Source organism: Prionailurus bengalensis, chromosome C1 (genome assembly GCF_016509475.1).
Source record: "Prionailurus bengalensis isolate Pbe53 chromosome C1, Fcat_Pben_1.1_paternal_pri, whole genome shotgun sequence".
In the NCBI taxonomy this organism is placed as follows: Eukaryota; Metazoa; Chordata; class Mammalia; order Carnivora; family Felidae; genus Prionailurus; species Prionailurus bengalensis.
Window position 1 is genome coordinate 94067960 of NC_057345.1, and position 70581 is coordinate 94138540.

Consider the following 70581-nt stretch of genomic DNA (forward strand, 5'->3'; position numbering starts at 1 on the left):
AGAGGGGACAGGAAAGATCCCGGGGATGGCAGAAAGGAAGGGTTGAGATCCAGTAAATCAGGGGCAGGATTACATAGAAGGACATGCACCTTCCATTATACCAGGAGGCAAATGGAGGGTACGGGCAGGTTGATAGAAGGGATGGCAAGATGTTGAAAGATTTCCTGCTTTGAGGTTCCTGTTTTGTCTTTGAAGGGAGAGGTGATATCATCCACTGAGAAATAAGATGGAGGTAAATATGTGCAAGGTTTGAGAACAGGGGATAAGGTTTAAAAAGGCGGGTGTACAAGGAGTTGAATAGATGTTGCCCATGGAAAACGTAGTGGGCAGTGCTGAGGACCCGGTCAAGCTTGGTGACCACCAGTGATGTGGATCCAGTCAGCTTGCTGGTGTGGACTTCCGCAGCAGAAATCACCCCCAACATAGGTACAGTTAAGAGGAAAAGGAGAGCTGGCTGATTCACAGTTGGGTTTTTGCGGGGTGGTGCAACAAAGGGGAATTTACATTACAGGGAAGAATGAATGAAATTCTGAGCCGCACAGTCCAAGCCATGAGAGAGGAAGGTGAAGAAAGAGGAAGGATATGGAGGAAGAGGGGGCCATGGACAAGTGCTTCTGATGGGGTCAGAGGACAGATATTAGAAAGCAGAGAGGATAGAAGGATGTCAGAGTTACTAATTGCAGAGGTAGGGGAGTTCTGGGTGCTGACTAAGACTGGGCAGTGGTTATAGGAGTGGGTGGCCATGATACAGTGGGACTGCAGGTTGTCAGAGATAGAGACACCAAGCAACTAAGAAGCTAGGGTGTGGGCTGGGGTGCATCATGGGCTCTGACATCATCCACAGTGATGGCAGGGCCTCCTAGGTCCTTCACACGTCTTGCTTCTTGGCAACACATCCCTGTTTGTTGGGCCACGTGGGTTGTCATGGTGGTGGGTGGGAAGAGGGGAGGCGGTGGTGGCTAAAACTAGGAGGGGACTGTGAAACGTTGCCATAGTAGAAAGAGATTTTTGTGTGAGCTTTGAACAAAATGGATTCCTCTGTGTCCTTCTAGGCTGAAGGAGTGCATAGGCTGCTGTCAATATGCAGCAGAACTGAGAAAATCTTCTATGAGTCCTTCTCAATGTTACTTAAGGAGCCCAAGGAGTCAGTAACGAGCCAGAATGCCTCATCTTCCTCCCCCAATCCCCAGAGCCTGCGCTTTCTCTTGTGTTCTTTCCATTACTCTGACTAGAAAATTCAGTCTCACTTCCCATACCCAATTGGTCACTAATTCTGCCTCTTCTACTGCCAGTGCCCCTGTTCTGATTCATATCGTTGTCATCTGTCTCCCAACATTACAATGGCTTCCTAAATGATTCCTCTGCACATACCCCCCACCCCGACTTTCCCTAGCTTCTCCCCCTTCTCAAGGGGCCAAGGCCAAAGAGAAGACACTCCTAGCAGTGCTTTCTCCACATAGACCCTTTACAGTCATCCATAAAATCTTCCTAAAACACTGCTTGGTCTCCATGACTCCTGTCCTTAATATTTCCCAGAGGATCTCTGTGTCTACAGAACAAAGATCAAACTCCTTAGCATGGTATTCAGGATTCCTCTTGACCTTGGCCTGTGTTCCTTGCCACCCACATCTTTCGCTCCTCCTTCCAAGCACCATGTGCCAGTCCCGCTAGGCTATCTTACATTTGCTGTCATAAGTCATATTCCTTCCTGACTCTGGGACTTTGCATCTGCTGTCCCCTCAGCCTGGGATGTCCTTCCCATTCTCCTCCTCCATCCATGTAGGGCTTTGCTACGGTCACACCTTGTCCCTGATGCCTTCTCTGCTCCCCACTGTTTAGAATTAATCCCTTCCTCTACAACAAAGGCAGGAAATTGCCCAAATCTCTATTTAGCTTGTATATTCAGTCTTGTAATACAGTGAGCTGTTTAGAAGCCGTTTGTGTAGCTTATCTTGCAAATATGTTTAGTTGTGTGAGACACTGAAGATACAAAGAGGCAAGTCTAGGGGGGCCTGGGTGGCTCAGTCAGTTAAGCGTCCGACTTGGCTCAGGTCATGATCTCAGGTTGTGCGTTCAAGCCCTGAGTTGGACTCTGTGCTGACAGCTCGGAGCCTGGAACCTGCTTTGGATTCTGTGTCTCCCTCTCTCTCTGTCCCTCTCCTGCTCATGCTCTGTCTCTCTCTCAAAAATAAATAAACATTAAAAAAAAAAAAAGAGGCAAGTCTAGCCCCTGCCTTCAAGGTGTTCGTGTCGTGGTGGGGGCGCTGGCTAGCTGACAGGCAATGACAAAACCTTGAGGTGCAGGCTGAGTTGGGCAAAGGACCACCAATGTAGTGGAGTGACCAGTGTATATACCTGTCACCCCAGGTAGGACCTAATTTCCTTGAGCTCAGAAAGATGTTTTCTTTTCTTTTCTTTTCTTTTCTTTTCTTTTCTTTTCTTTTCTTTTCTTTTCTTTTTAATGTTTATTTATTTTTGAGAGAGTCAGAGACAGAGACAGAGCACTAGTAGGGGAGGGAAAGAGTGAGTGAGACACAGAATCTGAAGCAGGCTCCAGGCTTCGAGCTGTCAGCACAGAATCTGACATGGGGCTTGAACCCACAAATCACACGATCATGATCTGAGCCGAAGTCGGATGCTTAAACGACTGAGCCACCCAGGCGCCCCAGAAAGATGTTTTCTTTATCTGAGTCCCCACGCCCCCGCCCAACCCTGGCATGTCATAAAAACACCCTATGTGATTTGTTAGCATGAACCTCAGGCTCCCTGAAGGTAGGATCTGTGTCTTCCTCAATCTTTTGTTCTTCTTTCCCCTGGTGCCTTGTACGAGGCCTGGCAGGGTCAACATTCACTGAAATGATCTAAGAGAAAGAGTTGTGCAGAAGTAGCAGGTGCTCTGGGGACCTGTGAGTAAACAGTTGGCTTGGGAAATGTCTCAGACCAGACGAGTGCTCACGATTCATGTGACTGCTGTCTAGACCCAGACAGCAGTGGGTCACAGTTTGTCCTGGAGGGCCTTCTGAGGCTGGCTCACTGACGAAACTCCCAGCCCACCCGGTAGCCACTCTTTCCTGCATATGGCCACGCACAGGGAAGGGATGCTTCCAGCAGGCAGAGGCAGGGTCAGGAACTACAGGGACCCGGCTAGAGTGACTCATTGGGAAAGTGGAGCTCTGAGGTGCACCAGCAGAAGCCTCCTCCTTCAGCTGGGATTGGGCCCCATCTTGGTTTTGGAGGCCGCGTGTTTGCAACTGTGCCCTGAGCCACTGGGTCGCCTGAAGGAGAGGACAAGGTGGGACCGTTCCCTAAGTCTGGGGAGGTGTGAGGAGAAAGGGTCTGTTCCTGGAGCAGGTGCAGAGGTCTCCATGTGACTCTGTCCTCTCCCTTCAACCCCCACCCCTCTCCAAATGTATCTGCGGGGAAGTGGGGGGAGAAGTTGTTATGCAGAGGGTGAAGAAGTTGTGATAAAAGCTGGACAGTGTCCCAAATTCCCAGGCTGAGGAAAATCCCCCCAAGGTTCTACAGTTCCTACCAGGAAGTGGGGAATTCCCAGCAGCTTTGCCGGGAGGGATGGAGGGAAGAAGGCTCCACTAGGTCAGCCCTTCATCAGCAGATGCATACCTTCCTGAGGCAAGTCCCTCTTTATCCCCTGGCAGTAGAAGTAGGCTGTGGGAACCCAAGGTGTCCCTTCAGCGCTGCGGGGTGCACGGTTCCCACAGTCCCACGGTTCCCATGGGAGGGGGGCTGCCTCACCCTCAACCCCTCCCTGGCATCCCCTGCCCTTCCTGGCTCCTCCTGGGTTCCTCCTTCTCCTGTTCCCCCAGCACTTCTCCCTGGCCCTTCTTATTCCCCTCACAGCCTTCCTCTCATCTCCCCACCTGAACCAGGAGAAAGTGGGGAAGGCTGGGCGTGTTGGGTCCACAGGGCAGCGCAAGAAGAGCCTCATGTGGGCTGTGCTCACCTTTTGCTCTCACCTGCCGGGGCTCCGGCTCAGTCTGGGCAAGTCACCCAATTGCTCGTAGCCTAGGCTTTTTTCTTTGCACGAGGAGAATGTCCCTTTTGCAAAGCTGCTGTGAAGAGACCCGGCACATAGGACTCATTGCAGATTTGCTTTAGACATTCAGTTATTCATTTATTCAAACATCCATTCCACACAGCATTTTTCTTTGCCTACTACGTGCCAGGCACTCTTCTGTGTGCTAAGGAGGTAGCAGTGAACAAAACAGACAAAAATCCCTGTCCTCCTGGAGCTTACGCTTTAGCAGGGAAGGTGAACAAGAAACTGACAAACACATATTTAAGATACAGGAGATATAACGCTCTGCCATGCAGAAAGATACAGCAGCGTAAGACAACAGAAGACGGGAAAGCTCCATCTAAGATGCTCAAGAGAAGCCTCTCGGAGGAAGTGACATTTGGACAGAGACCTGACTATAGGGAAAAAGAGGGTCAGGAGACCCTCTGGGAGAGAGAGTTCCAGACAGAGGGAATAGCAGTGCCAACGCCCTGAGGCAGGGAGGTGCTTGGCCCAAGGACCGGCATGGAGCCCATGTGGCTGGAGTGGAGTGAGCAGGGCTTGTGTGGGGGGATGAGGTCAGAGGACAAGGCAGGGCCAGGGCCCGAAGGGCCTTGTTTATCACATTAGGGAGTTTGGGTTTTATTCTCAGTAATGTTTTTGAGCGGGGGCCGGTGGCGGGGAGGGGGGGGGACACATGATCTGATTTATGCTTTTGAGATTATTCTGCGTGGGGAGTTCACTCCCAAAGCGGGGCCAGGAAAACAGTTAGGGGGCCGTGATCATCATTCATCACAGCTGGGGCCCCTCACCTCCATCCCCACCCCCAGTTTCCATCCCAGAGGCTGGCACAGCTTCCAGAACCTCTCCCGGCTCTCCTCCTCTGCCCTCCCTGGCTCCCGGCTCACTCCTCCTGTGTCTGGGGCCCGGCCCCACTCTCCACAGCAGCTGCTACCAGTGGCCTTCTCCCAGGGGCTTTTCCAGGCTGGAGCTCCCTGAGGCCTTCTGTGTTCTGGGTCCCCTCTTTCTGCGGGGACTCTCTACTCCCAGGCCATCTTGGCACCGCAGGTACTACCCGGGTACCCGTGGCTCCTCCCCACCCCCACCCCCACCCCCACCCCCACCCCCACTGCCTGAGGTCTCAGGTTCCACCCCAGCCCCTTCTCCCACCCTGATGGTGATCAATTGATACCTTTCTGCCACTGCTCCCCGATGAGCCATTCAGTCACCTGTGTTCACCAGTTGCTTGCACTGAACACCCCTCAGGTAAGGGTGAGCCAGACAGACTGCACCCCTGCCCTGAGAGAAGTCAAGTTCCAGGGGTAGAGACAGAAAAACATGTGAACAATTCATGACAGAATGTTGGGTAGGGAGTGATCCATGCCATGGTGAAAATGGAAACAAGGAGCAGACAGCAAGTGATGGGGAAAGGGGCTATTCCAGAGGGACCTGAATGATCTGCATGTAATATCTGCCACATACCTGCTATGTGAATGTCTGAGGAGACAGTGTTTCGGGGCTAAGGAAAGAGCAAGTGCAAAGGCCCTGAGGTAGGTGAGAAATGAGCTTGTAAAGAAGGCCAGTGTGGCTGGAACAGGGAGAGGGATGGATGAGGCTGCTTCATGTAGAACTCCACATTCCCCTCTTGGCCTCAGACTCCAGTGCCCTGTGACGTCTGGACTTCTACAGCTGGAGACTCCTTCTGCAGGCATCATCACAAACTCAGTGGGTCCTCTACTGAACCCGGTTTCCTCCTCCTGAAACCTGTCCTTCTTTCTGTCGTCTAAACTCTCCCCTGTGCCAGTAAGCTGAGGGTAGCTGGGACTCCTCTTTCTCCCTCACCCCATGCACCCAGCTAGTCATGAGGCCCACTAAAACCCCTTTAAAAATATTTCCTGTATCTGTCCCCTCTTTCTGGGTTCAGACTCTCACCCCTGTTATGAGGACCTGGCAAGGGTCTCCTAACTGGCTGACCTCTGATCATTCTCTGATCAGGAAGATGGTACATACTTGGAGAATAGCTAAATACCACAAAGCAGCATGTACGACGTCAGGGGAGGGCTAGGGCTGGGGGCCGTAAGCTGGAGGGAGAGGGCGGGCTTCACAGAAGAGTGGACATGATGATGAGTCATCCCCCAGTTCAATGACCATATACAGCCAGGGCCTCCGAGTCTATCCGTCCACACAGACCTCTCTCCAGATATCTAGCTTTGCCCACCCCTAGGGCACCTGCTTGCCCTCAACTGCCCCTAGAGGAGCCCATACTGTTCAAGTTTGCGCTCATCGTCTCCCTGGACCCGCAGACTGCCCCTCCCAGTCACAGTCTCCCCCCCCACCTCCGGCTTTATTAGAAACCTGGGAGCCATGCTGGTTCCTCTCCTCCAACCCCCCTCCCCGCCCCCCCCCCCCCCCCCCCCCCCCCCCCCCCCCAGCTAAGCCATCACCAAGTCCTGTCGGCTGGAAGGAGCTCTGAACACTCAGAGCTGAACACTCACACCCCATGCCTCAGATCCCCAGCTATCAGTTGGTTCCAGCCACCATGCCTCCAGCCCAGACCACATACATCGCCTCCTGACCGGTGTCCGAGGCCTGCTGCTTGCCCTCATCCCATCTGTGGCCTTCGCTGTAGTGACTCCGGGCCATCTAAAGTACAAGTCTGCTCATTGTGAGCCTCTGCTATAAACCCTACATCGGCTTCTCATGGCTCTCAGGATAATGTCCAAACCGTGCAGAGCCACTGGGTAGCTCTGAACCTCTTCTGCCACTATGCCCCCTGGCACCCTCTAGTCCAGACTTTATGACCAACTTTCAGTTCCTAGAATGCACCGTCCCTTGCCTTGGGCCTTCCTACTTTTCTCTTCTGCCGGTCCCAACATCCTTGCTGCCCCCCCCTTCTCTCCCTGGTCCCCTTGCTTACCTAACTCCTCCTCACTCTCCAAGAAATCAGCAATGTCGGGGCACCTGGCTGGCACAGTCGGAAGAGCATGTGACTCTTGATCTTGGGGTTGTGAGTTCGAGCTCCACATTGGGTGTAGAGACTACCAAAAAAAAAAAAAAAAACTTTAAAGAAATCAGCAGTGTCACCTCCTCCAGCAAGCCCTCTGTGATCTTCTCAAGGCGAGGCCAGGTGCTCCTCCCAGGTGTTTCCTTAACACCCTGAGCTCACCTCACTACATTACAGGTGCCTGTTTATGTCTCCGTACCCTCCACAAGTCTGGCGTGTCTGTGAATGCTTACCTTGTCCAGCTTGTTGGTGATAGAGTCCTCAGCTCTTGGCACATAAAGTTGTTCGACAAATATTTTTTGAATGGATGGATGGATGATGTGAGAGTAGAAGTGGGGTTTAAAGTATGGACACATCTGGGGGTGCCCGGGTGGCTCAGTCGGTTAAGCGTCCAACTTTGGCTCAGGTCATGATCTCCGGGTCTGTGAGTTCGAGCCCCGCATCAGGCTCTGTGCTGATGGCTCAGAGCCTGGATCCTGCTTTGGATTCTGTGTCTCCCTCTCTCTCTGTCCCTCCCATGCTCACACACTGTCTCTGTCTCTCTCAAAAATAAGTAAACACTAAAAAAATATTTTTGAAATAATAAAATAAAGTATGGACACATCTGGAAAGGAAAAGACATTTGGCACAGCAGGGGTGTGCCAAAGACAAAGGTGTGGAGGTGGCCTTGGGCACCGTCACATTCAGGAGTGAATGAGGCCACTTCGATTGGAGCCGAGGGCATGAGGGGAGTGAAGGGCGATAAGGTCAAAAAGGGAGGTTGGGGCCAACCTAAGGCCTTTGGACTTTATTCTAGAGGAAGTGAAGAGCCTCCAAAGATTATAAGCAAGCTTGACCTGGTCAAAGCCATGTTTAAGAACACCAGATTGACTAGAGACCACCCCCATTTTAGGGGGCTCCAGGGAGCCACCGTGAGCCCCTCTTTCCGTTGGAAGGCCCCCATCTAGCCATAGGCCCCTGGCAGCCTTGGGCTGTGGAAGGAAAGTTCTCACACTGATGCTTCCTCCTCCATTAGCAGAGACTGATTGCCCTTCCCGGTGACTCACCCCAGAGGGGTCAGCTCCGAGCAGAAAGTCATTGTTGACAGGAAGAGGGGTCAGACTTTCCCTTCCCCAGCCAGCTTCCTGGGCACCAAAACAGCAACACAGGACAACACAGAGTGGGGAGGGAGGCTGGGAGCACACCATCCCCCAACCCCTGCCGCCCGCCCACCCGCTTAGGACCCACCATGCCACATGACAGCCAGCCTGACAGCTCCAGCCGTTGGTGAGTCAGGCAGCCCCAGAAACCCTCTTCCAGCCAGCTTGGGGGGGGGGGGGAATGAAGGCCAGGAAGGGGAGAGGAGGTGCCCTTCTGGCCCTCCCAGGCTGGTGGGGGGGGGGGTGCACCGGCCAGGGCTGGTGCTGAGGCACACCTTCTGAGGGGGACGCCAGAGCCAGTGAGGGCATCAGAATCGGGGACAATGTCGGGCAAGGCTTCTTAAGGAAGTGAGCACTGAAGGAAGGGACAGAGGGCTCCGGGCCCGCAGAAGGGTGTAACCTGGAACAGGGGCAGGGACGGGGATGGATGGAAACCCATCCCTCTGACATAGAACCTGGCAAGAGTTAACCTACTATAGCTGTCACCATGGCAGGCTGGCTCAAACTCCCAGAGTTGTTGGAGTTTAGAATGTGTTCTTCTCTACAGAAGAGTGATGTCACGTCGCCCAGTTCCCGGGCTCGGCCATGCCACAGAGTTCTATGTGAGCCATAACATTTAATAAGAGAAGGCTGCAGTGTCTCTAGTTAACAGTGTTCTGTGGTGCACTTAAAATTTTGTTAAGAGGGCAAATCTCCTGGTACGTGTTCTTACCACAGAAATAAAACAAAGCAAAACAAAACACAAAGGGACACAAAGAAACTTCCGGAAGCGGTGGGTGTGTGCACTACCTTAATTGCGGTGGTAGTTTCACAGGTATCTGCGTATGTCCAAACTCATCAAATTGTATACATTAACTGTGTACAGTTTTTTCTGTATAAATTATACCTCAATAAAGATGTTTAAAAAGTGAGAGAGAGAGGGGCACCCGGGTGGCTCAGTCAGTTGAGCATCTGACTCTTGATTTTGGCTCCGGTCAAACCTGAGCCCACAGTTCGTGGGTTCATGACTTTGAGCCTTGCATCGGTCTCTGCACTGACAGCATGGAGCCTGCTGGGATTCTCTCTCTCTCTCTCTCTCTCTCTCTCTCTCTCTGTCTTTCTCTCAAAATAAAGAATTCAACTTAAAACATTTTTACAAAGTGTGTGTGAGAGAGAGGAGCTGCAAACTTAGGTGTAAAGGAAAGGAAGAAAGTGGACTTGGAGCAGAGTCCAGAATCCATATGCACATAAGCATTTTCTCAACCAACAAAAAGTTAGGGAACCAGGCAACAGAGGGCAGGACTCCCAAGTTTTCTTCCGCTTCCAGGGCCTGCCTCTGGAGTGGCTCCAGGAAGCTCCCCCCATTCCCTGTGTCCGGAGCTCTAGCGTCCCCCTGCGAGGGAGGAAGAAAAACCCCACCCTTCTGCTCACCTGCCAGATGACAGGAAGGGAGACCTCTGGCTGCTGCGAGCCTGGGACCCCGGGGGCTCTGAGTCAGACTGGGGCGGGAGACAAGGGGAGAGGGGAGCTGGGCACTTGGGGTGGGATGTTGAGAAAAGGGGTCTATCCTGGGAGAGGGGTTGAGGACCAGCAGGGTGAGGAGACCCGCACCTCCCACAGCCACCGCAGCGCCCCAAGTTGCAGATCAAAAGACACCCGGATTTTCCTTTCTATCCTGTCCTTTCTCCTCCCGCCCCTCCTCCTGGTCCTCTTCATACTGCGGACCATGCTGCTGGCTCGAAACTGGGCCAAGGGCAGAAGCGGGAGCCAGAGCTGCTGTGTCCCCAGCCTGGAATTCTCTTCTCCCAGTTGCCATGCAGCGGGCTCCTTGTCACAGGGGTCTCGGCCTAAATGTCATGCGCTCTGGGAGGCCATCCTCACTGCACCTCTAAGGCCACCCTAACATCACTACCACAGCCCCTACCTCGTTCTCATCAGGGCCCTGACCACCATCTAGTGTTCTCTGTTTCTTGTTTCCTCATTTCTCCCATCGCCGAAGAGAAGGAAGATCAGAATAGTCATGGACGTCGTGGAGGTCAGCCTAGAAGAAAGGGAAGGAGAGGAAAGTGGAAACGAAGGAAAGCCAGGGCAGCCAGGAGGCCAGCAGAGCCCTTAGGGCACTGGGCCATTTCTTTGGAGGTTTGGCCTGACTCTGAGACCCAGAGCCCCCAAATTCTGTTCCCTGGAGTAAGAGGCACCCCTAAACATGAGGACCCATCTGAAGGCTGAGTGTAGAATGTTCTCCACTGAGGACTTGAGGTTCTGGCAGTCTTCTCGAAACTTAAACCTGTGCCCCTGCTCCTTACTGCTTGTCTCCATGAGAACCAAAGATCCAGCAGTCTCTGGGTTAGCACAGTTAAGGATGATTTTAGGTGGGACATACCACTTTTTTTTAGTTCCACCAAATAGGCTCTGGTTTCCAGAAACTCCACCATGTGAGCATGTCTCTAGAAGCTCCATTCTTCTGATGTTGAAATTCGGGTGCAATTCCACCCAGGGGTTAAAGAAACCCAGAAGTAAATCCTCTAGAATCAGAGGACGCACTGCAGGCTCAGAAATCACAACCCTGCACATGAGGCCTCCTAGCAGTGCTGGAAGGTTTTCCTTGTTGATGAGAAATGCCAGAAAAAGATGGGTGCAAACCAGAGAGGAGCAGTGAGCCACGCTGAGCAAGTGGGCCTTGTCCAGGCAGGACGGCCTGGTCTGGGCGGAGCACCTCTCGAAAGATGCTCTTTGGCTGGGAAGAGCGGGAAAGCACCGCGCTCCCAAACTTCTGGCTTTTGGAGGCTGCTTGAAAGTTCACCTAGCACTTCCTTTTATCCAAAGGATACGCACATGCTGATTCGAAGGGGACGTGTACCCCGATGCTCACAGCAGTACTACTGACAGTAGCCAAATTATGGAAAGAGCCCACATGTCTGTCGACTGATGAACGGATTAAGACGATGTGTTGGGGCGCCTGGGTGGCGCAGTCGGTTAAGCGTCCGACTTCAGCCAGGTCACGATCTCGCGGTCTGTGAGTTCGAGCCCCGCGTCAGGCTCTGGGCTGATGGCTCGGAGCCTGGAGCCTGTTTCCGATTCTGTGTCTCCCTCTCTCTCTGCCCCTCCCCCGTTCATGCTCTGTCTCTCTCTGTCCCAAAAATAAATAAACGTTGAAAAAAAAAATTTAAAAAAAGACGATGTGGTAATATGTATACAATGGAATACTATTTGGCGATGCGAAAGAATGAAATCCTGCCATTCACAACAAGGTGGATGGAACTAGAGGGTATTATGCTACGCGAAACAAAGTCAGTCAAGGGAAGATATCATATGATTTCACTCATATGTGCAATTTGAGAAACACAACGGATGAACATAGGGGCAGGGAAGGAAAAAAAAAAGATAAAAATGGAGGAGGAGGCAAACCATAAGAGACTCTTAAATACAGAGAACAAACTGAGGGCTGCTGGAGGTGGGGGGGGATGGCCTAAATGGGTGACGGGCATCAAGGAGGGCACGTCTCAGGATGAGCACTGGGTGTCATGTCATATGTAAGAGATGAATCACTGGGTTCTTCTCCTGAAGCCAAGACTACACTGTATGTGAACTAATTGAGTTTAAGTTTTAAAAAATTCAACAAGAAATACAATAATAATAATAATAATAATTTGGTCTGAAAAAAAAAATAAAGTCAATTAGCACGTCCACATTTGTTGTGTACTTGCTCCTGACAACTTAAGTCCCTGAGGGAGGAGTTATTTTACCTCTATCAGAGAGGTTACAGGATTTGCTAAAAGTCACACAGCAAGTGGCACCAGATGACCTCCCTCCCTTTGGATGGGTTCCTTGCTTATCAAGCAACCTCCTGGTGACTCACTGGTGAGCCTGATAAAGGGACAGAGGAGATCTGGGTGGGGACTTTGGTATTTCAATTCAATTTGTCTGGGAAAGTCTCTGCTGCATTCCCAGTACCCTAGACTTGGCCCAGAGCAGGTCCTCTCTAAATATTTGTGGAGAGGGGCGCCTGGGTGGCTCAGTCAGTTAAGCATCCGACTTCAGCTCAGGTCACGATCTCGCGGTCCGTGAGTTCGAGCCGCGCTCAGGCTCTGGGCTGACGGCTCAGAGCCTGGAGCCTGCTTCGATTCTGTGTCTCCCTCTCTCTCTGCCCCTCCCCCATTCATGCTCTGTCTCTCTCTGTCCCAAAAATAAATAAACGTTAAAAAAAATTTTTTTTAAATAAATATTTGTGGAGAGTATTAAAGTGACATGTCCTTGCCCTGGAGGAGTTCCTAGTCTTGGGGAAGGGGTAGAGCAGGTGCACGTATGAGGCTGAAATAAACTAGAACGTGATAAAGGGCCCTCAGGAGGATACCCAATGCCATCCGGTTCTGAAAAGGATGAAACCTGGTGGGCTGTAGAAATAGGAATTGTTGGAGGAGGTGGCAGCTTAGAGGGCTTTAAGGAGGGACTTATTTCCACAAGTGGGCATGGGTGCATAGTGACAGTTCTATGGCCCAGCCCCTGCCCACCTTGCCATCAGACCCCCTGTTGCCTACACTCAGCCGCACCAAACCACCCTCCCTTCTACTCCCACGCACTTACCGCTCCCAACTGGCTGAAACACCCTTCCCCTCCTTTCTCATCTTCCCTTGGCATGCCCCCCCATTAGCCATTCTCGACCTCCTCTTCCAGTTGCCCCCATGGCAACCTGGGCTTCCGCCTTTGGCACTAACTATGGGATGGGGCCGGGCCCTGGAGCTGGCTTACTTACCTAACTCCCCGTGGATTGTGAACTCCTTGAGAGTGGACTGTATTTTATTTTGGAAATTCCAGCAACTAACCTTGAGGCGGGCCATAGTAAACGCTGAATAAAGATTCATCAAGTCAGGGGCACCTGGCTGGCTCAGTCAAAGGAGTGTGCAACTCCTGATCTCAGGGTTGGGAGTTCGAGTCGCATGTTGGGTGTAGAGATTACTTAAATAAACAAAACTTTAAAAAAGTAAAAGATTCATCGAGTGGATGGGTATCCAATTTTTGTGGGGCCTGAAGGTGAATAATGAAAGCCGAGGCTGAAGCAGAAGACTGGGACCAACCTGCCATCAGGCAAGGTGGAGGTGGTGGTGGTGGGGGGGTAAGTGGTACATGGAACCACTGTCCCACTAGGCAAGCAAGATAGCCCACTGACAAGGTCACCTGCAGGGACCCGAGGGTTTAAGCAGAGAAAAGAGAGACTATGAGAGAGGAAGGCTTGAGGGCTCCTCCAGCATCCTGGTCAGCAGGCCGCGGGAGCATTTGGTGAGCCTGTGCAGCCCCCAGGTCCTGCTTACACCTGGGCTTACTGACAGAGTGAGTTCAAACCCAGCATCTCTGCCCTCCTGCCAGAGCCCTGGCCTTACCCAAGTGCAGAGGGCCTGTGACAAGCATGTGACCCAGCAGCCAGCCCTGGGACAGGCAGCAGTGGGGTGGAAGGGAGGAACTCAGCTTAGCATGGAGGGAAGGGGGGGATTCTTTTCCAGCTGAGGAATGACCTGGGCTCTTGTGGTCCATTCACTCATTCCTTCACTAATTCGTCCATTCAACACACTTCTATCGAGCACCTGGTATACGTGGGTTCTGCAGGAGATAAAAAGCCGTCTCTATGCTTAAGAAGCTCGTAGTTTAATTGGAGGAAGGATGAGAAGTGTACACACAAAAGGGAGACACAAACATTGGAGAGACGGAGACCAAAGAGCCACGGGGCCCAGCGGAGGGAGAAAGCATTCCTGTTGAGAGCAATGGGAAGGTGTCCTCAGGAGGGGACGTTTCAGACGCCTCCAGGGACGGGGACCTGGGAGGGGTGAGGCAAGGCAGCAGGCTGGACAGAAAGAGATCAAGAGCTCCTGGAGGGGCAACCACAGCGGTTTGGTTCTGTCCCCTCTCTCCCAGCAGCGCTCGATAACCATTTGTCTTGTTGAATGAGGCAGTGAACTTCCTCTGACCCTCCTCCTTCCCTCCCCACCTGGACCCACCACTGGTCCCCCGAACTTCTCTCTCAACAACACTTAGTCTCCTGAGCCCCTTTCCTTCTGCTAGACCCACATCTTTGACCTCGAAAGTGAAACATCCCTTCTCCTGACCCCTCAAATCTTTCCTTACGTCCTTGATCTTACCCCTGCCCTCCCCGGGGACCTTGCTCCTTCAGTGCCCTCTGTCTCTCTAACTGGTTAGTTCTTGGGCTCCTTTCCTTTCACTGATAATAAATGTGATTAAGTCTCTGACACCTCCCCACCCCAGATCCTCTAGCTTCCCGATTAGATGCTGCATTTCCTGAGGATAAGAGTCCATGCAATACAATATGTACCTCTTCACGGGCCCCTCAAAACTAAGAACAACGTCCTAAGCTCCGAAAACATTCATTCTGAATGGATGGATCTGGCCCTGTCACCATCCAGTTTCCTCAGTGGCTCCTCAAGGTAAAGTCAAAAGTCATGTGTGATCTATAGGCACCTGACGAATGGAGCTGGTCTGCCTCTCTCCCACTGTCTTCTTCTTCCCTGGCTCCAGCCATTACAGAATAACCACACTGCCCAAAGCCTGATGCACTGTTGCCTACCTTTCCTGACCTTTGTGCGTGTCTTTCCTCTCTCTGCAATGTCCCTTCCGCATTTCTGTACCTGATGCTCTTTTGCTCTCAATGCAACTCAAAGGTCTCCTCCTAGAAGCCTTCCTGACTCTCTTCCTACCCACACACCTTCTCCTGACGCTGTCCGGCACTGTGCTCTGTGTAGGAACCCCGTGTTTACAAGCCCAAGAGCTCTCTAAGGGTAGGGACAAGTCTTGTTTCACGATTTTAGCCTTAGTGCCAAGGGCCCGGTGGTTGATAGGTGCTTCATAGGCCGTTGTTAAATGAATGAGTGAATTAACGTCTGGAGAAATGCCAGTGATTTCAGAGGGAGGTGGCAATTTTTCTGGTCCTGGCTCCCACTCGCAGAAAGGGATGAAACTCCCTCAAGATTCAGTGTCCAAGATGACATGAGCCCACAATCCAGGATCCCCCAGAACTCAACTCTAAAAAGATCCCTATTTGAAGTTGGCTTAAAAAATCAGGCGTATGGCCCATGATCTTTTATTTTTAACATCCAAGGAAGAACTGGAATACGATTTCTATTGTTGTGTTCTAAAAATATATCGTCCACGGCTTTTTGCTTTCTTCACAATAAAATAGCTTTGGCATGACAGCGTTCTTGCGTAAGCGAAAATATAATTTCATGAAATAGTGTTTCATGTGCTTTAAGGGAAGCAACTATCTGACCTGAGGTGGCTGTGCAGGAAGGGAAGGGGGGCTCCAGACAAGATGGTTCCATCTCCTATGGAGCAGGCCCAGGGCCTGGCGCCGGGAGGTTTGAATTTTCCAGATTTTCAAGGGATGTCAGCACCAGAGTCCAGGACCAGTCATCATCCTCAATCAATCAGCAAATATTTATTGAGTGATTACAGCATGGGGAGCTGCAGCTGAGTGCAATGCAAGACGTGTGTGAGCCTGGGTTACTTTTCGTGGCGAGTTCCTCTGGCCATATCATCACCACTACTCCTATGACTAATTGTAAGTAACACTGAGCGCAGCCCTTATCCCTGCAGCAAGCGTCTGCTTTTATCTTCTCCTGACTTTTCACTAGCTCCCTAAGGCAGGTAGCTTTATTTCTACTTAACAGATGAGGAAACTGAGGCTCAAAAGAAGAAGTTTCTGCGTTATCCCAGATGTCACAGCCGGAAAGTAGCAGATCGGGGATCTGAATGTGGATTCCCTGGTTTGAAACCCAAAGTCCTTGGTAATGACAGCCAACATCTGCATGAGTCTTCCTAGGGTGCAGAGTATTTTCCAGGACATGTCTAATTGGATCCTATCACCGTATCACGTGAGGTCACAATGATTATAATGCCCATTTTATAGACAAGGAAACAGAGGCTCGGTGGGCGGGGGGGGGGGGGGGGGTTCTAGCAAGTTTCGAAAAGTCCTGATTGGTAAATTACATATCTAGGACTTGAGCTGAAGCCAAATCCTGTGTTTCTTCTGCTATACCGGATGGAGGCCCGGATCATCTAGTTTGGGCCCTGCCCAGCTTCTAGCACAGCACTAGAATTCTAGGAAAAGTGTCTAATTCTGGGAAGAGAATTCTCACCTAACAGCCCCGAAGAGCCTTCGTGCCACACTGTGGCCCAGACTGGACTCTGCTCCCAATGCCTGTACCTGGGAGGAGAGAAAGCAAGGGCCTCCAGGCCTGGCGGCTGGGCTCCTCCGGCAGCCCAGGCGCCCAGCTGGGAGCAGGAATGTGAGCGAGGGGGAGGGAGCTGTGTCAGGCTGCCGGCAAGCAGGAGGCTTTCCAATGAATGGACCATTGGTGGTTGCGGTTATGTGGGCCAATTGTGGTTAGGAGAGGGGAGAGGCTCCCAAGCAACACTGCATTCCTGCTCCTCTCAGCAACTCCGAGTGCTCAGGACCCAGCGGCGGCAGCACAGGCCCGTCCATCCTTCTGGGCTCCAAGGTTAAGCCTGTGCCCTGCGCCCTCCTGGCCTCCAGAGCAGGGCTCTCGCTACCACCACAGGGTCCAGAGGGACGTTCACAGCAGGGAGGAGGCTTTCCTGAGGTGGAAGCAGCCTTGACCTCATGCCTCCCTACCCTACTCACCCCCACCCCCCCTTTCCCTTGTTTCCTGGCCAGGGCACTGCTAAGGAGGCATTAGCACAGCCACTCTGGAGTCCTCTTTTAATTGAGTAGCGCTGATGCCCTCTCAGCCTAAGGAATTCTACCCCCTGTAGAGCACCCACTATAGTCCAGGCAATGTTCTAAGCATTCTACACATAATAACAACTTTATAGAAGCCCTATAAGGAAGAGGCCATTATTATCCCCATGTTACAGATGAGGAAACTGAGGCACAGGAGGGTTAAGTAATTTATGCAGGGTCATAGAGCTTGAGGAAGAGGCAGAGCTGAGGTTTCAATCCAGGCGGCATGACTACAGAGCTAATCTTGTGCTCGCCATCCTCCCGCTTCTCCGCCCATGATGGCTACCCTGACTCTTCCTACTTCCTGGGGAGAAGTGCACGGCACCAGCCAACAGGAAGATTTGCCACCCAGCTGGAGGGTGTAGGGCTGGGCTGGGCCCCTGGCCTGGAGTCCAGGGCAGCCACAGAGATAAGCGCTGCAGGCTGGAGCGGGACTCACTCATGCCTCTCCTCTCCTCACGCAGGGCAACCCTGGAAAGGCTTTCCCTCCCCACTCACACCCCTACGCTGGCGTCCCCACTCACACCCCTGTGTTGGGCTCCCCACTCATGCCCCTACGCTGGGCTGCCCCATCCCGCCCAGCCTGGCCCTCATGTGAGGAGGGCTCCTCTTAGATGTCCCAGTTCGCATCACGCAGACCAACGCAAGGAATCGCCTTCAGTAACACAAAGTGGAAGACAGGGGTCTGTGGCCAGGGGTATCGGGGACCTGAACTCTTCCAACCCTCAGGCTCTTCTCTCTCCAGGTCTCTGGCTCCCTTCGGTGACCTCCAGCAGCCAAGCCACTCTGGCCCTTGGGACACCTTGGACCTTTCCCCATTGTCGCTCGTCCTGGCTCGTGCTGGACTGTCCCTGGCAGTCTGTGCGCAGAGGGCATGTTCAGCTCTCTGTATTCAGCTGGCCTGGATGAGTACAGGATCCAGCATGCAACAAGCACTCAACAATGAAAATGCTTATGGCGTTAATAGATGAATACGGATGGGGTAGGTTTTTACTTCCTGTTTCCAGGTAATTCTCTGCCTTATTTGCTCTGAAGTCACACAGGACCACAGATAAGAAGTGGGCCTGTTTGCTGCTTGGACACGAGCCGATACATCATCCTCTTTGTGATTCTCTTTTTCCAATGAAGGTTAGAACAAAATTTCATTCTAGAAGTTTCCTCAGTTAAAGTGCTGTGATGCTAGAGGGTAGGGAGGACACTTGGGAAACTAAAACTCACTATGGACAAGTCGCTTTCTTATTTCTAGGTTACACTGATCAGCTCTGAGGAGTTCATGATAGCAATCTGAGAGGGCTCCCCCTGCCCACATCCAGGAGATAGTGCCCAGCCTGGTAAATGCAGGAAGCAGAGGGCAGAGCGGGGGCCCGATACAGACAGCTTTCCGGAAGTGCCTGCTCTCCAGGGGCGAGACTCCTGGTGGCATGGCCATGAAACCAGCACAGGTGTCTCCTCAGCTTCAGGGACGAGGGAGACAGCTGGCTCTCCCCCAGCCAGGAGAAGACGCGGCCTTAATATCCACCTGGGTATTTTTCCACAGTATCTAAGTTGGCTCTTGTTAGTTTATCAAATACAAGGTCTTCACAGCAGCCCTGAGAAGCTGGCTGGCTGGGAGCTACCGTTCCCATTTAATTGATGAGAAATCCAGTCAAGGATCGATCCATTATGGCCGCTCTGCCACCTTTCACGCTCTCACCCCACTTTCTTAAAAAGAAGGTAGACATGTTTGAACGGTCAGCCTGCAGCGCAAAAGACCTATGTGGGGCAGGATGGGAGATGGGATATCTAGCATCCCTAACCTGGCTAGCCAGTGTGTCCTTACACACTCTGGCCCTAAGCAACACCTTGTCAGGAGGCATGGGGCAGGGAAACAGTGTTCCCTCTACAGCCCCAAGCTCCCCAGGCTGCTGCTCTCCACCTTCCAGTCCACTTCCTAAGAACCATGGGACCGCTTTGATGGAAGAAAGAGAGACAGAGAAGGAGGGAAGGAGGGAGGAAGGAAGGAAGGTAGAAAGAGAGAAAAGGAGAAAGAAAGAGGGAGGAAAAAGAAAGAAGGAAGGAAGGAGGAAGGGAAGGAGAGAGGGAGGGGGAGAAAGAGAGGGAAAGAAGAAAGACCGAGCAAGCCAGCCCTTTGTGATAAAAGTCAACTCCCTGGAAAAGATCTCAAGGGGATGTTGCCTGTCAAATAATTTCAAAGAAATGACATTTCGACAACAAGCAAATGAGGCTTTCCTCCCACTTCCTGCCGTCCATCTCCATTTCTCCCTTTTCAATCTCTCTCCTCCCACCCTTGGTTCATTCCTCTGGCAAACAGGGTCCCTCCTGTACTCCCTTCTGCCCTCCTCCAGGGTCAGCTGAGTGTTGCCTTCTTGATGATGCTGCATTAGGAAATCATTGAAACCCAAATCTTGGATTGTTCCAAATCCCTCCATGCCTCCCCTGTGACCCAGCTCCGGACGTGACTCCACCGGAAGCCAGTGCGGAGAACAGCAGTAAATCTGACCAGGGACAGCACACGGGCCCCAGAGCTCTTTCCCGTCAGGCCTCGTTCCTGAAGCCCCCACCCCAGCCTGCACCAATTCGTGCATTACTCTGGAGGAGGTGGCTTTGCCCATCTGGGCCTTCGTTTGCGCATCTGAGGCAATGTGGGCCGGAAACGCTCCTTGTTCTGTGGTTCCAAGCCCTGCTGCCGGTGGATGGCCACACACGGGCCTTCATTGGTGTGAACGGCTAGGACACTATGCTCACATGGACATCATGCTGTTGGATTGGCCCTGAGACGCAGCCAGGACATGCCCGCCAAGGTCTCCCAGCAAGACAGGCAGGGAGAGGGGGCAGGAGTATCCACGCAGTGCAGGAAAGAGCACTGGAGATAGTGAGCCCATCAGGCACACCACAGGGGCTTCCAGCCTCGATTTCCCTGTGTCTGGTGGTAAAGCACATCTGAAGTCAAGCAGATTCACAGCCTTTCCTTTTAAGGTAACAGACATGAGACAGCTGCAGGGTCCCGCTGTGGAGTCATGGTCATCCAGGGCCTTGTTCATCCCTCTGCAGCTCCGTGCAGACAGTTTCCCAGCATCCCACAGCCCCATTCCAAAGTGTTCTTTCATAGCTAAGCACTTGCTCTGTGCTGTCTGCTGCCCTAGAGACCTCCATATGTCGCCCATTTGACCTCACAACCATTCCTTGGGGAAAGGGCTTACTATGATCATTGCACAAACGAGGAAAGAAGGGCTCAGAAGAATTAAGGGCTTTGTCTCAAGCTACACAGCAAATGAGTGGCAGGGCTGGGACTCAAATCTGGCTCTGAGACTCCCAGGTCCTCTGTGCCACTGCTGTGTCATTGCTTAAGGCCCATGTGAGTAGATAAACAATAATAATAACAGTAACTACAGCAATGGCCCTTACTACCTTCGGGCCCCAGGCTAAACACTTAATGGGCACCATCCCATCCCATCCCCTCCATTCCCGTAAGAAAGGTAAACTAATGTCTAAGTGGTAGAGTCAGGGTTCAAGACTGGATGTGTAAACGATTTCAGCTGAGGGAGAAGGAGGACCCAAGCTTTGTGCCAACAGAGAGGAAGGCTGCCTTCCAGAGGCAGAGCTAGGTTCTGAAGGCAGCCTCAGTGAGCTTGAGGCAGGGTTGGGGTGATGCAGGACGGAGCAGGTGAAATTTTACTTCCTTTCAACGAGTCAAGAGGTTTATACTTCCTCTAACCTCTTATCAGTCCCAAGCACTATGGAGTGAATGTGTTATTGTGTTTTGTGTATTTTTGGTACAGGGACACTTGACAAAACAGGCCCGGGGGAAGTAAATCCTTAACCTCCTTCCTTTGGCAGGGCTCTGTCTCTTGTCTTCCTTCCTCAAGGCTCTGAGGACCCAGCACTGCTCCACATGACTGCCCCTAAGCCCGTGAAAGCAGGGGCATGTTGGTATGTCCATCTCCGTATCCCCGGGGGGCCAGCACCGTGCCTGGCACATAGGAGCCACAGGGTGCTACATTTGTCCAATGAATGAATTGTTCTCTAAAGGTCTTATTTGACTCAATCACCGTTAACGGGGTAGCTCTTATGGGTCAGACACTGTTGTTTTGAGGTAAGTGAACAAGGGACCAGCCTGCAGGAAGTCTCGGTGAGACTTGGGGCACAATAAAACTCTCAGTGTCCCCTTCAATACTTTTAGAATCATCAGAGAATGAATGAATAACAACTTATCAGGGCCACCATGAAGGCGCCAAGTCCGGTGGGAACACAGAAATGGGAACCACCGATGTGCCTGGGGAGTCAAAAAAGGCTTTGCTGATGGAGGATGTGGTACTACCTCAGGCTTGAAGGATGAGGAGTTTGCCTTAAAGACAAGCGGGAGAAGAGCACTCCACGCAGAGACACCAGTAGGAGCAAGGGGATGAGGGTATAAAATTACTGCTTGGGGCTGGGGCAAGCGACAAAAGATGCCCCTTTGAGACCAGGCCATATATCATGGATGGGTAGCCTTCCAGAAGATTCCAACAGTGAATCATAATGAATTGAAGAAAGAAAAAGAGCCTGAAGTTGGCATGATAATTAATAGGCGCATCCTATGAGGCTTCGTTTAGATTCGTTCTCATGCAGGGGCAGAACATGATTAAGCATCTCGGGAAATGCATTTCCAAAAGCATCATCAGAAATCTAGGGCCAAGGTGCCAATCATCCCAGGTTTTGGCAGTCAGATAGGAGCATGGGTCTCAGCCAGCATTTAAATCACCGGCAGGTCAAGTGCCCGGAGTGTCTCCTGGCCCAGAGCAGAACCTCCCAGCTCTGTGCCACAGGACACAGTCCCTCCCCTCCTGGCCAGGTAGCTAGCTAGCCTCCCTGCCTATCTGTACCCTGCCACCAGAATGAGAGACGCGAGGCTGGGGGGCTGCATAGGAAGAAGAGGGCTGCTGCAAACCCGCGGACTGCATCGCAACAAGGTGCTGCAGCGTGCACAGTCTGGGGAGGCCCCAGGCTCCAGTGCTTGCCCCTGCTCTCAGCCCATTTCCTGCTCAGATTTGGGAATTTTCAGGCCTGGAGGGAAAGTCCCTCGAGACGAATATTAGAAAGAGAGAGAGAGAGACAGAGAGCACCGGATCTGCCTGGAGAGCGCGGAAGGAAAGGCTCGGCTCGGTCCGCAGCGGGCGCGCGGAAGGGCGGGAGGCGGCGGAGTCCGAGTTACTTTGCTGAAGGCTCTCGAGTCGCGCACAAAACAGGGCGACTGGGAGGACCACGGGGAAGACCAGCCCGAGGGGCGGGGGAGGGGAGGCGGTTCAGTGGGGCTCTGGAGTGTGTGTCTGTGTCAGTGCGCGCGCGCGCGTGCGCGCGCGCGTGCGTGTGTGTGTGTGTGTGTGTGTGTCTGGCGCCTGTCCAAGGTGATTTCCCATAAACCACATGCCCCCACAAGTCCTCTTAAAAGGCTGTGCCGAGGAGCTGGCCAGTGGAGACCGGCTGGTGGAAAGTGAAAGTTGCCTGGGTGCTCTCGGCGCCGCCGCCCGCTTTCCGCACCCCCGGGACTGCAGCGCGGCCCTCGGCCGGGGCGCGGGCTCTGCGGCGGCCAGCAAGCGAGCGAGCGAGGGCGGCCGACGCGCCCGGCCGGGACCCAGCTGCCCGTATGACCGCGCGGGGCGCCGCCGGGCGCTGCCCTCCCACGGTAAGCGGCGGCCGCGGGGCGGCGGGGCTCCCGCAGGGCTGGGGCGGGAGCGGGCGGCGCGGTGCGGCGCCTCGGAACCTACTGCCCTGGCGCGCCGGGCGCCGACGCTCCCCGCCGCGACCACGGGCTCCGGGGTCCTTCCCATCTTTGCGTGCCGGCTGCCTGGCGTCCCGGGCGCACTCGGGCTGGGACCCGTGACGCCTTGCAGCGGTTCCTGGGGCTGCGGTACTTCTCCGGAAAGGGGAGGCTGCTCACCCCACTGCTCCGAGGCGCGCACTGAGCCACCCGCCGGCGGGAGAGAGGGGTTCACAGCCACCGGCAGAGGCTCTGTGCCGGCTCCGTGTCAGCCCCTGCTTTTCTCCCATCTCTGAGCCGACACCGCCAAGAGACCCGCGCAGTGGCTGCGCGCTGAGTGTGGCGCCCTCCCAGTGGGCACCCTCGCCATGGGCCACACACATGCTTCCAGGCTCTGCTGGGGAGTGGGCGCTTCTGCGTTGGAGAAGTTCAGAGGTCATCCAGCTCACAGAATTCCAGGGTCTGTGCCCAGGAACCTGCTGGCAAAAGGAAAGAGCCGGGCAAGCCGCTACTTGTCTCAGCATGCAAGCAGGAGGTGTTGGGGGACTTGAGTCAAAGTCTGTTTTGCGGGGACCGGACTCCAGAGCTTCCTGGGGCTAGCTCCGAATCTTTTTATTGCAAAATCTGGTTCATTCAGCCGGGGAGCTCCTGGGCTCGGCGGTGGCAGAGAAAGGGGAAGGTGGAAGGAGGGTTCCGTGGTGCAGAGCCCTGGGCAGGGTAGGGGCTGCTCCGCCTTGCACGGGGAATGTCCCGGCCCCAACTGCGGGCAGTAGGTGGGGCAGCTCCTAGAAAGTGCAGGGTGGCACTGTTAACGAACAGTAGGTGTTCTCCCAGTGGGTTTACTTGTGAGGAGCCCTAGAGGGGAATGGCAGGAGAAACTGGCCGGGAGAGAAGCAAATACTTGGAGGGGAATGGAAGGGGTTGCAGGTGGGGCTGAGAGGAAGGGGGAAGAGCAGACCCACAGGGGAGGAAGAGCCCAACTGAGAGACTGAAGACAGCGTCAGGAGGGGGGAAATTGTGGAGGGGGAGCTGGTAGGCAACCAGACAAAGATAAGGGCTGGAGGGAGACCATGAGGAAAGTAAAGGTGGAGGGAAACATAGACTGGTTTTAGACAGGAGCCGTCTAAGGATCTGGTCGTGCCAAGGTCCCTCCAGGGCCCCTGTTGATGGGAAGGATGGGACAGGTGAGGATGGACAGCGGGGCTGAGATGTCTGTGGGCCTGCAGGAGAGGTGCCTTCGTGGCTGTCCCAGAGGCCAAGGCGGGTGGGTGGGAGGAAGAATGGAGGGGAGAAGAGCCAGCCCAGCTAGATGCGAGCTAGAGTGTTAACCCTTGGGTGCCCATTCGGTTCCTCCTCTGAGGCAAACCTGGGGCCCCAGGGGCCTTCAAAGTCAGCTTCCCACGTGGTGGCTGCACTCTCCCTGCACCAATCACTGAAATAGCTCCAAACGCCAGGCAGCCCTTGGGTGTGAAGCTGTCCTCGGACGTCAATATCTTGAAGTGCCTGTGGCAAGGTTATCTTCCTGAATACCGCCTTTCTCATGGGCTCTTTCCTCCACACTGTTTAAAACTGGGGGTTCAGAGCGGCAGGGGCAGCGGCCTGGCACAGAGCCACACCTTCCGCATGGCCCAGTTTCCAATGGGTCCTGAATTAAAGGTTCTGGAGGGCCTGGGCAGCCATTCCCACCCAGGGCTACCTCTTCAACTGCCCAACAGAGCCTGAAGCCCTCCCCGCTGACTGTCCTCCCCCTTTTCCACTCTCCCTCCACCAGGTCAGGCCAGGACCCTCACCAGATCCCTTTACTGAGTGGCATTGGGCCATCCTGTGCCTCTTCCCTCCAGGCCTCCCCTTCCCTCTCTCTGCCATCAACTTCTCCCCATTTTTCATGGCCTCACAGAGGCCTCTTCTCCCTGCGCCCTCCCTGGTAGTCCCAGCCAGGGCCTCTGTTCCCTGGTAGGAGCTAACAAACATTTGGGCTTTTAATTATATGTAAATCAGCATGTTGTTGAGGGCTGTTTCATAGCCTCCTTGTTTTTCCAATGTGCTATTTATTTGCAGTCTTTGTCTCATCATCTGGATTACTGAGGCAGAGCCCAGAGCCCAGGAAGGTGCCAGCTCTCACCCCACCCTGACAGCGTTTCCCTGAATCTGGAGACATCAGCTGCCAGGGGCAACCTTGAGTTGGGGAAAGAAAGTTCAAGAGTCCCTCTGCCTCTGGCTAGAGAATGGGAGACCTGGGCCAGGGGGAGGGTTGAGGGGACTCTGGTTAGCAGGAGGGAGAAAGGAAGGAAGGGGAACGATGAGGTGTCAGGGACCAGTCCCGTCACTCGAGGGGTGAGCAGTTCCTGGGCCAGGTGGGAGCTGAAGGAGGGAAAGATCTCCGAAAACTTCCTGGCCATGATGAGAGCTGGCTGCATGGATGCAGACCGTGCTGGAGCTCTGATAAGCAGGTGCCAACCAGGGATGGCCTAGAACTGGCACTGCTACTTCTGATTAAGCAGTCGGGCTCCTTTTTGACACACACACCCAGGGCTCCAAAAGGTCTCCAGTGTGGGATAGGTTCCCAGTGAAACTGAGTTCGGGGCCCTGGTTTTTTTCCAGTAGCAGAGCCAGACCTGTGTGGAATCAGGTGGGAGGAAGGGCTGGGCCTAGGGAAAATGTCTGGCTGGAAGTCTGCAAGTGGGTGCTCAAACATGAGCTTGAGAGGAGTGGGCAGCCCATAAGACATCTGGCTCGGTGTTTAAAGTTGCAGGGACACAACAATGGGCTGATGCAAGCCCTGCATTCAAGGAGTTTCCAGTGTCACGGAAATTTAGACTGGTAGGAACACCTCCTGTGTCCTCCTTAAAGGGTCAGTGTGTAATCAGGCTCGGCTTGGGTTAATCTGGGAAGGCTTCTTGGAGGAGGTGACATTTGGGTAGTTATCAAGGAGAGCAAGATTGTGCGTGCCACGTAGGAAATGCTGAAAAAGTTCCGGGCAACGCTACATCCTGGGCAAGGGGCAGAGCCTGCAGCATTGTAGGTGTGAGCTCCTTGTTTCTCCACTCTCAGCAGGGCACTGGGGTTCCTAGGGAGCGTGAGGGCTGGGAGTAATGATGCACTCTCTACCACAGACATGGCTGAGCCGCCTGCTGCTGCTGGTCTGTCTCCTGGTGAGCAGGAGTATTACCGAGGAGGTGTCAGAGCGCTGTAGCCACATGATTGGGAACGGACACCTGCAGTTCCTGCAGCAGCTGGTGAGTGTGTGGCCGTGCCTATCTACCTTCTCCCCACTGGGGAAACTGAGGCAGGGAGCAGGGTCAAAGGCAAGGATTGCAGGCAGAGAAATACGGCTGCACAGGACATGATTCATGGCTCCCACCTAGCTCTCATTGACCTTCTCGGGGTCAGGGTCTCTGACCCACCCCCAAGCCTGCAGCCCTCTCTGACTCCCCAGCAGACAGTGGACAGGGTGGGCTTCCAGCCAGTTGCCTGGGTTAATGATTGCCTGGAATGTCAACCATAGACTCTGAAAAGGCTTGAGAAGCCTGCTCTCCCTCAGTGTGATGCTTCCTCTGGGGAGCCATCCCAGTCTGCCTGCTGTGTCGCCTCTAACTCCCAGCCTCTCAGATATGCCACCGACCTGGCACCAGAGCTACTGTCAGATTTGGAGAGGAGGCTCCTGCCTAGCTCCCAGCCCTCCACCCTCACTCTCCTGGCTCTTGCCTGAGCCTTGGGGCTGGGATGGACTGCTCACCCAGGCCATGAAGGAACCCGTGTCTTATTCTAATCCGGCTGGCAGAGTTGTCAACAATTCCAAACATGGTTCAGCCGGGCAGAATCAGGTTACCATCATGGCTGCTGTCCTGCTCAGAAGAGAATTTACCATCCCTCTGGCCAGCCAGACAGGGTGGGGCACCACTGGCTAAGACCAGCTCCAGGGCCCTGAGCTCCGGGCTTGTAGGCTGGGCCTCCTGACTCTCTTACCTCTATACTTTTCCTCCTGCATGTAGCTTCTGCAGCCATCCAGGTAGAACAAGAGCCATAGCATTCTCTGAGGCTTACACTCCCAGAGCCACTGCTCTGGGGGCCAGCGAGGGCTTTAAGGGCACCTAGCCCCAGCCCCTGTAGCTCCTGAATCCCCAGAGCTTGTCCAGCCGCGACTCGAATCCCTGCCAGGACAGGGAGCTCACTACTTGTCGTGGAAGATTATGCCCTGTCCCCTCTGTTAGATAGTTCTTCCTTCTAACTAACTGGTATTTGTCAGATTTCATGGAGTGGGGGTGGAACGAGGAGACTCCTTGTTCTTCTACAGCCCACCCTGGGCATGGGGGAGGCACAAGTCTTTCCCTTGCCTCTGTCTTTCCCAGTATGGTTGGTGGGGAGGTAGATGAGCACCAAACCCTGATCCACCCAAAAACTCTAGTTCTCATTCTTAGGTGAGCTCAGTTGAGCTGCAGACGCCCTGCCACCCCTGGCCTGCTCTCTCTTACAGATTGACAGTCAGATGGAGACTTCGTGCCAAATTGCCTTTGAGTTTGTAGACCAGGAGCAGTTGGTGAGTTATGGTTATTTATAAGGCCCCTGTGCCAGCCCTATATGTGCTTCCCAAGGTGGGTATATGTGGGAACATGAAGGGAGGAGAAATCCCATAACTGGGCATGGTGAGAGCGTGAGGATCCCTGGTGCTCGAGTTTGGGGTGCCAGGGTCCAGGGCCGAGCAGGATCCGGGCCTCAAGTCCCCTGCTGCTCCCTTCTCCTGGCCCTGGCACATATCAAGGCCTTCCTATGCACCAGACACTTTCTAATTTAATCCTGACAGTACGACTGTGTGACATACCAGTCTCGGTTATCGTCCTCAGGGAGGTTCAGGGAGCATAGATACTAAGTGGTGGGGGCCTGCTTTGAACCCAAGCAGGCTGGCTCTAGGGCCAAAGCAAACCAAGATGACTTCTGGGTCACATGCTCTGCTTAAGGATGTCGTTCCCATCCAACAGACTGAACAGCAGCCAGGGAGTCAGTCCAGCCCTTTCCCTCTTCCTCCTACCCCACACCCAACCAGCCATCAAGTGCTGCCGGTTCTGCCTCCCAGCCGCTCTGGGCTCTGCGGGAGCCTCACCCAATCAGTTGCTTGGACAGTTTCAAGAGCCTCCCTGCTTCCAACGCACCCCATCTTCCCGCCATTAGGGGGAGCTCTCGGAACTCCAACCTGTTACCTTCATTTCCCTCCTCCAAACCTGTCAGCACCCCCTCACCCCTGCCCCTCACTCCAGGAGAAAGCCTCCAGGTTGGTCAGCTTGGGATTTACACCACACAGTCCGGGCCCACCGCCCCCATTCCCTGCCCCTTCCTGCCTCCAAGCCGTGGCACAAGCCCTTCCTGTGCCTGTGATGTCTTTTCAACTGCCCCCCCCTACTGCCCCTTATTCCACGCCTGCTCATCTTTGCACCTGCAAAATCACCATGATACGCCCCAGAGTTGCTCCCATCTCTGAACTTCTGCACACCTGACCCATATACATGTCTATTAGAACTGGAGACCACCTCATGGTCCGAGGAATAACCTCAGTATTTCACTCACTCACGCCTTAACCAATGTGGCGAGTTTCCTTAGCTAGGAAATGATGAGACTGGTACCAGGAATCCGGCGCTGAAGCAGAGTGTCTGTTGAGGCAACCACCTTCTCTGAGGGACACAAAACACGGAAGTTATCCTTTGGGTCCTCAGGCGGTCTCTAGTTCCCCCTGTGGCCTGGAGGATTTGAAGGAGCCATATAGTAAAGGACTTATGGTGAAAGCAAGCCAAAGAGAGAGAGAGTAGTTCCCCAGGATCCACCTTAGCTACACACCCCCACTCTGATGAAAGCCTCACCTTCCAGAAATCTGAGGATGTCTCTAATCGGAACCCACATTTCCTTCCCTCTACCTCAAGCCCAGGCAGCTCCAGATCCCATGAAAGAGACTGAAAGACCAGCTGAGGTCAGCGCCTCCCCTTTTTACTGGGGTGGCGTGGCCCTCCCCTCGGGGGCAGGCGAAGGGCAGGCCGCAGCCCTCCGTCTGCCCGGGATGGGGGCACCTGTCACAGAGCCTGGGTCCCCCGATCACATCAGCCAGACCATGAACTCCAGCTTCTTGTTTTTCAGAAAGATCCCGTGTGCTACCTTAAGAAGGCCTTTCTCCTAGTGCAAGACATAATGGAGGACACCATGCGCTTCAAAGACAATACTCCCAATGCCAATGCCATCGTGACGCTCCAGGAACTCTCTCTGAGGCTAAGCAGCTGCTTCACCAAGGACTATGAAGAGCAGGACAAGGTAGGAGGGTCCTGGAGCCAGGAACAGTGAGCAAGAGTAGAGGGTGGCTTTGGTGGTACCCTTCCTGTCCTTGTGCACATAGTATATTCACTTGCTTCACCCTGTGTCATGGTTCCTCTCTCTCTCATTCATTTATTCACCCCACATACCTCTGCTGAGGACTTACTGGGCAGGAGACACGGTGCTAGGCCTTGGCGGTGTCTTCGTGAGGAAAAATTCCGTGGCCCCCACCCTTGTGGAGCTTACGGTTAAGTGAGGTTGGCAACCATTAAACAATGACACAAGTAAATAGCATTATGAAACATGAGCACTATTCATTCACTCGACCAATGGTGAATGGTGCCTCTTGTGTACCAGGTACTGTTCTAGACACTAGGAATCATCTGGGGTCAAACCAGACGAGTACCCGTATCCACGTTCATGGAGCTTACATTTGGCGGGGGGTGAGAGAGTTCACAAAATATACAAGTAAAATACGTGCTCCGTGGGATGGTAGTATGTGCATTGCTGAAGAGAAAGCCAGGCAAGGGGGAGACCTGAAGGAGGTGAGGGAGCGGCGCCATGAAGGAGGGCTGCGTGGGGCTCTGAGAAAGAAACAGCATTCTAATTAAAAAGGGGGGTGGGGAAGAAGAGAAGGAGAAGCCTTCCGAGTAAGAGTGTACTCGCTTGAGGTTCAAAGATGAGGAAGAGTTAGGAAGCTGTGAGGCTGGTCAGAACATTCCAGAACAGGGAATGCTAGGCCCGAAGCCCTGAGGTGAGCAGGACTGCACATTCAGGACCACAAAGAAAGGGTGGTCGCCAGGAAGTGTGGAAGAGGTGGGGAGAGAGGGGAGGAGGCGGGAGCCAGCAGGGGGCGCATCTGGGGTCTTAGGGATGTGGTATGTTGGCTGAAGTTTGAGGGAAGCTTTGGGGAACAGAGGAATGACCTAATCTAACTTCACTGCGAGGACCGCAGGGGGCAAGAATGGAGGCTGGGAGGCCAGCAGGGGGCGCGAGTCGGGGCCAGAGGTTCTAGTGGCTTGGACCACTGGCGGGCAGGGGGACACAGCGCGGGGCTTGGACCCCGGTGATGCTGTGCAGGTGGAGCGAGCGGCTGTGCTCCCAGGTCGAGTTTGGAGAAAGAACGCACAGGATTTGGGGATGCGGTGGCCATAAGGAGCTGAGGGAAGGGATGGCTCAAGGCCGGTTTTGTCTGGAGCAGTTAGGGGAAGATCAGGCAGAGAAGGTTTGGGGAAAGGGCAGGAGCTCAGTTTGGGACACATGAAACTCCAGACGCTTGTGAGACAGCCAAGGGGAAATGCGGAGCAGGTGGCTGGATACACGGGGTCTTGAGTCTGTCTGGCAAGATACTCGTGTAAGAGGAGGTGGTGTGGAGGTCATCTGTGAGGCCAAGAGACTGTAGAGCATGGCCCACTGTGGGAGGAGAAACAGACCCCTGAACCCCAGCACCCAGAAGCCAGGCAGAGGAGGGGACCCGGCCAGGAGACTGGGAAGGAGCAGCTTGAGCGGTGGAGGGAAAACCAGGAGACTGATTTCACTGGGCCCGTGGAAGACTGTCTCCAGATGGAAAAAGTAGTCGCCTTTATCCAACGGGATTGAGAAGTCAAGCAAGACGAGGGTAGAAAAGCGTCCGATGGCTCTGGCAGTGTGCGGCTGCTGCTGGAGGCAGGTGTCAGATGAGGGTGAACGGAGAGGAAGCAGAGGCAGCGCTGTGGGGGAGTGGGGCTCCATAAAGGCACAGGAATAGAGGTCACCAGAGGGAGTGTGGGATTGCGGGAGGAAACATCTTTCCCGAGAGGTATTAAGGCTGAGGTTTTCCAATGTTAAGGTTCGTTAAGTATCACTTGGGGAGCTTGTTTAAAAGCCAGATTCCCAGTACGTACCCCTAGAAAGTCTGATTCCCTGGGGCTGTGGGTGGGCTTGGGAATCTGCATTGTCACAAGCCACCCACCCTGCATGCACACTTCCTACACCCGGCGTGAACGCAGCAGGGTGGACTTGAGGAAGGAGGGAGCCTTTGAGGCTTACAGGAGCCAGTCTCCTGAGGAGAAGGCTGGTGCGGGTTCAGAGCTCCTGAAGAGAGAAGGCACAGCCTCTGTGTGATAGGTGGGCATCGGGACCTTCTGTTGGATGTTGCCGTGTTCCCTGTGCTGTTACGAGGTGAGGTACGAAGGGCACAGAGGTTTACGAAGAAAGGAAGAGAAAGGCAGTTTCCCTCTTTCTTATAGTAGCCCTGGTGGGAGGCTGGAAGGCACTGTAGAAGAGGAAATGAGCCCAAACTGGATAATCCACTTGGCCAGTGTCACGTGGGTGGTGGGTGACAGAGCTGAGCCCAGGTTTTCTCATGCATGCGTTCATTCATTCATTCATTTGCTCATCTGGTCCACATTCATCAAGGGCCTGTGCAGCTCAGTTTAAGGAAAAACTTGGTATTTGGAAGTCATTGGTGAGTAGACCACGGATGAAGCCACGGGCATGTGGGGCCTCATCTGGCATGAAAGGGAGAATGTAGGTCCAGGACAGCCCTGAGGAATGCCAGAATTTAGAAGTCTGGTGGAGGAAGGGAGCCTGGTAAGACGACTGAGAAGGAGCCGCTCAGGAGATGGGAAGCTTCTCAGAGCCCCAGTGGGTGTAGGAGCCATGGTCCTATGAGCAGAAGAGAAAAGGACAGCTCGATAGACAGGACTGGGGCAACTTCAGCCCCCCCTTCCAAGGCATACTCATGCCGGAGAAGGACCCATAGCCCCGTGGCCTGCTCCACACCACGGGATGACCCTTCTAAAACTTGGGTCTCACCGTGCCACCAGCCACCTCCCCAACAACCCCTCGGATGTTTTCTCTTTGCCGTATGGATCAGGTTAGCAGTTTGTGACATGGCCAACAAGGGCCCGAAGCACCTGGCCCTTGCTGACCTCTCTTGCATGAATCTCTTGCCAACTTCTTTTTTTTTTTTAGTCTTTTTTTTTAATTAATTAATTTATTTTGAGAGAGACAGAGAGAAAATGTACAAGTGGGGGAGGGGCAGAGAGAAGGAGAGACAGAATCCCAAGCAGGCTCCGTGCCGTCAGCACAGGGCCCAATATGGGGCTCGAACTCACCAACTGTGAGATCATGACCTGAGTGGAAATCGAGAGTCGGACACTTAAACGACTGCGCCACCCAGGTGCCCCATCTCTTGCCAACTTCTTCCTAGGTGGCACCACTATAGCCGCTCTAGCCGTCTTTTGGTCTTTCCACATTTCAGGCTCTTTCCTGCCTCAGGACCTTTGCCCACTCTGTTCCCACAACCTGGACCGCTCTCTCCAACCCCACCTCCTTTCCTGGTTGACCCTTGCTCATCTTTCAGTTGATTCCATGGGGAAATTCACCCTGGGCCCTCATTTGGCTCGCGTCGTTGTGCACTCTCAGATCATTCCACATTTCTTCATATGACTCCCTGCACTTGTAACGTGTTTGATGCCAATGCCTTGCTAGATTCAGTGTCCCAACTCAGACAGTGACCACCTCTCTCATGCTCATTGCATGATTCCCAGGTAATTGCCATATGCCTGGCACATAGATATGTGCTCAACAGATCTGTGAATAAATGACATATCTGGAGATCTCAGGGCTGGTTCCACTACCCAGCAGGGGTGAGGGGAGGGAGAAAATGAAAGAGAAAAAGAAGACAGATGTGAAAAAGGCCAAGGGCGTTTGGCAAACAAGCTAGAGACATGGCTCATCCTCACCAAGTGGGGGGGGGGGCCTTACTGTCTTTCCAGGCCTGTGTACGAACTTTCCATGAGACACCCCTCCAGTTGCTGGAAAAGATCAAGAATGTCTTTAATGAAACAAAGAATCTCCTTAAAAAGGACTGGAACGTTTTCAGCAAGAACTGCAACAAGAGCTTTGAGAAATGCTCCAGCCAAGGTAAGCACCAAAAGGGCCAGCAAGTGTGGGTCAAGGGGAGGGTGTAAGGAACAGAGCAGGGATTGGGAGGTGAGGGGCGGGCTGGAGGGACCCTGGGCAGGCAGCCTGGCTGCGACGCGAGCTCCTGTGTGTGTAGATGTGCTTTTCTCGTGTTCATATGTGGCTTCACGTACCTCTGGGTGGTCCGGGCACATGTCTTTTCTGACATGTGTGTGCATGTTGAGACATCGAGAAGGATCATGCTGGTGGCTGTGAGATCAGGGAATGGGCAAGGGGCCCCTCTCAGAGGGCCCTGTAGGCTTGGAGGCTTTCCCCACCGGCTCTGCAGGCTGGCTGAACGCACAGGGGGTTCCGTGGAGAGAGCAAGGCTCCATCTGGGAGCCAGGGCCCTTGCACCAGGAGCCCTGCAGTGAATCACCAGGATACCCTGGCTCCAGAAGTCCCCAGGATGCCTTGAATGTCCCCTCAAGGGAAAAGGCTGGATTTGAAGGCTGAGCATCACTCAAACTCTCCCAGTGCAGGCCCAGCTGCACACGCGTGTATCCTACGTGGCCTCGTCTCTGCGTCCTGTGCCACGTGTGCCCTCCTACATTCAACCTTGCTCCCCGAGGCAGGAGCTGAGGCCCCGCGACCTGCCAATGGCCAAGTCCAATCTCGTTGCTTCAATCCCAAGGCCTCAAGTCTTGGCCACATTCCAGCCCCAGTTTGTTCCCGCCTGTGGCTGTGGCTGTGTGGCCCCTGGCTGTGCATGAAACCACCTTGCTGCTTTCCAACCAGCACTGTCTATGGGACCTGAGGGTGTCTTGTGTTAGTCCTGGAGGCCGCTGCTCAACCACCTGGCCAGCTGCTGCTCAATCGTGGCTTGGCACCTTGCCAGCTGGAACTCCAGGAAAAGCTGTCCCCTGGTCTTCCCTGACCCTGGCCCCCAGTCTGTCCTCTAAACCCCACTCTTTGCTTTCTGCCTTTGAGACCCTGCAGCTTGTACCTTCCTTGCCTAAAGCCTGTGTCATGAGCACTGGCTCCAGTCCTGTCCTTTCCTCAGCCCCTAGCTGAGGGATTAGGGGATGAGGGACCCTGGACCCATATCCCCCTCTCAACACCTCCCCCCCCCCCGGGAAACCTGTGCTGGAGGCTGGTGACTCTATCTCTTCCCCCCCATCTTTCTCTCTCCCTCTCTCTGTGGTTCTTTCAGATGTGGTGACCAAGCCTGATTGCAACTGCCTGTACCCCAAAGCCACCCCTACCAGTGACCTGGCCTCTGTCTCCCCTCAGCAGCCCCTTGCCCCCTCCACGGCCCCCATGGCTGGCTTGACCCGGGCTGACTCTGAGGGGACAGAGGGCGGCTCCCTCTTGCCCAGTGAGCTGCCCCTCCGCACAGTGGACCTGGACCCGGGCACTGCCAAGCAGCGACCACCCAGGAGCACCTGCCAGAGCTTTGACTCTCCAGAGCCCCCGGGTGTAGAGGCCAGTCCTATCGGAGACTCACCTCAGCCCCAGTCCTCTGCCGGGGCCCCCACCCCTGGGATGGAGCACATTCTTGACTCTGTGTTAGGCACTAACTGGACCCTAGAAGAGGCCTCCGGAGAGGCTAGTGAGGGTCCCGTACCCCAAGGGGCAGAGCTTTCCTCCTCCAGGCCGGGAGGAGGCAGCATCCAGGCCAAGATGACCGCCAGGCCCAGTGACCTCTTGTCAGCATCTTTTCCATTGTCCTACTCAGCCAGGAGCCAGCAGCCAGAGGACATGACTAGCATACCCCTGCCCACGGTGGGCCCTGCGAGACCCACTGGCCAGGCCCAGAGTCATACACCTGAGAAGACAGACCGTCCATCTGCCAAGCCCAGAGACCACCAGGAGCCAGGCTCTGCCAGGACCCCGTCGCGGCCCCCACGAAGCCTCAGCAGTCTCAGGACCCCGTCGCGGCCTCCACGAAGCCCCGGCAGTCCCTCGGCCCTCTCTGCACAGCCAGGTCTTCCCGGAAGCCACTCCTGGGGCCATGTGCTGCCCCTCAGGGAGTTGGAGGGCAGAAGGAGCACCAGGGATCGGAGGAGCCCCACAGAGCTGGAAGGACAAGCAAGTGAGGGGCACAGGCCCTCAGCCCGCTTTAATTCCGTTCCTTTGACTGACACAGGCCATGACAGGCAGCAGGAGGGACCCTCAGACCCTCAGCTCCCCGGGTTTGTCTTCCGCCTGCTGGTGCCCAGCATCATCCTGGTCCTGCTGGCCGTCGGCGGCCTCCTGTTCTACAGGCAGAGACGGCGGGTAAGGAGAGCCCCTGTGAGAGGAGGGCATCCCGTGGGGGCGGTGGCACAGCCTGGGTGGGGGAGCAGGTCGAGCGGGTCAGAGGGTTACTTGGGCTCCGCCTGGGTTCTTCAGATGCCAAGACAGGAGGCCAGCTGAGCACAGAAGATGGCAGGTTGAAGTGGGGGGTCTATTCAAAAACAGGGGACACCCAGGCTATAAAGTCAATGGGAAGGGACCAGGAGAGGATATTCTTGGGCCGAGAGTGGGAAGAGAACCCGGCCATGAGGGGAGCTAGGAGAGGAAAGTGATGCTGCATGGAGGTCAGGGCAGTGTTCGCTGGGAGCTCTGTGGGGCCCCGGGCCCCGGGCCCCCTGGGATAGGAGGCAGCCTGCATGGGGAGAGGAGATGGGGCGTCACCAGCAGCGAGGCCCCAGGGAGCCCTCCTGGCCCCACGGCTGACCCCCACATTAGGGTAGCTGGGGGAGACTTTGATAACTCTCTCATCTACTCCTCTGGGCACCCCCTGCCTGGGGGTGAGGCCACAGTACCCACACCATTCCCCAGCTCCTCAGGGAGCCTGATCTTTACTGTCTGTCCCCAGAGCCATCGAGAGCCTCAGACAGTGGATTCTCCCATGGAGCGACCAGAGGGCAGGTGAGAGTTTGCAGGAGGTGGGGGTGCTCTGGAAGGCACAGGGGGGCCTGTCTTGGCATCTGTTTCCCCTCCAGAGTTGAGGGAGACTTCCTTTCACTTGCTCTGAGGAAGTGGAGCCCAGAACAGGATGGGAGGCAGAGAGGAGGAAGGGCGTTTCTTCTCTCCTGTATCTCTGGGATTTTTCCTGATTTCTCCTTAGGGCTAGGCAGTTCTGAGTCTTCTAAGTCTGAGAGGGCTGGAGCACATGTGCAGGGGTTTGGTGGACAAACTTAAGGGGCTCCCTCACTCCTCAGCCTCTGCTGAAGTCTTATGCCAGCCCTATGCTCTGCCCACAGCCCCCTGACCCAGGATGAGGACAGACAGGTGGAGCTTCCAGTATAGAGGGGTTTCTAAGGTAAGATACTGATTTGGATCTCTCTCCACCCCTTAAAATTAGCTACCCTCTTTTCTAATCACCCTACATTTCTAATCACCAACCCACACCTGACTCCCTCCCCTCCTGCTCTCTTTTCCATCCGTCCCCATATCCTGCCAACTGTCTTCTTTCGAGATCCTCAAGAAGCCGCACGGCCCCTCCATTCGCCCCACCCCCACCATCGGAGGCTAGGCCCTGTGGCCTGTACATCGGCTTATTATTTCTATATTTGGCTTCTAGTCTTTGCTGCCACCTTCCATCCCAGAGCAACCAAAATCTTCTTGTACGTGGTCTTTACCCTCCCGGGGAATTTGCACCGCCAACCACTTCAAACCCAACGTTCTCAGCTTGGCACCTCTTGCCAGGTTTCTATCTGTCAGCACCCTATTTGACCCTTCTCCGCAGCCGAGCTCATTTCTACGTCCCTGATTTTAGATTCATGGACCCCCAGAACCTTAGTCTTAGAAAGGCTTTCGGAGGTCATTTGGCCAGTGTCCCACCCGACAGAGGCCTCCCCTTTTGCATCCCCGACAGGGGGTCAGCCAGCTGCTGGTCCCATATTCCCAGTCCCAGGCAAGCTCCCTGCCATCTCCCAGGAGCGCCGCAAGGAAATCCTGCCTCGAGTGAGCTTCCCTGCCTGCTCCACGATGGTCCTCCCTCCTGTTCTCACGAGAGCCCTCCCAGTGTCTCAAGTCAGTTATCCAGGCCCCCTTTAAGAATTCTGTAAGCTAAGTGTGGCACAAGTCCCTCAAACATTCCTCGTATGATAGGGTTTTCAGACCCCTCACCATCCTGGTCGCCCTCCTTTGGACACACTCGTTTGTCAATGTCCCTCTGAAAATGTGGCACCCAGCCCTGGACACAGTGCTCCAGATGTTGTCTGACCAGCGCAAAGTACAGTGGGACTGTTAACCTTCCTTGATCTGGACACTTCTTTTCGCGCAGACTCAGATTGCGTTAGTGTTTCTGCCCATCACCAGTGCCCACTGAAATCGTTTCAAGTCCTAATGCTGTCTTCATAGTCCTCCCAAATGTGTCTCCTGCACACTGATGAGCGCCTTCTATTGTCCTCGCCCACGCTGTTGGTAAAGATGTGACCCTTATCCTTCCTCACCCCCGGCTCCCCGATTCCAGGCAGCGCCCCCACCTCCCGTTCTTCCTGATTGTCTCCACTGCCCGCTGACTGCTCTTCAGGTCCTCCCCCTCCGCTCTTTGGTATTTGGTTAATCCTGTATCAATTGGCACTTACTTGGATGTTGTTTTCATACACTTTGAAATCTTATTTTATGTGTACATGTACGTTCCACATCCCTAAGAAGGCTGTAAGCCCCTTGAGGGCAGGGACTGTGTCTTCCACTTTCTTTGCATTTCTTTTTCTACTACAGCGAGGGCTCCTCCACATCTGCCAAGAACTCAATAAATAACTGACTGGCTTCACAGTTGACTGACCACCTGACCCTGGCCAGGCTCTAACCGACCAGCCTTCCGGATGACCGGTTAACCAGCTAACTAATCAACTCTGGCTGCCTGGCTGACCAGCTGGCTAGGTGACTTTGACTGATCGACTGACTAGCTGGGAACTGCTTAAACTGAACTGCCTGCCTAACTAACTAGCTGGCTAACGGCCTGACTTGCTGATTGGCTCGCTGGCTGGCTAGCTAGGGTAACCCATTCAATTTTCCAGTCACACCCCATGGCACATACACGTGAGCGCCTTAGGACCTTCCCATGGGTACGGTGACAGGTCTGGGCCACTCCTCGCAGAAAAGGAATCTAAGGAATACTCAGAATCGAGGGAGCCTATTTAGAAGAGAGCACGAGGGAGCGTGTCTGGAATCCTGGGGTCCCCCCTTCTCGGCGGGGTGGGCTAAGATGGGTGAGCGGGTCAGGTGGGACACTGGCAGGGCTGTGAGGATGACCCAGACTCCCTCGAGACTGGTAAAGCAGAGGAGGGATCAAGGTCCCTGGGGACTCCGTGGCTCAGTGCTGCACCACCCTCTGACTAGTTGCCAGCCTCCCCCCTTGGTCTTGGCCCTCCGCCCCATCTCTTCTACACCCCTGCTCTGCTTTCCCTGCCTCCCTGTTCTCAGGCCCTGCCCAACTTTCCTCTTCCTCCCCCCTAGATTTCACTTAGAAAGGGAATCCAGGGCAGGAACCACACCCCAGATTCCTGATCCCACCACTTGGATCAGTAGGTCCAGCCTAAGCCCAAGGAGCCTCAGGAGATCCAGGACGAGCCCCTAGCCTACCTGCCACTCTGACGAGAGAGAGAAAACACAGAGGCAGAGAGACGGATAGACGGATGCTCAGAAGAAGACACAGGCACTCTAAGGAATCAGGGCATACGGGCAGCAGACTCACCCACTTGGTCCTTCTTCCCTCTAGCCCCAGCCGGGTCTGAGACCCCGCTGTGCCCAGCATGGCTCATGTCCAATTTCTGATTCTCCCTTCTTCCCCCTCCACAGCATGGGAATGGGCTGGAAGCCAGAAGCTATGGTCCCATCTGCCCTCCTTGTCCGTCACGGACTTTGCCATCGGGTCTATGGATGGTCAGGGAGGGAAGCCCCACACAGGATCCCAAGTTGGATGGAGCCCAGGGGATTTCTGCTCCGGGAACAAAGCATTCTGAGCATGCTGGGCAAGGGACAAGGATGGGGGTGGGGTTGGAGAGAGCAAGGCCCTGACTCCCATGGATGATCCAGGGAGGCAAGTCCCTTGGCCCGTCAGGAAGGAGGCGGGGTTACTTAGGGGATAGCACGCCAAGTGGCAGGGTGGAAGTTTCCTTGTTCCGAAACTGCCTCTACTTCTTCCTCTTGGTTACCTGTGACCTGCTGTCCCGAATATCGAGTAACGTGCGCGATGACCGTCTGTGATGAATGGTGTGGAGGTGGGAATGAGAAATTCTTCTTTGCTAGAGTTAGCAGGAATCGTTGGTTCATTGGCCCAAGGCCAGGGAGGTGGCCTTGCCCGAGGGGAAGTCTAAGGACGCTCAAGTGCCCCCCCCCCACCTCCCTGTTAGACTCCTCCACTTAAGCAGCTGCCAACCCCCTCTCCTGGCCCTGCTCAGGCCTCTACCCGGCCCCGTTACCTCCCCCTGCGGTCGCTAGTTCCCCAGAAGGAGGTAGGAGGTGAGGCCAGTCTGGCCAGAGGCTTGGACTGCTGCCAGGAAAAGCCGCCTGGTCCTTTGCGGTGTCTGGGGTGGCTGGGAAGGCGAGGGAGAGGACCAGAGGAAGTCCTGCCTGTAGCACCACCGAGAGCCCACAGGAACGCTGTCTCCCCCACCCATGTCCTCAGCGACCCCTCCCTCCACTCCCACTCGGCTGACCAGCCTTTCTTTCTCTCCCTTACAGCTGGGCGCACAGGACAGTCTCTCCATGGGACGAGACATCATGGGGGCGTCCACCACCACCCCTCCCCAGCCATTCTCCTCGCAATGTGGCCTGCCCACCACGAGAGCTCCTGACCAGAGCAGTGAGGCTGGAGTCCCTCTGCCCTCGACCCTCAGACTCTGGACTGACCAGGAGAGGGCTGGAGGTTGCCCTCCACGCTGCTGATATTTATCGTGGGCCCTGGCGGCTCCCATCCACTGGAGGAAGGCTGGGAAGCTCGGCTGAGGACCCTCTGCGCCTCAGGGGCTGTGTTCTCCTCCTACTCCCCTCCAAGCCACACCTGGGCCAGGGACCCAGATGCCTGTAGGACGTGGGAGAGCAGGGTGGGCACCGAGGAATGAAAGAGCCCTTTGCCCAGAGGACCGCCTGGTGCCTAGGGATGATGCCAGCACCGACAAGCAAGGACTTGTCTCCAGCGAGAGAAGCATGAGATTGGCAGGGCGGGACAGCGTCAGCTGGATTTCCCGTAAAGGTGTGCGGCCCAAAAGACGGGAAGAGAAGGCCTCTGGGCCTGTTGGTCTGCACTGACAGCCTGGAGCGTGTCTGCACCCTCCGCTTGCCCAAGTGCCCTCTGCTGGTTGCCAGACAGAGAGGAGAGGTCAGCCCTGCCCTCGGGACCTGTCTGGCTTGGCTCCAATGCCAAGGGGAAGACCAGGCTCTGGGATCTGCCCCACTTTCCCTCCAGCCCTGCCAGAGCTTCTCCGGGAGGCTGCGCAGAGGCTCCCCTCACGAAGGAAGCCATTGCACTGTGAATACTGAACCTGCCTGCTGAACAGCCTGCCCCGTCCATCCCTGTGAGCGAACATCTGTCCGGCCTCCTGCCCCTCCAGCCTCTCGCCAGCTTCCTGCACTGAGTGCCCGAGCCGGCCTTGCCTGTCGACTGAGGGAGCCCCTAAGCCCTGACCTTCTGCTCACCCAAGCTTCAACTCCCCAGGGTGGATGGGGTGGGAGAACTGCCTGGGCTGCCAGCCAGAGCTGGTCTTTAGGCTGCGTTGTTCGCCCAGGTTTCTGCATCTTGCACTTTGACATTCCCAGGAAGGAAGTGACTGTGGGAGGGCGGGCAGGGAGGGCAGAGGCAGACCCAGAAGGAGGCTGCGGGGTGAACTCTGACTGAAAATGGGTCTTTGCAATTATGGGTATACCGCTGAGGTGGGGGGAGGCGTCTGCACCCTGACCCTCCGGCCCAAGTCTCCTTCCCTGCACCAGGCCCCGCCCCCCTCATAGCAGCAGGGCAGTGCTGGCAGGCACCCGGCTGTCCCCGTGGAAGCCCTGAGGCTGGCCTTGCTCTCCAGCATCTCAGCGCGGCACCCAGCTCCCATTCTCATCCCCCCCCCTCTCTTCCTCCACCTGGGTAGGCAATGATACCCCCAGCTCTCACCCCTACACTGTCTCTCTGGCCGGGCCAGCCGGGGTGGGAGAGGGACCGGCTATCTGCTTCCAGTTCTGTCTTGAGGGCTTCAGCTTCCTGGGCCAGCCTGTGGCCACCGTTCTGAGAACTGGCAGCAGGTGACAGGGCTGCTGATTGCCCTTGGTCTCTTTGTGCTGCTGCAATCCCTCCTCTCTGCTGCCCTGGGCCCTCCGCTGAGAGATCCCACCCTTCCTGGCCCCTGGGCCAAGGCCCATGACTTTTCTTCCTGCCCTCGAAAGTTGGGGTCTGCTGGCCCCCACCGCCCCTGCCCTGCCGCTCTCAGCCGAAGAAAGAGCAGCGGGGAACTTGCCCTGTGGGGGCTCCTTCTAGTCACAGACTCTGTATTTGATGCTAGAGTATATGTATTTAAAAGTGAAAGGGAAAAAAAAAAAAAACCCACAGAAAAAAGGCATTCCTCCCCCACCCCAAACATATAGTATTTTAAAAGTCAAGAAAGCAAATCCAACTCCTTGCAGAAGCTCTTTGTGGGCGCTTGGTGACACAGGTGCGGGAGGGGCCCCGGACCTCTGGGCTGCTCCCCCGGCTACCTGCACAGGAATCCCTTCTTTGAGAAAGCCGAGAGGGAACATTGGCTCACACACTGTGAGATTTTGTTTTTATACTTGGAAGTGGTGAATTATTTTATATAAAGTCATTTAAATATCTATTTAAAAAATAGGAAGCTGCTTATATATTTAATAATAAAAGAAGTGCACAGGCTGCCACGTGTGAGTCATGGGAAAAGTGCTTTTGGGGCGTGGGTGGCAAAAACGGGGGTAGGCAGGCAGGAGCTGCTGGGCCAGCCCCAGCTCAGAAAGCTTTTTCCAGGGTACACGGGGAAGGACGGTTGTCCCCAGGTCCCAGTCCCGTTACCAAAACCCCCTGCGTTATTGCTGTCCCAAACACACGCATCGGCATGTCTGTTTAATGGGAAAGTGGACAGAAACTAGCCAAGCCTCAGGCCTGGCCAGCGGCCCCCGCTCCAGCCCAGCCTCGCCCAGCCTGGGAAAATGGCTGGTTGGGCTCTGTCCAAGGTCCCCAGACCTGCAAGGACCAGGCTTCTTGACCACTGACCCCTGCTGTCCGGCGAGGGGATGGGGGGCTCTGTCCTAGCGGGGCTCAGGTGGCTGAACGCGGCCTCGACTGGGAGGTGGGTGAGGCCGGCATGGGGAGAGCCGGCAGGCTGTGCGAAGGGTCTTAGGGCCTGCCCCTCTTACTGGGCAGTGTGGCCTTAACTGGGGGAGCGGTGTTGGGGAAAGCCAGGGTGACTGATGGCACAGCCCACTCCCCTGAACTAACCCTGTGAAACAAGGACCTCCCCACCTGTGAGAGAGAGGTGGACAAAGCTTCCGACCAATGGTCCTCAACCCTGGCTCACCTGAGAAACACTGGAGTTGTTTTCAAAAAACAGCTGATGCCCAAACCGCACTCCCCCCCCCCCCAGATCAACAAAATCAGAATCACAGGATAAAGGCTCGGGCACCGGGCATCAGAAATTCTGCAAGGCATCTTAAATGATTCAAATGTGATCCAGAGTGAGAAGCACATAGAGGTGCGTTGTCTGACACGGGGACTAAGTTGAAATGACTTACCATGAAATAAAAGGAAACATCCAGTTCTTCAGTCACAGTGGCCACATTTCAAAGGCTCACTAGCCACACACGTGGCTACCCTGTTGGATAGCACAGAAACAGAACATTTGCACCATTGCAGAAATCTTATTGGACGGTGCCGACTAAAAGGTTGGGTCCCTGCACTTAGGGGACTGAGGTTGTAAGGTCAGGACCGGCCCCAAAGAAACTTGGCCAGGGACTAAGTTCCCAGGTGTCTCTGTCATCCGTCTTTACACCCTTAGCCCCCACTACCACCCTATCCCTCATCATTTCTTGTAAGCATTTCCAATCATTTATGAAAAGCCCCTCAGAAAAGATTCTTGAAGAAACTTATTCATATTTTTTCCTTCGAGGCCCAGCTTAAAAGTCCCCTCCTCTGAGATGCTTTCCCAGCCTGACCCAGGCCTCTGAGGCCCACCCAGGCTTAGTTCCTTCCTCCTCTGTGTTCCAACAGACTGAGAGCCTGTTAATGGGTCTGTCTGTCCCACCAGGCCGTGAACTGTAGCAGGAGCCGTGCCACAGCCCTCTCTCATCCCAACGCCCAAGAGTATCTGGCGCTCAGTAGGTGTTCGATAAACGCGTGTCAAAAGGTTAATACTGAATGTGTGAATGAAGGCATAATAATGTGAATTCTGACCAGAGTTCATGGGTGCCCTTTTCTAGAGCCTCACTGGTATTAACCAGTGGAATGTATACTGGATAACTATACTAGTTCATTAGCCAAGCAGAGAAGGGGTTTTCAGTAGAAGGTTCTCTCTGGCTTCCGATGGAGATGAAGTTATGTTAGAACTCTCTCTAATCACTGTGCTATGGATGGAATGTATACTTCAAGGCAAGGATTGACAAAACAAACAAACAAAAAACAGCCAACCAACCAACCAAACAAACAAAAATCCCTGCCCCTCACTTGCCTTTCCAGAAGCCCCAGGAGGTATCCAGAAAGAAAGGCCAGGGAACCTCAGCAGGCTTCTCCTGGGTTTCACGTGTTGCCGCGGCTGTTGGAGAAGGGTCGTATCTATGGAACAATAGTCACTTTGGATTCAGAGCAAGAGCATTTAGGTAGCTGGCTTGGATTTCTTACTGCCTAACAGAACAGACTTGGGCAAGTATTCAACCTCTCCAAACCTCAGGTTTCTCCTCATCCTTAGAACTGGTTTCAGAATACAAGCCAGGTATATACATGGCTTGAGGGGAGAAACCACAGAGCACCAGGTGGACTCCAAAGGGCTGTCCCCAAACAAAATGTGTTCTGATGCTGCCTTTGCCGAGTGGTCCCAGGGGGCCCAGGCTAAACACAGCTCCATTCGGGGCAGGCACCAGGGAGGCGGGATGCTACCAGGCCCTGGCTATTCTCAGCCCAAGGTGGTAGAACTGGGTGTTTCCCCCCCGGGTGAGGATTCAGATACCTGGTAACTCAAGGATTTCCGGCTGGAGGCAGGAGACAGGTTGGAGACCCAGGGGAAAGTGGCCCCGGGAGGCAGTAGGTACCCATTGGCAGGCAGGGTCAGGAACTCTGTCTTCGAGTATGTGAGCAGAAGGGCCCAGCCAAACCCCAAACCATTATCCGGCCAGAGACAGGAAAGTGAATCAGAGACAACCAGGAAGAAGCCTGAGGTTAACCTCGTGCAGACTGCGGGCCATGGCAAGGAAAGGGCTGGTAGGGGCCTGGAGTCTGGGTGGGCGTCTGGCGACCCCTTGAACAAGATGCTAAAGTCATAAAGGCATGGGCAATGCCCAGGTCAGCTGCTGGGCAGCCGCGGGGAAAGAGCCCATACTCCCCTCCCGCAGTGAACTGCCCCTCTGCCAGAGCAGAGCAAATTGTCCCCTGGCTTCCCACCTCAGTTTCTGGGAAAGGAGGATGGCCTGGATGTTGGGACTCCTGGGGGAACAAGGTGGACCTGTCAGCCTGGAAAACCCCATGGCAAAGTGACCAAACCACAGAGAGGCTCATTCTGAGGCCTGTAGGGGCTGCGGCTGCCATGGCCCCATCGCTGGTCTGAGACCACGGGAAGGCCCACAGGTTGACCCCCATGGCCCTGTCCAGAGTCCACACTGATGCAGCTCTGGGACTGGGTGGCAGTGGGGCAGGAGAGGTTACAGGTGGGGGAGGTGGAGGAGGCTGGATCAAGGGAGTTATTGAACCAGCTCCTGGAGGAGAGCTGGGTGAGAGCCCCATGCTGGACTCCAGCCACTCCAGCTCCCAGGCCCCAGGCCTGCTCAGAGGTCCTGGACACCTGTCCCAGCCACTCTGCTATTTAGTCTCTTTGTGTGTGCGCACCTGATGAGGTCTGTGAAGGCCACAGCCTCATCCTCACTCATTCATTTCCCCATTTATTGCTAGAAACCGAGCACCAAATCATGAGCAAAAGAGTCAGTGGGGGAGATAGGTCAGTGACACAAGTAATTATGAAACCAAAACAGAGGTAGGGAGACACAGGTGCTGTGAGAGCTTATGACAGAGGACCTGGTCAAGGATGCAGGGCTATGCGGGCCCTTAGGAAAATCAAGGCAGAGGAAGTCATAGAGGAATAGTCTTTATCCAATGCTGCCAACAAGATGAATAGCTTTCATTGACTAATTGCCTGGTATGGGTGAGGCACTCTATAAAAATGTCATCTCGTTCCATCCTACAATAGCCCCGTCAGTGGGTGCTAATATTCTCTTTTATAGATGTATAAACTAAGGTTTAAAGACACTTAAAACCTGCTTGGCCAAGGTCACAGCAGGTGGTAAGCAGCAGAGCCTAGTTTTCAACCCCAATCTGCCTGTTTTCAAAGCCCATGGTCTTGTCACATCACACTCTAGTAGGCATTCAGCAGATGCTTGTTACACAAATGGGCACTTCATTCCAGTCTGGCAGGCTTGGAGGGCTCCCAGGGCCTTAGCAACCTCCTTCTTCTTCTCTCCCTCGGCAGGATTGTTCAGTCTGGCACCGGGCAGGAGGACCTGGGACAGATTCCTACCAGATTCATACTCGGCCCTGCTGCTAACCCTACATCCTCCAGGGAAAGAGAAAGAGCCCCTCCAGGGTGATGTGCCCACCACCTGTGCCTCTGGGAGAGTCCCTTCCTGACTGCCAGCCCCTCCACAGAGTCCCTTTGGCTGCATCCTTTATGACCCATGTGTTTTTTCCCTGCCCACCCTTTGGGCTTCTCCCAGGTCTCTGACTAATTTTTGGCCAAGGCGACATCTGGGCACTGATCACTTTAGGGGGCAACAAGCTTTGGTGTTATTCTTATTTTGCCTGATCCTGACCTTCCTGGGCGAAGAGGTTGGGTATTTGCTCACCATACAACCAGCCAGATCTCCGGAGGAGGTTATCACAGGCTGCGATGGCACGACCGAGGCTGAATCAGGATCACCAAGTGTGACATCTGCAGGTTCAACACACTAGTGATTCTGGGGAGACCGGGAAATGGCTAGGGACAGAACCCTCCTTCTGCCTATATTTGAGGGAGACTCAAAGAGCATCATTCTCAGAGCGCACTGTAGGCACTCAGTCCATGTAGGTTTTCCTCAGAGGAGCTCCATGTCCACATGCAAGAGCCTCTCTCTACCCATTCTCCCAAAGAACATCCTCTGTCTTGAAGAAATTTTGGCCCAAAGCCTCTGCTATGTTTGGAGTATTTTTCTATAGCAGCAGCAACAACAAACTCTGGGGAGGGAGCAGGAACTTGATATCCAGAATCGCTGCATTCGATTATTTCGAAAGTCTGGTTCTAACCACCACCACAACAAAAAATTACAAGGTGTGTTAAAGATTTGAGAAAGTTGGTCCAGACATAAGGGAAAAAAGCAATGGATAGAAATTGTCCCTGAGGAAGTGCAGACATTGGATTTACTAGGCAAAGACATTAAGTCAAGTATTTTAAGTGTGTTCAAAGACTACAGGAAACCAAGTATAAAGAACTAAAGAAAGGGGTGTGTGGCTGGCTCAGTTGGTGGAGCATATGTCTCTTGATCGCGGGGTTGTGAGTTTGAGCCCCATGTTGGGTGTAGAGATTACTTAAAAACAAAACCTTTAAGGGGCGCCTGGGTGACTCAGTAGGTTAAGCGTCCAACTCTTGATTCTGGCTCAGGTCATGGTTTCACAGTTGAGATTGAGCCCCACGTCAGGCTCTGCTCTGACAGTGCAGAGCCTGCTTGGGATTCTCTCTCTCTCCCTCTCTCTTTGCCCCTCCACCACTCATGCTCCTTTTCTCTCTTTCTCTCAAAATAAATAAACTTTAAACATAAAATAAAATCTTAAAAAAAGGCCCTGAAGGAAAATATGAGAATAATATCTCACCAAATGAAGAATGTCAACAAATGTATAGAAATTATAAAAAGGGGGTGGGGGGCGTCTGGGTGCCTCAGTAGGTTAAGTGTTTGACTCTTGATTTTGACTCAGGTCATGATCCCGGGGTTGTGGGATCCAGCCCTGAGTCCAGCTCAACACTGAACATGGAGCCCAGTTAAGATTCTCTCTCTCTCTCTCTCTCTCTGCCCCTCTCTCTGCCCCTCTCTCCCTCCCTCTCTCTAAGAAAGAAAGAAAGAAAGAAAGAAAGAAAGAAAGAAAGAAAAGAAATTATGAAAAAGGAACCAAATAGAAATTCCAGAGTTGAAAAGTATATTAACTGAAAGGAGAATTTCACCACAGGAACTCAACAGTAGGCTTGAACAGCCAGAAGAAAGATTAGTGAATTTGAAGATAAGTCCATTGAGATTATCCTGCCTGAATAACAGGAAGAATGAAGAAAAATGAATGAAGCCTCAGAGACCTACGAGACATCAACAAGCACACCAACCTGTGCATCGTAGGAGCCTAAGAAGGAGAGGAAAGACAAAGGAAGAGAAAGGATACTTGAGGAAATAGTTTGACACTTTCTAAACTTGATGGAAACCATTAATCCACATATTCAAGAAGCTCAATGAATTCCGAGTAGGGAAACTCAAAGAAACCCACACCTAGACTCATCATAATCAAACTTTCAAATGACAAAGAGACCCTGGAAAGCTGCAGAGGAGAAATGATGCAAACAGGACAAGAACTCCTCAGTAAGATCAACAGCTGAATTTTCATCAGAAACTATGAAGGCTATAAGGCAGTGAGATGATATTCACAAAGTGCTGAAGGTGGGGGGGAGGGGTGGGGGGGGGGAACTGTCTACCAAGAATTCTATACCCAGAAAAAAATTCTATATGCAGCTTTCAAAAACAAAGGCAAAATTAAGACTTTTCCAGATAAAGAACTGAGAGTTTGTCACTCAGCAGATCTGACTTACCAGAAATACCAAGGGAGTTCTTCAGGCTGAAATGAAAATCTACTACATAGAAACCTGAATGCACATGAAGAAATAAGAATGTGTAAAGGTAAATACATAGGTAAATACAAAAGACAGTGTAAGTGTATTTTTTCCTACCTGATTTAAAAGAAAACTGCAGAAAGCAATGATGATAAATCTATGCTGATGGGCAAAAAAAAAAAAATGTGTAATGATGTAACCTATAAAAATAACAGCATTATGGACGGGGAGTATTAGAGCAATAAAGGAACAAAGTTCTGGTGTGCTATCAAAATTAAGTTAGTGTATTTCCCCAATTGTCTTGTTTGTTTCCTGGTTTGACATTTCATTTGATTCAGGGTCTTTATAAGATCCATAATCTGCAACTGGTTGATGTGTATGTGAAGTCTCTTTTGATCCTCTATCGCTCATCCACATTGGGTCTTTAAGAAATACTAAAATGTTGGCAGATAATAAAATCATGCACTCTCTGGAATCTGCTACAGGTTCTACAGGAAGAGAACCTATTTTCAAGGTAAGATGATAGTTGGTTTTTCTCTAATCCCTGCTTTTGCAGGTTTTTTAAAAATTTCAGAACAATATTTTAATAGAAATGGTATACTCAATTCACTGTTCACATCACAATGCTTGAGAAAAATTAAACATCACAGATATTTTAAAAAATTAAGTTAGGGGAGTCTGGGTGCTCGGTCAGTTAAGTGCCCGACTTTGGCTCAGGTGATGATCTCATGGTTTGTGGGTTCGAGCCCCGTGTCGGTCTCTGTGCTGACAGCTCGGAGCCTGGAGCCTGCTTTGGATTCTCTGTCTCCCTCTCTCTGCTCCTCTCCTGCTCATACTCTGTCTCTCTCTCTTAAAAAGAAAATTGAAAAATTAAAAAATAAATAAAAATAAAAAATTAAGTTAGTGCAATCTAAGCCAGGTTGTTTAAGATGGTAATCCCTAGGGCAACCACTAAGAAAACAATTTTTTAAAAAACACCAAAAAAACCCCCACAAAACCCAAACCAAACCAAACAAAAAATTCAACCTTCCCACCAAAAATGAAAACAAAAAGTAAACAATTCAAAAATACATAATAAAAAAAACAAGGGAATTAAAATGGTATACCTGGGCGCCTGGGTGGCTCAGTCAGTTGAGTATCTGACTTGATTTCAGCTCAGGTCATGATCTCAGGGTTGTGGGGTCCAGCCCCGCATGGGGTTCCTCACTGAGTGTGGAGCCTGCTTGGGATTCTTTCTCTTTCTCCCGCCACTCCTCTCCCCCACTCACGCACTCTCTCTCTCTCACTCTCTCGCAAAATAAAAATAAATAAATAAGTTGATAAATAAAATTACATACCTGAGTATTTTTCTATAAAAGGCCCGCCCTGCAGCTGTCAATGAAAAACTGGGGAGCTTAACTCCCTGAAGAGGGGCGGGGGGAAGAGGCACATTCTCCTTATGCCTTGATCTCATGCTCTACCCGTCCCTTGAGATAAAATACCCAATATCCCTTAGTTTTCCAAGCACTTTCCCAGATAAGATCGTGTGTCCTCCACACAACAACCTTATAAGGCAGGCTTTATGATATCAGTTTTATAAGTGAAGGCTCTGGGGCTCAGAGAGGGTAGATAAATAGCCCAAGGACACACAGCCAGTAAACGTGAAAGGTGGGACTAAAATGAGGTCTATCTTATTCAAGCACAGGGCTCTTTTCTCCAGAACTCAGCTCAGCATTTGGTCATCAGAGAAACTGGCTCCCTTTTCCTTTGTTCCTTTTGCTAACTTTTAATTCTGGACAGTATCAAACATATGCCAAGTAAAAAGATAATAAAATGAACCTCCATGCAGCCATCACTCAGCTTCAACAACTGTGGACAATCTTGACCTACCCGTATCCTCACACACTATCTCCTGCCGCCTTCCCATTACTTTGAAGCAAATCCCAAATGCATCCTTTCAAATGTAAGATATTCAGCCTGTGTCTTTAAAAAGTAAGGATTTGTTTTTCAAACATAACCACAAAAACTCTTATCCCTTCTGAAAAATTAGTAATTCCTTGATATTATCAAATACCTAAGTTAGTGTGTCAATTCTGTCTTACAAATATTTTTTTAGAGGTTGTTTGAATATGAACCCAAATGTCCATACACTGCAGTTGGTTGATGCTCCCTCTTAAGCCTCTTTCCGTCCATAGATTCCCCTTCCCTCATCCTTTCCACCAGGCCTCTTATCTCCTGAAAAACCTGGTTCATTCGTCCTGTAGAGTTTCCCGGAATCCAGATTTTTCTGAGTGTGGTGTCAGAGTGTCACTAAAGTGTTTCTCTGTCATTCATTTCTTGTAAATTGGAGGTTAGATCTAGAGGCTTGATCAGATTCAGGCTCAATTTTTCCACAAACTTCCTTCACAGGTGCTGGTGGGCACTTCCATCGGGAGGTATCCAGGACTGATTGTCTCCTCTTCTGTTCATGACATTTTTATTTTTAAAATGTGGCAACCGCTTAAATGTCTGCAACCAGGAGAATAGTTACATAATGATGGTTCATTGTTACAGTGGAATTTTATGCAGTGCTTAGCAATCATGGTTTTCAAAGAGTATTGAGTGATACGGCGAAAGCTTATCATACACTTTTTAAGGGCAAAAAGCAAGACTAAAAAACACCTAGAGTATACCATGAATCTGTACAGAGGGAAAAAAATGAAAAGAAACCACTAATAGCAAGGAAAAACAATTATGTTAATAGAGGATATTACTAAGGGTTAAAATTATGGGGGATTTGTTCTCTTTCTTTTTTCTGCGTTTCCCAAATTTTAATAAAACGTTCATTTTGCTTTTATAGGCCAAAAAATTATTTGAAATATTTTGTAAAACTTCTACGTCTGCGTGGGAGGTCGTGATTTTCCCGAAGTCATCTGCCAAACCACAAAATGTTACCTTCTGAGGCAAGATGTAAACGTACAAAAGCAGTTTGACCAATTGAACAAATTACTGGTCAGCTGTCGGTTGGTTGCTGGAGGTTCGATGTCTCTGAATGGTCATTTTGGTCACAAACGGCAGTCCGCTGGTGCACACGGGCCTAGAAAGAGTAGAGGCCATTTCCTCGGAAAGGCCAATGGAGCAGACTCTTTGGCTTAGCAGAGCAGTCTCTGGGTCTCCAGAGAGCCCAGTCCCAGTGCCCCGTGCCCTCCTGCAAATTACTCATTACTAGACCTCACACACACAGCCACAGAGATGCGATGCCCCGAGCGGCAAGGACAACAGGGGACAGCCACAGGTGCCCGGGGCAGGGCTGGACCAGTGTAGCAGCTCACCGTTGGAGGTGTGCTTGAGGGGCCCTCTGTCAGGACGGCAGGATCAGGCTGCTGCAGGTTTGACCCAGAGAGAGGAAGAAGTGAGGATTCCTCCCCTTCCGACCTAGGTTAACCCTGATCGATTCCCTGAACAAAATAGGCATCAGATATTGATGTATACAAGAGAAGGAGATTACATTTCGGGATCTCTGTGGCCTTTTTGCGGCCCTGACACTCTAGTCTTTCCTAGGACCAGTTTCTTCCAAAGCCTATGGGCCATTTGAACTATATTAATCATTTTCTCATTCATAAGTAATCATTTAAACTATGTCCTCCCGTGCATACCATCAGATTGTGGCACAGATGTCACAGACATTCACACACACACACACACACACACACACATACACACACACACAGAGGCTGTGAAATCCACACCACACTCAAATTCTGCCCAACCCCCCCAGAGAGACCCCAAGTCACTAGGGCAAACTTTATCAACCAGTATCTTCCATTGTTCTTGCTTTGCTTTGAGTGGATGCTATATTTAAAATTTTTCATTTTTCTGTTTATGAAGATAGCGTAAGCTGATTCCACATAAATGCAAAAGTCCAAAAAATATAAATAAGCAAATAAAAACCACTCTTAGCCACACCCTTCAGCGACAACTACTGCCAACACGCTTTTGTGTTTCTTTCCAGTATTTTTTTTTAATTTTTTTAAGTTTATTTATTTATTTTGAGAGAGAGAGAGAGAGAGAGAGAGAGAGAGAGAGAGAGAGAATCTCTCAGGCTCCACAGTGTCAGTGCAAAGCTCAACATGGGGCTTGAACTCACAAAGAATGAGATCATGACCTGAGCCGAAATCAAGAGTTGGATGCTTAATCCACAGAGCCACCCAGGTGCCCCTCTTCCAGTATATTAATAGCACTATACTTATATTTTTATGTTGGTAAAACCATAATGTAGATTCAGTTATATATCAATTTTATACTCAAGATTATAATCATGAAACATTTCCCACATCATTCCAACTTTTGTAGATATTCTTTTATTCTTTTATGGTCTATATTTTTCTGAGCTGATTAACCAATCCACAATTATTTACTGAACTTCCACTATGTACAAGAGAGGCACATGGGGCAAAGGGATGAGATTATAACAAGGTTTTGGCCCACAAGCAGATAAAAGACACAGATGTGCAAAGCTTCCAGGCAAGGCCAGAGGGAGTGGAAGAGATAGGATGAGTGATTACGAAGACTGTATTTTCTCAACTAGAAATTAGCCCACAAGATCTGACCAAGGAGACCTGGGCAAGTCATTTAATATCTCTGTGCCTCAGTGTCCTCCTCTGTAAATTAGGGATGATAATAGTACCTATCTCTAAACTGTCCTGGGGGCGCCTGGGTGGCTCAGTCGGTTAAGCGTCCGACTTCAGCTCAGGTCACGATCTCGTGGTCCATGAGTTCGAGCCCCGCTCAGGCTCTGGGCTGATGGCTTGGAGCCTGGAGCCTGCTTCCGATTCTGTGTCTCCCTCTCTCTCTGCCCCTCCCCCATTCATGTTCTGTCTCTCTCTGTCCCCAAAATAAATAAACATTAAAAAAAAATTTTTTTTAAATAGTCCTGGAAAATAGCACTGTGCAAGTGTCTGCTGTTTTATTATTTGGGGGATACAAAAGTATTTCAGAAGCTGTTGCTTTGTTGTCAAGACATTTGCATTTTGAGCACATTCTAATGTAGGAATTGTGGAGCAAAATATTTGAAATATGAAGTGTCCTGGGAGATACAGAGTAAAAGCTACTCTTGGAGGAAGGGGGATGGGAAATGGAGGGGGAGAGAGAGAAAGAGAGAGACAAAGAGACATAAAGGGACAGAGGCAGAGAAAAAAGAGATGGAGAGGCAGAGTCGGTCTAGCTAAGGATCAGGGAAGAAACACAGAGGAAGAAAGATTTGAAATGGGCTTTAGAATCTTCCTTAAAACTCATAACCCTTTGAGTTATAAGTTCAAACACTGGGATAGAGGAACCACATCTGACACTCAGCCTCACCAGGTCTGAACTCCACTCACAAAGCCTGCTCACGGGGCAGCTGGGTACAGGAGGCACTCGGTTCGCGTCTGTGGAGCGGAAAGGAACAAAACAGAAAGGCAAGACAAATACAACTTCAAAACCGACGATTTCCTCCTTTATTCTTAACCAGGAGCCAAATCCTGACCTGGGACTTTCTTTCCACTGCAAACATTCACCACCGATTTTTCAGCACGATGAAATCCGATATGGGAGTATCAGCAGAGGTCTGAACAGGGCATACTTTAAACGGCATTTGACTTTCTGGCTCACAATCACAGATCATCTTGCCCAGAAACTATCCTCGTCATCCTTGGCATGATTTGATAACAAGCAACTTTCTCATTAAAAAAAAAAAAAAGTTTCACCTGAGCAATACTTTTTAAAGGAAAAAATTAAAAAAGACTCATGACACCCAGCCCCGGACTCTGTGCCTGTTGCTGAGATAGCCCTGATGGTGAGGTGAGCCGAGATTGGAGTCACACCACCTGGGTCCAACTCTGGACACCTCCATGAGGAGCCGGGATGCTCTCTAAGGTGAGAAAGGTGGAGGGAGGGAAATCTGCAGATTTACAGGGGTTCATGGAAAGACTAGGATTCGGCCCTACAATATGATTCACAGGTCACAAAACAGCTTTGCACATATTTCATTACTTGGTCCTCACAACCTCTGGTGAAGTAGCTCTTTTTATGATTTACGCAGACAGTTCCGAACCCAAAGAAACTCAGGAACTGGTCCAATGTAAAGACACCCCAGGGCTTTTAGGCCAGAATCTCCCCTGCTGGACGGGAAACTCCTTGAGGACAAGAGCGCTGCCGTGTTCAGCTTCAGATTCTCATCAGAGTGAACACAGGACCCAGCTCAGAGCAGATAATAAATGTTTGCTCGGAGAATGCACATGTATGGCCTTGGACGATGCCTTGTCTCTCCGCAGCTCAGAGTGCTGGGTGAGTGGTCCTTCCCCACTTGGAAGAGTCAATGGCAACGCCTCTCTGAATTCCCTTCTGACACCTGAATGCACCGAGTGTCAACGGGGCAATAGGGCACCATTCCATTCCGTGCCCCTCGCTTCGTTTAACACTGGTGTATTCATTTCCTATTGCTGCTTGACCAAATTACCACAAACTCAGTGACTTCAAACAGCACAAGTTAATTTTCTTAGAGTTTGGGAAAACATTAGTCAGAAATCGGTTTTACTGGGCTAAAACAAGGTGCCATCAGGGCCGGTTCCTTCTGGAGGCTCCGAAGGGAGAATCCTTTTCCTTGTCTTTATCAGCTTCCAGAGGCCACCTGCATTCCTGACCCTGTGGCCCCAGCCTCCGTATTCCGAGCGCATCCTTCCATCCTCTGCTTTCTACCCTCACATCACCTTCTTTTCTGTGGTCAAATTTCCACCTGCCAAATTTCACAGGACACCTGTGATGACATTTAGGTCCACCGGGACAAGGTAACATTAACAGGGAGCAGGATTTGCATATTTTCAGGAAGCGTTATTCAGCCTACGGCATTTATCGCTCTTACACTTACAATTTACCTTTTTATTTTATATTTGCCTCTCCTTTTAGGACATTGTGAGCAACTTGAGAGCAAGGACTGTACCTTCTTTACCTCTGTATTTTCAGCTCCGAATACAGTGCCTCACCTACAGTAGATGCTTGAAAAGTGGCTATGTGAATAAATAATCCCGTTTCTGCCCCAGGATCATCACAGCACAGCATTCCAAAGAAATCTAAATCTACTTCAAAGAAGCCTTAAAAGATGAGTCAGTCTTTAGCAAAATTCTTTTGGGGACATAGAGGAAGAGGTCACACAGCACACTACATAGCAAAGCTTCCTAAAAATGCCCCAGAGACATTTCTCCCTTCCCTCCAGGCCCCTTCACTCAGTCTCTCCCTCCTGCCCGTCCACTGCCCCAAGCAGCCAAATTTGTCATTGTTCCCAGGGAAAATGCAGGAGCATCAGGTTTTAATTTTGACACTATCCATTCTCAACCAATGGGCAGGCTCTCACTAGAAGGAAAAAAAAAAAAAAGCGGCGCTATCCACTTCCTAAATTCCTGGGTGTGTTCCTGGATCTGTCTGCCACACAGCAGGGTCTGCGAGGCATTGCGTCTAGTTCCCAGTGAGCCCATTTGGACCGTTTTGGGGACCAGCCCTCTTTCCCAGGAAGCGATTCAAAGGGAACTGCCTCACAGCCAGGGCCCTGAGGCTGACTCTGATGGGTGAGGGGAGAGAGCTGCCCGGTAGCCTTGTCTGGCCTGAAGGCTCTAGAACTTGCAACCTCCAGGGCGAGGGTGCATCTCCAGAGTGAATGCCTTGAAGGCCTTCCTTCTTCCTCCTTCCGAATTAATGTCAAAAACCAAAAACGGAGCCTGAGTAAAATCTCACTTGGTTGGGTAACTATTTGGCTATAAATTTCTGGTGCCCTGACATGATCCTGCCTGTTCTGATTCTCGACGCTACCCTTCCAGGCACTTTGCTGTGTGGGCAATTCTCTCCAAGGGCAAAATAACAACAAGAGTTTCGATGTTTTATTTACTTCCTTGTAGATAAGTTTCCTTGTAGATAAGTTTACTTCCTTGTAGATAAGTTTTAGTCCTAAAATGGAATAAATAGTCCAGAAGATATGACAGGACCGTATGAAAACTTGTTTAGCTTTTGATACATATCATTTGATTGTTTAAGGAATTATACAAACATATCATCACCAGCAACACGTAAGTGCATATTGCCCCATAGTTCTGTTAACATGAGATTTATTATTTTTATTTATTCTTGCTAGTTTAATAGTTCCAGAATGATATCTTAAATTTGTTTAAACATGTTTTTCTTTATTGCTTTCAAGGCTGTGTGTTTTTCTATGTGATGTTTGTTCTTCCTTTTTATTTGTTAATAAACTCCTCATCTCCTTTGGAAACTCAGAGAATGGAATCCAGACACAATTATATATTTGTAGCAGTTCTTTCCTATTTTGGAATAAGCTTCCAGTAATTATATTTTTCTCATATGTTTTTTCTATAGCCTATATCTACCATAAATTTTAGAATAATCTTTACTTTTTTTAGAATGGTGTTTATAAGGGCACCTGGGCGGCTCAGTCGGTTGAGCATCTGACTTCGGCTCAGGTCATGATCTCGCAGTCAGTGAGTTCGAGCCCCGCATCAGGCTCTGTGCTGACAGCTCAGAGCCTGGAGCCTGCTTTGGATTCTGTGTCTCCCTCTCTCTCTGCTCCTCCCCCCACTCGTGCTCTGTCTCTCAAAAATTAATAGACGTTAAAAAAAATTATTTTAGGGGCACCTGGGTGGCTTAGTCGGTTAAGCGTCCGACTTCAGCTCAGGTCATGATCCCGCGGTTCGTGAGTTCAAGCCCCACGTCAGTCTCTGTGCTGACCGCTCAAAGCCTGGAGCCTGTTTCAGATTCTGTGTCTCCCTCTCTCTCTGACCCTCCCCCGTTCATGCTCTGTCTCTCTGTCTTAAAAATAAATAAACGTTTAAAAAAATTTTTTTAATTTAAGAATGGTGTTTATATATTCATATTTCTCTATCTCGTCCTTATTATTTGTCATTTCTTCGGTAGTCAGACATTCATCACCCCTCCAAACACAAGATTTTTTTCTTCTTCGTAAAAATGCTACTGTATGTTTTACTTTATCTGAAATTATTCAATATGATATAATGTATTTATCTAAAATAGTATATTACACAATCAACTTCCTTTCTATCATCCCATTGCCTGAACAACCAGTAAATGATGAAATCTTTCTGCATTATTGGATTGTTTCTCATTTGCTGTAAACTAAGTTTATAAAGTAGGACACCTGGAGCCAGAGGAATTTCTATTTTGTTTCGTCCGCCCAACAAATTTTCTTTTGAGCTCCTACAATATGCCAGGCATTGCTCTAGGTGCTAAGGATAAGGCTGTGAACAAACCAAATATCTCTGCCCTTGTGGAGCTAGCATTTCTGTGAGGGAGCGGAGGGAGGGAATCGAATTTTTAAAAATACATGATAGACGGCTACGTAAATAAAAAGTAGGATAGGAAAAATGTTACGGAGCCCAGAGTGGGGGTGAAAAGTTGAAATTTTCAATGGGAAATTTCAGGACCTCACTGAAAACTCAGATGACGTTTGAGCAGAGACCTGAAGGAAGGGAGGGAACAAGCCTGTAAATATCTGGGGGGGAAGCAGTTTCCAGAAGAGAGAATAGTAACTGGAAAGGAACATCAAGTTCCCTGGGGAGGAAGATGCCTAACGTGCTCTGGCTGCAGGGCAACAAAGACCATAAGAATCAGAAGTGGCAGATGTGGTAGGAGGCTCCAAACAGTGGTACAGACAAGAAGCTATGGTGGCCTCTGTCAAGGCAGGAGAGGACAGCAGCGAGAAGTGGTGGGCTCTGGGCCTACTTCTGACCCAAAATAAAGACAGTCAAGGATGACTGCACATATTTTGGCCAGACCATTGGAAGGTTTTGCATTTGCTAAGATGGAACAGACTGAAGGAGGAACAGCTGGAATTTGGAATTGGTTCTGTTTTAAGCTTAAGATACTATACCACGTGGAGATGTTCTGCTGATTTTTTGTTTCCTGTTTGAGGACCCATAGTTTTGATAAATGTGCTTTTTATAAAGCATTTTTTTAAAGTTTTATTTTAATTTATTGATTTCAGGGGAGAGAGAGTGAGAGCAGGGGAGGGGCAGAGAGAGAGAATCCCAAGCAGGCTCTGCAGTGCCAGGGCAGAGCCCGATGCGGGGCTCGAACCCATGAACCGTGAGATCATGACCCGAGCCGAAACGGAGAGTCAAACGCTCAACAGACTGAGGCACCCAGGTACCCCTACAGTGCATTTTAAATCCTTTGAGTCAATCTTTATTTTTTCCCATTATTCTGTAAGGTTGATATCAATTATTCAGTTTCTGCAAGTATTTTGTAAGCCCCAAAACTAATAGTGCATTCAATGTATTAACTTTGAAAATACGGTCACATTTATTAGAGTGAGTTTTTTAGTAACGACGCAGTATATCTCTCCATTTGTTCACAACCTCCTTTCCACTTCCTGTTACGGTTTAATAATTTTCTTGGAATAAATCTTGTGGCTCAAGGAAAATCCTCAACTAATTTATTTTTGGTTCGTGGTTATAAATGGAATCTTTCTCTCTTTTTTATTGTATCGTTTTATTAATATGCAGCTGTATTTCACTGACAGCTAGAAACCCAATTGTTTCATGTTGGTTTCTTTTGGCTACGTCTTTGCTGGATTCATTTATTATTTCTAGTAATTTCGGGGTTGCTTTTCTTGGAACTTGCAGGTATATAATCATGTCAGCTACAAAAAATAGTATTTTTTACCCTATAGTGTGATGTCCTTACCAAATAGCTATTACCCGCCTTTCCAATACCATGTTGAGAGAATAGCACTGGGTGAGTCTTCTGTTCTTGCTTTCAATGGCAGGAACTGTCATAAATTTCCAGTAAATGTGACATGGGCTCTTCAGAAAAAGTACATCATTCTTCTCACTGAAGCATAAAAATCTCCATATCTTCTTCTGAAGCTTTAATGAAGAGTACACATTAATCCTGGACTGTCTTTTCAACAACTAAGTAAATGACCACTTAAAACTTGCTTTTCTGTTTCATTCATGACTTAATTTGCTCCATTTTCTCTCTTTCTAAAATGGAAATTAACTAGTAAATGAAGTGCCAAGGAATCCCAATGCAATTCTATTTTTATTTCCTTCTCTTTAATTTTGACCAGCTTTGGGCTTGTGTTAATTATTGCATTATTTAGGACCTAACACTTGAGAATTGTCAGGCACTCATTGTTCGATGTATGTTATCACCCTTAATATTTGGGACTGTAGGAGCTCGTGGGTGGCTTAGTCAGTTGAGCATCCGACTCATGGCTTCGTCTCAGCTCATGATCCCAGGGTTGGTGGAATCGAGCCCCAGGTCAGGCTCTTCAATGAGCATGGGACCTGTTTAGGATTCTCTCTCTCTCTCCCTCTGCTCTGCTACCCCAGTCACGAGCTCTCTCTCTCTCTCCCTCTAAAATTAAAAAAAATAATTTCAGAGTGGGGAGGGCAGCACCTGAGTGGCTCATTTGGTTAAGTGACCAACTTCAGCTCAGGTCATGATTTGCAGTGTGTGATTTCAAGCCCCAGGTTGCTCTCTGTGTCTGAGCTGATGGCTCAGAGCCTGGAGCCTGCTTTGGATTCTGTATTTCCCTCTCTCTCTGCCCCTCCCCAACTCGTGTTCTCTCTCTCTCTCTCTCTCTCTCTCTCAAAAAATGAATAAACATTAAAAAACTTTTAGGGGCGCCTGGGTGGCGCAGTCGGTTAAGCGTCCGACATCAGCCAGGTCACGATCTTGCGGTCCGTGAGTTCGAGCCCCGCGTCGGGCTCTGGGCTGACGGCTCAGAGCCCGGAGCCTGTTTCCAATTCTGTGTCTCCCTCTCTCTCTGCCCCTCCCCCGTTCATGCTCTGTCTCTCTCTGTCCCAAAAATAAAATAAATGTTGAAAAAAAAAAATTTTTTTAACTTTTAAAAAATGGGGATTGTAAAATTTTCTTTATTTGACATCCTGTTTTCTACATACTCATGACAAAACTTAGAATATGCCCATCATTTTAGTCTCTTAAAAAAAAAAGTCTTTCGGTTTTAATTTTTTTTTTTAGGTAATAAATAGTTATATTCATTTTATAACCCAGACTTCAAATTTATTTTCTCCTAATAGGGAGGTTTATCTCCCTGACATGTAATATAAATGATATACTTGTATGATCTTTCCTTGTCCCTTACATTTAACTTTATTGAATCACGTTTTTTACTTTTCCTGTTTTCTTTAGCTTGTCTCGGTGGAGAAACAGAAGCACCAAATTTTGTGGTAATATTTTGATAGTATGGAACTTTTTTTGAGATTCTAGTTTTTAGGTAGGATTGGGCGGATATTTGAATGCAGGCTATCTCCCCACCCCCAACCATGTCTCACTGATAATGTGGTAACAGGTCTGGGAAACAGGTATTATTATCTTCATTTTGCAGATGTTGAGGCTCAGGAAGGATAAGCGATTTGTCAGTGTTTTACATCTAATACCGTAAAACTAAACTTTATTATATTACCAGTTGGTCTTACTTTGATTCATTACATTTGATTCATTGACACATTTCGTTCATACCTTTCAGCAATGTGGTAGATTACTTTGTCCTAAGGGTTTTTCTCCTTCGTGGTCTTTGTCCCTGGCTGTGGTCTTCGCCTCTTTAGGGCTCTGCTACAGAGCCCTGGCTCTGGAAAGCACCCAGTTTCTCCTTCTGTCTTCTAAGAAGAAAAAGTGGCCTTGGTCAGTCTCACTTGCTTCTTGGCAGAGAGGAGGCTCAGATCCGAGTGTGCCCCTCTCCAAAGCCATGAGGCAACCTCCATGATGGTGTTTCTGTAGATGTGACCTGGGGACCACCTGCCTCAGACACATCCGAGACATTAACTGCTCACTAACAAAACAAATTCCTAGGCCCCATCTCAGACTCATTGAGGCAGAAACTCTGGGGATATATCCCAGAAAACTTAATCTTAACTTACTAGGCCCCCCAGGTGGTTCTTCTGCACACTCAAATCTGAAAACCATAGCCCAAGTCTAACACACATGTGTGGAATAGATGTAGATATCCCCCGATGAATCATGTCTTTGTGTAAGCCTCTCCCTTGAGTGTGGGCAGAAGGTGTGACCTGCATTTAGCCAATAGAAAATGGCAAAGGTAGTGGGACAAATACTTCTGTGATTACGGTATGTTTTATAAGACTGTCTTAGAGAACTGGAGAGAGAGAGAGAGAGAGAGAGAGAGAGAGTATCCCACTGGCCTGCAACAGGTAAGCCTCCATGTTGTGAAAGCCTATGAAAGGGCCACATGCCAGGAAATACGGGTGACTTCTGGATGCTGAAAGCAGGCCCCAAATGACAGCCAGCAAGAAAACAGGGACCTCAGCCCTACAATCAGAGGAATTGAATTCTGCCAGCAGCCATGTAAGCTGGAAGAGAACTCCCGACTCCATAAAAGAACGTAGCCCCAGCCTAAACCTTGATTTTAGCCTTGTGCGACCCTGAGCAGAAGACCCAGCAAAGCCATGTCTGGACTCTTGGCCCACAGAAACTAGGAAATAATAAGTGTACATCATTTTAAGCTGTTGCGTTGCGGGAATTGGTTACGTAGATATAGAAAACTAACATGCCTCCCTTCTCAAAATGTCAACATCTACCTTTCTTATTACATTATTTAGAGCTGGGGTAGAGGCTATAAGTTATTATTATTTTTTTTAAATCTTAACTGTATCTTTTAATTTTTTTTAATGTTTATTAATTTTTGAGAGAGAGAGAGAGACAGAGTGTGAGCAGGGGAGGGGCAGAGAGAAAGGAAGACAGAATCTGAAGCAGGCTTCAGGCTCTGAGCTGTCAGCACAGAGCCCGACGTAGGACTCCAACCCGTGAACCTTGAGATCGTGACCTGAGCTGAAGTTGCACGCTTAACTGACTGAGCCACCCAGGAGCCCCTTAACTGTATCTTTTAAAGTATATAATACACCATTATATATTCATTATAAAATTTAAAAGCCCAACAACACCAAGTATTGGCAAGGATGTGGAGTAACTGGAATTCTCATGCCCTGGGAGTAGAAATGGAGACGAGGTCCAATCACTTTGGAAAACTGGCATTTTTAAAGAAACTAACATATCCACACATACACTCTAGCCTTCCCACTCCTACGTATTTACTCAAAAGAAATGAAAACATATCTCCACTCAAGGACTTACACACAAAGATTCATAGCAGCCTTGTTCACATAGCCCAAATCTGTAAACAACCCAAAAGTTCATCAACAGTTGGCTGAATAAACAAAATGTGGTCCAACCATACAACAGAATACCATTAAGAAATAAGCTATTGAATATACAAAATAACATGAATGAATCTCTAAGTCATTACCAGGGTGCAGAAGCCAGATACAAAAGAGATACTGTATGATTCCATTTATATAAAATGCACCCTGGCCTTTAATGACAGAAGGCAGTTCAGTGGTTGTCGGGGGCCAGGATGGAGGGAGATGGACAGCAAAGGGGCATGAGGAATCTTTGGGGATGATGTAAATGTTCTATATCCCGATTGCGGTGGTGGTTTCACAAGTATGTGCAATTTTCAAAATTCATTGCATTCTGCATCTTAAATGGATGTGGTTTAACTGTACAATGAACTCAGTAAACTTGGCAAGGAAAAACAAATCCATTTGGTACAAGATACAAAAGGTGCAAAAGGTGCAAAGTGGCCCTTTTATTGGTGGCCCTAACAGAGGCCACCACTGTAACCGATTCCCCGTGTATCTTTCTGTAGATATTTTTACTTAATACAAAGTGAGATCTTTACATATCAGTACATTAAAACAAACAAACAAAAAAACCTCCTCTTTGTTTTTTTTTTAATTTTTTTTTAACGTTTTATTTTTATTTTTGAGACAGAGAGAGACAGAGCATGAACGGGGGAGGGGCAGAGAGAGAAGGAGACACAGAATTGGAAGCAGGCTCCAGGCTCTGAGTCATCAGCCCAGAGCCCGACACGGGGCTCGAACTCACAGACCGTGAGATCGTGACCTAAGCTGAAGTCGGCCGCTTTAACCGACTGAGCCACCCAGGCGCCCCTCCTCTTTGTTTTTTGAATAGCTGTACAATTGTCCCTTTATGGTTGTACCATAAGTTGCTGAACTAGTTTCTAATTGATGGACATATTTTTACAAATAAAACAATGAGCTTAAATTGCTGGGTTAAAGAACATGAGAATTCTTTTAGTTTTAAAAGTATTTCTAAATTACTCTCCATAGAGGTCATAGCAATACCTATTTCCACCAGTAGCAAGAACACCTATTTTTTTCCACAGCTGTGCTGGCATATTATGAGACTGTTCAATGTGATAGATAATAAAATAGTATACATCGTTATAATCTTCTTCTTGATACCTCTTATTATGAATGAGATTGAGCGTCTTTTCACATTTCTAAAGAGTTATTTATAGGGGGACCTGGGTGACTCAGTTGGTTCAGCGTTCGACTTTGGCTCAGGCCATGATCTCACAGTTCGTGAGTTCGAGTCCCACATTGGGCTCTGTGCTGACAGCAGGATAAACATTTTAAAAAAGAGTTGTTTATAGTTGCCTTTGCAGTTACTTTGTTATGAACTAGTTATTCATATCTGCCTACTTTTCTATAGCATTGTTGGCCTTTTTCATACTGTCTTTTAATAGCAGCTTCTACATGGTCTTGGCTCAGATTCCCTAGGAAACAGGCTGAGACAAAGCTTACACGCTAACGCTTTACTGGGGGAGTGCAATCCCAGGACAGCAAGGGTGAAGGGAGAAATGGAAGGGAGGCCAAAAAGTAGGAAAAGCACATACAAGGTGGTACATTACCAAGGGGGCCACAGCTTCATGAGGAAATGGACAGTGGCTCAGCTACAGGAGTATCAGGGGGGAGGGCTGGTGAGAATGGGGAGGCGGGGCTTTCCTGTCAGTTGCCTCCCATCCACAGTCTCTCTTAGGTCAATATTTGCCCCAAAGGGCATTAATTGCCCTGCACTTCTGGGTGGCACACCCAGTTCAGCTTGCGGGGGGGTGGGGGGGGGGCGGGGAGCCAGATTTCAGGTCCTTTGGCATGGCGTTCCCCTGAGTCCAGAAGAGAGGAGAGTCCTGTCTCCCACATCTGGGCACCAACGCAACTGTGGCCTTTGTCCAGTCTTCATCCTGGTGGAGGATGAGCCTGCAGCATGTTGGGGACAAGGCAATAAGGGCTGTGGCCGGGAGACTGCACTGAGCAACCAGCTGAGGTCCTGGAGAGCCAGGAAGATCTGAGCAATTCTGGAGAAAATTTTATATCTTTTTTATATAAAATTTTAAATTTTATAGATATATTTCCTCTATAATTGCTCAGATATACCTGCAACATCCAAAAAGGATAATTTTATATCTCTATAGGATAAGGACATTATATTTTATTGTATATACATTATATATCACATATAAAGGGTATTATTATATATATTATCCTTTTTGCTCTATTCTAAGTTTCAGATACGCCCCTCCCCCGCCCAGTTTGCTTGATTTTGACTGCTTATGGTGATTTTTTTTTTGCTATGCAGAAGAATTTTATTTATTTTTTAAAATTTTAAATGTTTATTTATTTTTGACAGGCAAGGAGAGACAGAGTGTGAGCAGGGGAGGAGCAAAGAGAGAGGGAGACACAGAATTTGAAGCAGGTTCTAGATTCAGAGCCCACCGTGGGGCTTGAGCTCACGGACCATGAGATCATGACCTGAGTCACAGTCAGATGCTTAACCGACTGAGCCACCCAGGCACGCCCAAAAAATTTTATTGTTATGTGACTGGATTTATCAATACTTTCTATTATGACTTCAACCCTTTCCTACTCTGAGATTATGAAAAGAAAAAAAAAAAAAAAAACCTTCCCATGTTTCTTTCTGGTGCTTCTAGGATTTCATTTTTCAAAGTTTAAATATCTCTGATTCATCTTCATTTTATTTTGGTACAAAAACAAGCTGTATTGATCCCAACTTTATTTTCCAAATGGCCACACAGTGATCCTGATGTAAAAGGCCACCTTTCTCCTATATTAAGTTTCCTTACTTTTGAAGGCTCTTTATTGAACCTGCTCTCACTTACGGGGTCTGAGACTCACTAGGTCGAAGAAATGATTTATGAGAGGAGAGCCAGACACAGTTAATGGAGTTCCACTTTTGTCTTGCACTGCAGTTCGCTCCAGAAAGGACAGTCATGGGCGAACAGCAGGAAGTTATTGATTGTTATGCTTTAACATAATTAATCGTGCACTTGGTGACACTGCATGTAATGATTTGAACCGCGAGACGTCAAGACGGGGTGATGTCTCTATGACTAGCAACACCTTGGTGACATGAAGGCAATGGAACTTTGAATTACAGCTTCTTCCCCTGGAGAATGTTGTAAAACATAAATGCAGTTTTGGATGTGCTATTTGTACTTGGCATGGTCTGTGGGATATCCTCAAAGGCGCTTAAAGTGCCAAAAGACCAGTAAGGCAGGAATAAAGGGAAAGAAAAAAAACCATTTCTTTTAAAAGAAACTGGGCCCCTAGAGCCACCCTTGGCCAATAGCATTAACCATTTCCTTGTGCGCCCCAATGCAATTTTAGTGACACTGAATGATTTATGATCATCCCTCCTGGATGGACATAAATTTCTTAGGGGTGTAGACTGAACAGAGACCTGGCTATATTTAATCCCAGGCCTTAGGCTAAAGCCTGAAACACAGGAGCTGCTTGAAATGTGTTTCTGGAAGACTGAAATAAATAACAAGATAATGATTCAGATCAACTCCTGCGAAGCTTTTCCTGACACCCGTCTCTGTTCCCTCCAACTCCACCTGGATTGTGGGTTCCCACTGTGCCCTTTTAATCACTGACTTCTCCACTCACCCTTTTATGCGTCTCTCCCATGACAGTGTGAACTCTTTATTTTTAAAAAAAAAATTTTTTTTTCAACATTTATTTATTTTGGGGACAGAGAGAGACAGAGCATGAACGGGCAAGGGGCAGAGAGAGAGGGAGACACAGAATCTGAAACAGGCTCCAGGCTCCGAGCCATCAGCCCAGAGCCATCAGCCCAGAGCCCAACGCGGGGCTCGAACTCCCGGACCGCGAGATCGTGACCTGGCTGAAGTCGGACGCTTAACCGACTGCGCCACCCAGGCGCCCCCAGTGTGAACTCTTTAGAGACATAAACTGTCTTAATCAGTTTTATATCCGTAGCACCTAGTAAACTCTCAATGAACATTTGTGGAGTGAATGAATGAATGAATGGTCTGTAGGGAGACTGTTAGAAAAGGTCTGAAAGTTGTTACGGGGTAGCTGTGTCTGTGGTCTTCGTGTCCAGAAAGGAGCCTATCTTCCCAGAAGAGAGAATATGGTTGAGCAGAAAAAGCATATGCTTTGGAGACAGAACACCTGAGTTCTGATGTCAACTCTGCCACTTACTTTGGACAAGTCACTTCTCTTTCATGAGCTTCAGTCTCTTGTACTGTAAAGTAGAAATAATTAGAATTGGAGATAAAGTTTGAAAAGTCCCCCCACAGAGCATGGCATAGAATAGGTCCTCTATAGCAGCTGTGCTATGCTATTCTTATTCGTATTCTTATTATTTATTGTTACTGTTATTGAGAGGTGTGAGGGCAATACAGAGGAGGCTGTTAAAATTTGTAGTTCAGGTAGCTTTGGAGGAGATGGTTTCGGGAGGGGATGAGGTGGGGGGTATGGGGTGACCGATAATTGCTGTGATGATAACCCTCAGATACTGAGCGTTGACTCTGTCAGGCATTCCACACACATCATTTCTGCAAATCCTCACAACAAACCTTAACATTGGTGCTATCACCCCACTTGTCAAAATGAGGAAGCTGAACCACAAAGCTCTTCTCTGAGGTTCAAGGTCAGAGAGGTAGTCGATGGTTGGGCTGGGTTCAACCCAAATCCATCGTGAAAGCTTTAAGCCTATTCCGAGTAACCCAGGAGCTGAGAATATTCTGGGAATAAAATCTCGGTTAAAGACCTTCTAAGAACCTAGATATTGAGTTAAGCTGGACTAAGGTCTAAAGTAAAATACAAGGCCATTTACACCCATTTTTTCATGAACCCATGCTTATCACGCCTGTTGTCATTAACAGCGTCTTAGGATTATAAACAACTGAGCTTACACTGAACCAAATGGACTGCACTGGGTGTAGGGAGGCGGACTTTGGGGGAAACAAATCTTCACCTGCACCCATTCCTTTAGCAGCAGCAAGTTACCAGTGGTTTTAGGAGAGCAGCCTTTTAGGGAACTTCCCTGGTCCTGGCTCATCACATAATGGAGAATGTCATTGGTTTGCATTTCCCCAGCACGCATCAGATGTTTGCCTTAGCATGCCATACATTCTCCAAGCACGGGGAACATGAAGACTCACCCCAGGCATGGCTGTCACAAAGCTTCGTCTGGCTGCAGCCTCTTTAACCCGTTCTCCAGTGCACAGGCTCATCCTGGTCAGACTTTTCTTCAGCATCACAGAGCTTAGAATCTGATTCTGAATTCCCCGGGCACTGTTTGCCATTGTTGTGCAAGCCTTCTCTCCAACAGTTGGATAGTCTTAAATGTGCTCTGACCCCATCATCTTCATAGGTATTCAATAAATATGCCCTGAATGGAGAGGTTAACAGAGCAAGAAGAGTTGAGCAATATCACTTCTTGGCATCAGTTTTATGTGGCATCGGTATTCTGGAGGGGTTGAGGCAATGCGGGGCAGGATGGACTCCTTTAAAACCTCTTCGTTTGTATATATGTCTCTCCCACAGAGAGTCCTGTTGAAAATAAACATAGCCTGCCCTGTGTGTCTCCACCACAGGAGGGGTATACAGCACAGATAAGAACCGTCTTCTCTGGGGGGAGATTTTCCAAAGGACACTATCTGTTTACTCAGCAAATATTTACTGAGCGAGACGGGAGGAGGAAGGGCATTCCAGGGAGAGAGAACAGTTTGAACAAAGCTAAAGAGAGGAGAAACCAGGGGGATGCATGGGGTCTAGTGAGTAGTGAAATTCAGGAGGGAACATTTGAAAGGTAGGAAGGAACTGATCAAGAGCTTTGAATGCTTGGCAGAGGAGTTTGGGCTTATTTCAACAGGCAAGAGGGAGTCAAAGAAAGATTCTGAGCAAGATGGATTGTAATCAAAACTGCTCATTAGGAAAATTAATCTGACGGTAGTGCCTAAAAAGGAATGAGATGAAGAATAATCATATAAAGCAGCCAATGACTGGGTATTTACTATGCACCCAACACCATGCCAATCCCTTTATACACATTCTCTTGTTCCATAAAAGTAATGAATAATAGATTTAAGACTCAGTGCCTGGCTCATAGTATTTTCTAATCTTCACAATCACCCTGTGAGTTGACTATTATCATTACCTCAATCTTACAGATGACACCTATGCTCCAAAGAGGTTAAGCATGTTATACCCAAGGTCAAAAGTGTTAAGTGGCAGAGCCAGTGTTTAAACTCGGGTTGGTCTGACTCTAAAGCAGACTCTTAAGGGAGGGAGATGTTAGGAAGTAATTGCAAAATCCTATTAATGGTGATGAACTAGAAGAGAGGCAGGAGGGAAGAAAAAGAAAATGGATGTACACCCAAATTATGGAGACATAACAGACATGATGTAGCAATTGATTGACGGTTGGAGGGACAGAGTGGTTAAGGTTGGCCCAAGGTTCTGAGCATGGGTGACCAACAGAAGGTGGCACTATGGTGAAAGTCAAGAATACAGGATGTAAAGTAAAAGAATTCAAACTATGTTGAGTTTGATGTGTTCATGGCATTAGCCAGTAGAGATATCTTGCAAGCATTTGAAAATCCACCTTATTCCTTATGCCTTGTTCTTCACTTATAATGTCTCATTCTTAAATGTTTCATTCTTTTCTTTTATTTAATGTTACTTTTAAATGTTTATTTTTGAGAGAGACCGAGAGAGAAAGAGAGAGAGCATGAGCAGGGGAGGGGCAGACGGAGACAGAGACAGAGTGCAAGCCAGGGAGGGGCACAGAGAGAGAGAGGGAGACACAGAATCCGAAGCAGGCTCCAGGCTTCGAGCTGTCAGCACAAAGCCCGTCACAGGGCTCGAACTCACGGACCATGAGATCATGACCTAAGCCAAAGTCAGATGCTTAACCGACTGAACCACCCAGGCATCCCTTAACTTTTTTTTTTTTTAATTTTTATTATTTATTTTTGAGAGCAGGAGAGACAGAGCAGGAACAGAGAAGGGGTAGAGAGAGAGACACACACACACAGAATCCGAAGCAGGCTCCAGGCTCCGAGCTGTCAGCACAGAGCCCGACACGGGGCTCGAACTCATGGATCATGAGATCAAGAGCCAAAGTTGGACGCTCAACTGACTGAGCGCCCAGGCACCCCTATTATTGTTATTTTTAAAATTTTTTATTGTGCTAAAATACACCTAACATAAAATTTACCTTTTAATCATTTTAAGAGTCTTATTCTTTTTAAAAAAAATTTTTTTTTCAACGTTTATTTATTTTTGGGACAGAGAGAGACAGAGCATGAGTGGGGGAGGGTCAGAGAGAGAGGGAGACACAGAATCTGAAACAGGCTCCAGGCTCTGAGCCATCAGCCCAGAGCCCGACGCGGGGCTCGAACTCACGGACCGCGAGATCATGACCTGAGCTGAAGTTGGACGCTTAACCGACTGCGCCACCCAGGCACCCCAAGAGTCTTCTTCTTTAAATTAACGCGAGGCTGACTTCTGGTTTCTGGTCCAGCACGGAAGGAACTTGGAAGTCATCGGTCCATCCAACCAACCAACAAGTGAAAAGCTGAACACACCAAAAAATCAACTTTTCTTACATCCATCAGAAAAGTGAGCTCACAGAACAAACTACTGCCCCCTAAATGGAGAGATAGACAGGTACATACAAAGAATTGCGACTTCATGCAGCAGAAACCTCCATGGGAGCCAGTATTAGGATAGGAAAATCTAAACTGTAGCTGCCAAATTGCTGGAGGCTCAGTGTGGACACATCTGAGAGTTAAAACCTCTGGGCGCGGGGGGAGGCAATCCTGGGGGAGGCGCACGCTTTTGTCACTTTTAGCTCTAGAAGCTGTATCAGCTTCTGGAGAGTATCAGAGAAAAATCCCCCTGTCCCTCTTTCTGGCAGAGGAAGGGGGAGAGTGACCATTTTGAAATACGCCAGAGTGTTCCATTCTTCTTAACGAAGGCTTCCCCCAAGAGAACCTATTTTACCGGAGCCTAACCTATTGGGGTTTTATCAGAACTTAATCCTTAATTAGGAGAAGGGACATGCCGAACTCTAGCCTCTTATTCCACCTAAGGGGAGAGAAAATGGAGGAGCCTATGTGAAGCTCACAGCCCAGGGCCACAGCCTCACTAAAAGACTAAGACCTGTGGCGCCTGGGTGTCTCAGTCAGTTAAGCTGCCGACTTCGGCTCAGGTCATGACCTCGAGGTCCGTGAGTTTGAGCCCCACGACCTGCTCTGTGCTGACAGCTCAGAGCCTGGAGCCTGCTTCGGATTCTGTGTCTCCCTCGCTCTCTGTCCCTCCCCTGCTATGCTCTGTCTCTCTGTCTCTCAAAAATAAATAAATGTTAAAAAAAAAAATTAAGACTAAGACCTATCATTAGACTACAGAACGCTTCCCTCCTTCCATGCCTGACCACCATACCACTAAAGGCCTATTTGCCAGATTTCCTTAAAAAAATGTTTCTTTTAATGTTTCATTTCTTTTTGAGATACAGAGAGAGACGGAGTGCAAGCAGGGGAAGGGCAGAGAGAGAGGGAGACACA

General features: G+C 50.4%; 1 protein-coding gene across 5 annotated transcripts; it reads left to right on the forward strand.

The window, feature by feature from the left end:
• The first annotated feature begins 22201 nt into the window (after nucleotides 1-22201).
• Nucleotides 22202-41359, forward strand: CSF1 (colony stimulating factor 1). Of its 5 annotated transcripts, XM_043575796.1 has the most exons (10): nucleotides 22285-22545; nucleotides 25734-25856; nucleotides 27095-27157; nucleotides 28741-28911; nucleotides 32673-32820; nucleotides 34013-34786; nucleotides 34949-35079; nucleotides 35663-35715; nucleotides 36051-36109; nucleotides 39481-41359. In XM_043575796.1, exons 1-9 carry the CDS (start codon nucleotides 22507-22509, stop codon nucleotides 36094-36096), a joined length of 1548 nt encoding a protein of 515 aa, XP_043431731.1. In that variant the 5' UTR covers nucleotides 22285-22506; the 3' UTR covers nucleotides 36097-36109; nucleotides 39481-41359. The 5 variants fall into 5 exon arrangements, with proteins under 5 accessions (XP_043431729.1, XP_043431733.1, XP_043431734.1 ...); XM_043575794.1 differs by having other exon boundaries at nucleotides 22202-22545; nucleotides 34013-35079; XM_043575798.1 differs by having other exon boundaries at nucleotides 22281-22545; nucleotides 34538-35079.
• Nucleotides 41360-70581: the final 29222 nt, after the last annotated feature.

Excerpts from the sequence above, each read along its gene's own strand:
- CSF1 (XM_043575794.1), top strand. The coding sequence starts at position 22,507 with ATGACCGCGCGGGGCGCCGCCGGGCGCTGCCCTCCCACG. Across the intron at positions 27,158-28,740 it reads TTGTAGACCAGGAGCAGTTG|AAAGATCCCGTGTGCTACCT; the intron begins GTGAGTTATGGT and ends CTTGTTTTTCAG. Across the intron at positions 28,912-32,672 it reads ACTATGAAGAGCAGGACAAG|GCCTGTGTACGAACTTTCCA; the intron begins GTAGGAGGGTCC and ends CTGTCTTTCCAG.